Source organism: Piliocolobus tephrosceles, chromosome 4 (assembly GCF_002776525.5).
Source record: "Piliocolobus tephrosceles isolate RC106 chromosome 4, ASM277652v3, whole genome shotgun sequence".
In the NCBI taxonomy this organism is placed as follows: Eukaryota; Metazoa; Chordata; class Mammalia; order Primates; family Cercopithecidae; genus Piliocolobus; species Piliocolobus tephrosceles.
Window position 1 is genome coordinate 126940471 of NC_045437.1, and position 72089 is coordinate 127012559.

Here is a 72089-nt window from a genome sequence, read left to right on the forward strand (position 1 = left end):
GTGACAAGATCATTTGGATCCCAAACCCTAGCATCACGCAATATACCCAGGTAACAAACTTGTACATGTACCCTCTGAATCAACAATAAAAGAAAATTATAATAAATGAGTAACAGGAAAAAATACACACATACATGTATACACATATGTGCATATATATGTATACTTACATGTGCATAAATATCTAAGAGAAAATGACAAACTTTTACAAGATAATACTTCCATGTGTTTATACAGCCAAATCATAGAGGCTATCCACTTGAAGTGCTATCAGTAGAAAACAATCTGACCCTCAGCTTAATTATCCATATCATGATCGTCTAGGCAGATGAAGAGATTGTCATGAGAGGACAGCCTGCAAAACTTGACTTGCTTTGGAAGGCAGTTAAGGTTCATTAACAAAATTTAGAAAATCAATGACATGTGCAAGGTAACAAATTCATTTAAATTCCAAAACGCTAAAGCAAAAACGCTTTTGAAATACAAATGGATTAAATATACATGACAAATGAAGCATTATTTCACATGAGATACAATAAAGTCATACCTACTTCCCAGTCTCAGCCCGCAGCAAAAAAGACACAAATGTCTTAAACAAAAATAGGTCAATAAGTCTCTAAGGAAAATTGGTATATGCCTATTATTTTAGGTTGTTATCAGTCAAGATAGCTAAGTAGGTCCAGCAATATTCTCTGTGCTTTACAGGCAATAGCATTCTAGCCTGGGAGGATTACGATCTCCTACATTCCGGCAATATCTATCTATACCTTTGTGCCATCCCATCTATCAGTAGGTGTTTTCCTAATAAATATTAACTCATTAAATCTAAGTCACATAGATATAATAGTAAATATACAAGAAGAGATCATAATTTAGTCCACGACAAAATTGAAAAGAGTTTTGTTTCATCTATTTAATATTAGGAATTATGTTTTGTTAACCACACTAGGATGGTTTTGGAGTCCTTCAGAATTGGATCCAAATCCTGCCTCCTTTTCTTTCCTCCCATATCCATTCTTCCTGCAAACAATCATAAGCACCTGCCTCTGCTGAACATCCTGGATACTGGGGATAGAACCAGCAGCTGGTCTGATAAAGAAACTGACAGTTTAGTTGTGTGACCAATCTGGGAGCTCTTAGCCTCGGTTTCATGACTGATGAAATGGGAATAACATCATATATCATGGAGCAGTTGTGAGTCTGATGTGAGAATGCCGAACATAATGCCTGGCATGTGCTCAACAAACCCTAGTTCCCTTTTACTTCCCTACCTGAATGTAGAACTAGAAAGGTGATAGTTGCTTATCCTCTTTCACACGTATGAGAACGCTTCTCTCCAGTCGTTTGGTAGGCTAGTGAATTCATATAGGAAGAAACTGAGATTCAAAAAAGTTAAGAAATTTATCTGAGGTCACCCTATAAGTAATGATGTCATTTGGACAAAAAGCCTAGTTCTTCCAACCTCCACCCTCCAACGTAGTTATCTTTCATTAGATTATATTTCAGACAGTCTATAGTGTATGTACTGTGAATGTGTTCAGAATAATTGGAAGAGTATTTCTCCATAAAGGGCTGATCCACGGAATGTGAGTGTCGAGATGAAAAAGGGATAGTGCAGTCATCTGAATCTAAAAGCAGTGGAGCAGTTACCATCACTAGGTCAAAGAATGAAGAGAGGAAGCAACTGCCAGAATCTAGAAGAAGAGAGGTTCATGTAAAGGAATCTGCCTTGAGAGGAAGAGTGATTTTGTTGGAGAGATACTTAGCTATAGGTGACCTTGCAACAAGAAAATTGGAAGAACCACTCTTCACGCTTCACTTTTCATCAGCTCCCCAGTCTCTTAGAGGGACACAACATTAGGCTAATCCAGCTAAAAGCCAGAAGGCAAGGGGTCACCACCGACATCACTTCTACAGGCCAGCTTCCTGGGCACCGAGAGGAGATAAAGGTAGAAAGTGGATTGGAAGGAAGAAAAAAAACAATTTAAAAAAAAGGAATAGATTGGGAGGGGCAGGTGTAAGATGTCCAGCAAAAGCTCCAGTGCTACTAACTTAAATTTTTACACTGTTGTTTAGGACTCTGGACACAAATATTTAGTCATGACTAGTTTACCAAACTAAGCTATAAAAGTCTGTTAAAGTCATAATACACATCAAGAATAGAAATGCAGTAGAACCCCACTTCTCCAAAGCAGATAGGATAAATGATTTATCACAGAAAAATCAATCAAAGTGAGAGAGTTTTTTTGTTGTTGCCTTTTGTTTTTTAGAAACAATATCTCTCTATGTTGCCCATACTAGAGTGCAGTGGCAATTCATAGACATGATCCTCGCACACTAGAGACTGGAATTCCTGGGCTCAAGTGATCCTCCTTCCTCAGCTTCAGGCAGGTGCCACTGTGCCCAGTTCAAAGTGGCAAGTTTTTTAATGTTAATTTTTTGTTTGTTTGTTTGTTTTTGAGACAGTCTCGCTCTGTCACCCAGGCTGGAGTGCAGTGGCATGATCTCGGCTCACTGCAACCTCCACCTCCCGGGTTCAAGTGATTGTCCTGCTTCAGCCTCCCAAGCTGGGAATACAGGCATCCACCACCACATTCAGCTAATTTTTTTGTATTTTTAATAGAAGCAGGATTTCACCATGTTGACCAGGCTGGTCTCAAGCTCCTAACCTCAAATGATCCACCCACCTTGACCTCCCAAAGTGCTGGGATTACAGGTGTGAGCCACCAGGCCTGGTTGTTAATTTTTTTTTTTTTTTTTTTTTTTAAGACAGAGTCTCACTCTGTAGCCCAGGCTGGAGTGCAGTGGCACAATCTCGGCTTACTGCAACCTCAGCCTCCTGAGTTCGAGCAATTCTCCTGCCTCGGCCTCCTGAGGAGCTCGGATTACAGGCTCTCACCACCATGCCCAGCTATTTTTATATTTGTAGTAGAGACAGGGTTTTGCCATGTTGGCCAAGCTGGTCTCAAACCCCTGACCTCAGGTGATCCTCCCACCTCGGCCTCCCAAAGTGCTAGGATTACAGGCGTGAGCCACCATGCCTGGCCTGACTGTTAATTTTTTAATTGTTTTTAAATGTACATTTAAAAACTTAAACATTTCAAAAAATTTTTAATTTTTTAAATGTACATTTAAAAACATTTAAATGTACATGAATTGTGAGTCTTCAGTAAAAGTCCAAGGCGTTTTCTTTGATCTGAGTCTACCACCAATAAAAGTTGCACATTCTCTCTCCTTCATAAATGGCTTCCTTACCACATTACCATAATTTTCCTTCACTTGTTTTTTTAAAGTTCTATGAGAACTTAAATACACTTGAGAAGCATTATTGGCAAACAACCTTTCTGGGTTAAAAAAAAATTCTAATTTTTTACAACTATCTTTCCCACCCCAAATCAACAGCCATCTTTACTCTGTTTTGAAAGTTTCCAAAATATTCAACAGAGTTCTGAATTTTTACTGGTTAACTTCATTAGTTTGTGTAATATTTAATTAAATCATAGAACTAAAATAAAATGAAAAAAAGTCAAACAGGCTTAGAAATAAATACAACTATCTCTCATTTTGTGCAAATCTCATGTGGTGGGAACAGATGAACATGAACGTGATAGAGTAGCTGGCTCACCAAAAGGCTTCAATCTGCCGAAAGTAACCAACAGTGGATTTCACAAGGGGAATAGAAAAAACGGGTTAACGCAGCATATTGGTCAATAGAATTTAGTTAAGAGGGCCTGCTATAATAAATAGTACTAGTTCATCCACCAAAATCTACCATTGATAACCCTGTTCTAAAAGTCAATGAGCTCACTTAGCTCTAAAAATGTATATTCACTGGATAAATGGAAAAGGGGATGGATAGATATATGGACAGACAGACAGAAAGAAAGAAGGAAGGAAAGAAGGGAGACAGGCATTTGGAGATTCAACTCAGACCACTGTCAAATGCAAGCCTTCTAGATCAGAAAACAGGAGGGAAAGAACAGCAGGGATGACTCTGAAACCACTCTGTATGTATATTGGAATTGAACAATTAAGTAAATGGACAGCAGATGGTGGGAGCCAGGTTTCTCACTGTTGGAGTGAGAGGTTTCAAACATGGAAGAGAGACTAGAATGATCATGGGGTAATGGAATTGAGTTGGAGGCATCAGTATTAACCATGTTTAGCTTGATGTTGATGCAGATGGACACATGTAGGAACATTTACAGATGTGCGTATATAGCTACCACACACACATGTATTTCCTTAATCCATCAGCTGAGAAGGCCTAGAAGCAATGACAGCCCCACAGCAATGAGCAAATCTAAAGTCCTGATCTTTGTTTCTAACATCATTTTTCATTAAGAGAAACCAGAGCTCCTCTTAGAAATTACAGATTCTAGGGCTGGGGTAGGGAAGATACAAGATGAGCCTGAAGTATTCTACAATGCGAGGAGGTAAAGAAGTGCTAAAAACAAACAAAAAATATTAAAATAAATGCACACACAATAGTAACATCAAGGGGAAACAGAAGCCACCTGAAAGAGCTCCCAATGGCCAAAGCAATCTGAGCAAGAAAATAAAGTTGAAAAAAAAAAATAAAAGGAGAGAAGAGGCAAATTTTTTATGCAAAGAATTACAAATAATTTAGTTAGACACTTTACCCTCAAAATGGATCATAACTCTCACTTCTTAAATGTAGGCTGTTCATAAGGACTTCATTCCAAAGGGTACAGTTTGGAAAGGGACCAAAAAAAGAGGAGCTTCACAGTAATCTAACAAACACAATTTCAGCCAGATGTTCAGTTAATATCAACACAGATGAGTCCTACTGATAGGATGTGCCCTTGATTTAGTGTGATAAGAATGGCAGTTTACCTCTGTACTAGTCTTCCTCCCCAAAACTCATAACCCTAGTCCAATCACGAGACAAACATCACACAAATCCCAACTGAGGGGCAATCCGTAACATACCTGATCAGTACTCCTCAAAACTCTCAAAGTCATCAAAAACAAGGAGACTGCCAGAACGGACAGAAGCATAAAGAGACACGGCAACCAAATACAATGTGCCATCCTGACGGGATCCTGGAACAGAAAAAAAAAAAAAAAAAAGACATTCAGGTAAAAACTAAGAAAATCTAAACAAAGTATGAATTTAATTAACAATAATGTATTAACATTGGTTCATTAATTGTGAAAAATGAACCATTCTAATGTAGTATGTTAATAGTAGGGGAACCTGGGTGTGGGGCAAAACTCTCTATCTTGCAACTTTCCTGTAAATCTAAAAGTATTTTAAAATGTGCAAGTTGACCGGGTGCAGTAGCTCATGCCTGTAATCCCAGCACTTTGGGAAGCCGAGGTGGGTGGATCACCTGAGGTCAGCAGTCGGAGACCAGCCTGACCAATATGGTGGAACCCCATCTCTACTATAAATACCAAAATTAACCAGGTATGGTGGGCGTATGCCTGTAGTCCCAGCTACTCGGGAGTTGAGACAGGAAAACTGCTTGAACTCGGGCAGTGGAGGTTGCAGTTAGCTGAGATGATACCACTGCACTCCAGCCTGGGCAACACAGCAAGACTCCATCTCAAAAAAAAAAAAAAAGCCGGGCGCGGTGGCTCAAGCCTGTAATCCCAGCACTTTGGGAGGCCGAGACGGGCGGATCACGAGGTCAGGAGATCAAGACCATCCTGGCTAACCTGGTGAAACCCCGTCTCTACTAAAAATACAAAAACTAACCTGGCGAGGTGGCAGCACCTGTGGTCCCAGCTACTCCGCAGGCTGAGGCAGGAGAATGGCGGGAACCCGGGAGGTGGAGCTTGCAGTGAGCTGAGATCCGGCCACTGCACTCCAGCCTGGGCGACAGAGCGAGACTCCGTCTCAAAAATAAAAAAAAATAAAAAAATAAAAAAAAAGGCAAGTTTACTTTTAAAAATCCAACAGGGATGATATTTTTTTGACAACCACAAATTCATAATCTCTACGCAGTCTAACGAAAAAATAAAGCTTATCCTTCTTATTTCCCCAGGCTCATCTGAAACAACTCTTTCTCCTTGCTAACCATTTTGGACATCTCTCCAATCTTTAAGGATGATATTTCCTAAGAATTTTAAACATGTTGTTCTGCCAGTAAAATGCTCCCCTCTTTTCACCTGCCTGACACTTTCTTTTCTGTCTGAGGTAATCTGCAAGACCTATTTCAAATGCTTAGCCATACACACACAAAAGCCATCCTGAAGGACCACAGAGGTATAGCTTATTTTTCTTTGACCTTGGTAGGAATCAGCAGAAAAACATCTGGTTCATAATGCAGAGACATAGTAGGTAATTTTCTCAACAAAATACAAGGGGTCTTTAGTGTTAGGAAATGTTAACTTTCTGTTCTCTCCTCTGCCTTTCTTACAAGTACACCCAGGCTTTCCCTGCCATCTGGTGCCTAAAAGCTGCCCTAATCAACTCCTTTGCTCCAGCTTGCAAACAGAGAAGGAATGGAAATAACCAGTAAATGCGAAACCAGGGTCTATTTGAGGTGGGAGCTTCCTGGTCTGCAGGAACTATAAACCTGATCCCAATAACAAATAGGGAGAATTGCAGACAGCAGGTGTTACAAATCTGCATACCCTTTTCTTGTCTAAGTGCCAGGAGATAGCAATACTTTCGTTTTCCACAAGCCCATAGAGGAAATATAATCTAAGCTTCTCTAAAGGGATAAAAACATACAAACAAAAAATTACTAAGATTGTATCCAATCACTTAGCAAATGGACTGATTAGAAAAAGCAAGGCAGGTGTTGGGGAGGTGGGCATCATTTTACATGGCTCTTTCTCCTGTGAGGACCTAGAATGGATAGCAAGGCCGTGTTAAAGATTTTGTCAGTTCCCTTTTCTTCTTTGCAGCACTTATTACACTTGTAATTATGTGTGTAATATACACATCCCCTAATATAATGCCATAGAGATTTTTCCATTTTGTTAACCAAACTCTCACTCTCTATTGTAGCATTGTTACATAGTAGATGCTCAGTAAACAAACTTCCTGAATGATACACTATTTGTGTCTCTTATTTAGTTTTTGGCATGTTTTAATGCAACTGCATGTGTGTGTGTGTCTGTGTGTGTGCATGCGTTATGTATATATTCTACTCTGCTTTTATTCTACTTTCTAGTCCTAATAAATTGCTTAAAATAAATAGATTCTCCTTTAGGGGCGTATTTGTCTTATCAATGAAATAAAAGAAAATGGTTTTAATTATAATTTCCCAGTCTACATTATGCCCAATGACAGAAGATTTTAAGTAGAAGTTTATTTATAATTAATTTGTCTTTTTTTAAAGCATAGAACATGTCTGTTCACCATCTTTGAAAGACCTGGCTAAATAGCTCCTTAAATATTCCAGTTAATCCAGCCATAGGGAGTATTAAATATTTAGGAATATAGTGCAAACTACTTTGTCAGAATAGTTCCATTTAAATTACACTCCCCTGTTACCAATTGTAGCTGATGATTTAATTAGGTAGATGGAGTTAGTTACAATGATCATTAATAAGCTCTGTTAATGTCATCAAAATTCCTGGTCTCCAGAGTGGTGGGAACTACACACACACACACACACACACACACACACACACACACAAACACACACACCTGCCTATTGAGGAAGATGGCCTATTTCTTACAAAATTCATTCTGTGTCTTCTCCTCCAGTGATTAGCCTTGTTTTGTTTGGTGTCTTCACAGTAATTACAGCAACAGCTCTATTTTGCTTTGTATGAAAAATTGCTTCGCTTGATCACATTTGCAGAGAGAGTAGGCACTTTGTGGCAATAACAAAGTACCCAAAAGGACAATTTCATGTTCTTTCTTCAAGGTATTCATAAGAGATGTTCTTGCAGTTAAAACAGAGTCAAATAAAAAAAGAGTATCAGAAAATTAATATGTGAATAAAACTAAGATTTTATAGATTATCTATTACAATGACCTTTTTAAAACACCATTTTGGAGACCAGACGTGGAATCCAAAAAACTGTTTCTCATCTTCTCCATGAAACTAGAGATGGAAGAATGAGGAAAACATCATGTAGAACTCTGAATTTTCTCAAAAGTGGACAGCTCCAAGAGGAGTTTCCTAAATCTTGCTCAGAAGGAAGACAGACAGGGATACAGAGTGGAAAGAGAGAATTCTGTATATAGTTGTGGCAGGACCCATCGTGACCTACTGATTGCAGCCGCTTTACATGGTACTCACATACGCAAGAGGTTTTCACTTCTCATCTGTTAAGTTGAAAGTAATCTCAGTAATGATGAATTATATTCTCAACTCTCCAGCTATCCAAACTACAAACTCTATACCATTTGCTCATGAGAACAAGAATGAAAATGAAAATAGTGTAAGTTATATGCATGAGGAAAATAACTCTCTTAAAGGGTCCTTTACAAAAGCCAATACAATGTGTCCAAATTAAATTCCTTTAAACCTGACAGAGAACTCCCACAAATGATACATTATAGGAGTCTCTACATCGAAATGGATTAAGACTTACTTGCCCTCAGAGAAAGAATCATTAGACAACTAATTTAAGAGAAAGGATTAGTTTATCTCTTGAACTAATTAGAGCCACTGTCACCTAAAAAAAGTGGTAGCCTTTAAAATGTGCCACAAGGTTGGTAGCTTTTATTTGAGCAGAGGAGCAAACAGGACAATCCCATGCAAAAACTGCAGTAGCAGAACACACTCATGGAGTTTGTCAACGAGAGACTCAATGGAGATTCATTCACTCTTACAATTTGTTTACTCCCTACCCAATATAAACAAGGGCCTGTACTTGAACTAAGAGGGACTGGTACAAAAGGTAGCACTGAGTACACACCACTTACCTGCCATCAGATTTACCTGCATTACCTTGTTGCTCTCTCATTACAGCCCTGTGAGGTAGCTCAGCCTCTTCATTTCATAGGCGAGGAAATGAGACAGCCAAATGAGAGGAAGTCCCTGGAGAAACTCCAACCAACCTGCTCACTGAGGTGGAGCCTCAGGAAGTTCGGGCCCTTTGCAGCACCTCTTCCTGTATGGAGCCGGGGAAGTTCATGCCCTGGCCCCGCTTCTTCCTGTGTGGAACCTGAGATTCAAACTGCTTGGTGGGAAGCCTCTCATGAAGGGACTCTGGCCTTGCTAGAGTCCTTGTTTCCCCCTTTTTTCCCTTTTCTCCCAATAAAACCCTGCTTTACTCACCCTTTAAGCCATCTGCGAGCCTAAATTTTCGTGGCTGTGGGACAGACAAGAACCTGAGCTTTACCTGAACTAAGAAAGAGTCCTGCAACAAAAAGAAACTTGGAGAGCGTTCAGAGCAGCTTTCTCAAAATGAGCCACCTACAAAGTGGCAAAAGCAGCGTCCAGACTTCTTTCTGCTGATTCAAATCCCCAGTGATATGATTTGGCTCTGTGTCCCCACACAAATCTCTTCTGGAATTGTAATCCAGAAGAGGGATTTTCTGGATTCCATGTGGAGGGAGTGCCTGCTGGGAGGTGATTGGATCATAGGGGCGGTTTCCCCTACGCTGCTTTCGTGATAGTGAGAGAGTTCTCATGAGATCTGATCATTTAAAAGTGGCAGTTTTTCCTGCACCCTCTATCTCTCTTGCTGCCTTTTGAAGACGTTGCTGCTTCCCTTTGCCAAATGCTATGATTGTAAGTTTCCTGAGGCCTCCCCAGCCATGCAGAACTGTGAGTCAGCTAAACTCCTTTCTTTATTAATTACCCAGTCTCGGGTAGTATCTTTATAGCGGTGCGAAAATGGAGTAATACATCATGCTAGCTGCTGAAAGACAACTAAAATCATCATCTACCTTCTAAACACTGATCCCTAAACTACAACCAGGGAGGAAAGGCACATGCAAAGATAACTGAAATAAATGTTTCTGTGACAAGGAGAGGCACGTGTAGTATTTTAAGAGTTGAAAAATGAGGGGAGATTTGCAAGAAATAAAATTTAAACCGGGTGTGTGTTAGGTTTTGTCATGTGACTCATGACGCATGGCAAAAATAAAATATAAGCAAAAAAAGTACAATGTAAGTTTGGGACACAATGAATGATCCCTTTTGGTTTTAGAATAGGGCAATAGGATGTAAATAACAATGTTCAGTGGGTGATTTATAGCATCAGCTCTGGAGTGAGACTGTCTGAATTCAAATCTCATCTTGAGCACTTATTAGCTGTGTAAACTTGTGCACATTTTCTAAGCTCTCTAAGCCTTAGGGTCCTCATGTGTGAAACAAGGATAATTGTACATATCTCTAGATTTGTTGCAAATATTAAATGACATGATACATACCAAGCTCCTAAGATGGTGCCACACACAGGGAAAGTGCATAATAAGTGTTAGCTGTTGTCATTATGTAGGGAGTAGGGAGAATTAAGCTTGAAATAGAAAATCGGAACTATACTAAAGACTGGTATGAATGTCAAAGGCAATAATTTAGACATTGTAATATAAGCAATAGAGAGATAATACTGAACGTTTTTGAGTCAAGGAGGTTTACAATAAAAGCTACAGTTTAGAGAGAATAATGCAGCAATAGTGAGAGGTGACAACCTGCTAGCAGCCCTCGATCTCGGCGCCTCCTCGGCCTCAGCGTCCACTCTGGTGGCGCTTGAGGAGCCCTTCAGCCCACCACAGCACTGTAGGAGCCCCTCTCTGGGCTGGCTGAGGCCAGAGCCACCTCCCTGTGATTGTTGGGGGGTGTGGAGGAAGAGCAACCGGGGAAACCGGGGTTGCGCGCAGCTCTCACATGCCAGCATGAGTTACAGAGGGCAAGGGCGAGAGCTTGGCAGGACCCTCACAGGGAGCGGCTGGCTGGCACTACCGGCCCAGGGCAGTGAGGGGCTTAGCACCCAGGCCAGCAGCTGCAGAGGGTGCACCAGGTCCCCCAGCAGTACTGAATGCACTTGAGTTCTGTGGGGCCTCAGCTGCCTCCCTGCAGGGCAGGGCTGGGTACCTGCAGTCCGCCATGCCTGAACAGCCCCCGTCTCCCTGCGCCATGCCTGAACAGCACCCCCCTCCCCGTAGTGGGCTCCCTCCTGGCCAGAACCTCCCCTATGGGCCCCGACCCCTGCTCTGCAGTGCCGGGTCCCATCAACTGCCCAGGGGCTGAGGAGTGTGGGTGCATGCATGGGACTGGCCGGTAACTCCACCCACAGCCCCCATGCAGGATCCACCAGGTGAAGCCAGCTAGGCCCCTGAGTCTAGTGGGGACTTAGAGAAATTTTCTGTCTGGCACTCTGTGTCTAGCTCAAGGATTGTAAATGCACCAATCAGCACTCTGTCAAAACGGACCAATCAGCTCTTTGTAAAATGGACCAATCAGCAGGATGTGGGTGAGGTCAGATAAGGGGATAAAAGCAGGCCTCAGTGGGCAATGGTGGCAACCCGGTGGGGTCTCCTCAACCTGTGGAAGCTTTGTTCTTTCACTCTTTACAATAAATCTTGCCGCTGCTCACTCGTTGGGTCCACACTGCCTTAATGAGCTGTAACACTCACTGCGAAGGTTTGGAGCTTCACTCCTGAAGCCAGCGACTGCTGAAAGAACAACTCCAGACACGCTGCCTTTAAGAGCTGTAACACGGCGAAGGTCTGTAGCTTCACTCCTGTCAGCAAGACCACAAACCCACCAGAAGGAAGAAATTCCAGACACATCTAAACGTCTGAAGGAACAAATTCCAGACACACCATCTTTAAGAACTGTAACACTCACCACGAGGGTCCCCGGCTTCATTCTTGAAGTCAGCGAGACCAAGAACCCACCAATTCCGAACACAGTAGCGTCCAGGATGGACTGGTTAAAAAAGAGAGATTAACATTAGTGAATGAACTACCACAGAAGCTCAAATAAGGAAAGGTACAGAAAGACCCAACAACCACCACAACCTAAAAGCAGTAAGATGAAACTAAATATAAATGAAGACACCAAGGATATTCCATAACTGTCCATAAGATTATCCCTCACATCCTACTACAGAGGCAGTCTGGGGTTAATGAGCCAAATATTAACTGATCCTAAAAATGTACAAAATCTGCTGTAATAGAAGATCGTAACAAGATCCTATGACAATGATTGGCCATGTAACCTTGTAAATATTAAGTGTCTCCAGTTTTCTATGCTTTTTAACAAATGCATGGGATATAGTATTAAATATAGCCTTATTCCCACACTCAACACACTCAGAATCTAGTATGAGATCTACTGGTACATGTATTAGCTGCTCAGTTGATAGTGACTGGAAGACTCAAGTATGATCACACCAACAGCATTTCTGAGGTCAAGCAAATCAGAGTTAAAATACTAGCCCAGACATTTATTAAATTTTTGACATGGGTAAATTATTTAGCATTCCTAGCTTTAGTTTTCCTGATCTAGAAATAGAAGTAATACACTACATACTGACATAATTATATGAAGTTTAAATGAAAGTCTATATTTTGGCCGGGCGCCGTGGCTCACGCCTGTAATCCCAGCACTTTGGGAGGCCAAGACAGGCGGATCACGAAGTCAGGAGATCGAGACCATCCTGGCCAACATGGTGAAATCCCGTCTCTACTAAAAATACAAAAAAAAGTAGCTGGGCACAGCGGCGGGCACCTGTAGTCCCAGCTACTCGGGAGGCTGAGGCAGGAGAATGGCGTGAACCCAGGAGGCAGAGCTTGCAGTGAGCCGAGATCGTGCCACTGCACTCCAGCCTGGGCGACTAAGCGAGACTCTGTCTCAAAAAAAAAAGTCTGTATCTGAAGGATGTAAGCACTAGAATTAAAAGATTTAGAATACAAATTAAGAAAAAATACTTAACATGTTTAAGGAATTGAAAAAAAGTTGAAAACATGAAAGGGTGGGGGAAGCGACTATTAGAAATTGTCAGCAACATTTGGAAAAGACAGAGAAGTTTTAGAATTAGAAAACACAACAGATAAAATTAAATGTATATTGGATGGGTTAAGCAGAAAATTAGGCACCTCTGAAGAGATGATTAATGAACTAAAAGATAGATCTAAAGAAATAACTCAGAATTCAGTACAGGAGTCGAAAAGAAACACAATAAGAAAAAAAGAAGAAGGGAGTTAAGGTATAAAAAGATTTAACACAATTTAATTGGAGTTCCAGAAATATTGGGGAAAAAATAGAGGAAAAATATACTTAGGTGAGAACATTTAAACATTTAACATTATTTTAGGACACTAACACTTTGGCTTGGGAAACAATAAATCTGCAGTATGAATAAAAATAAACGTCAAAAAGACACATAGTATTCACAACTTAAGTGTAACAAAGACAAAGAGAAAATCTTAAAAGCAGCCAAAGGGAAAAGATAAAGCTGTAGCCAACTTTACTCCAGTAACAAGGAAAGCTAGAAATCAAAGTAATAAAATCTTCACAAAGTTTTTAGAAAAAAAAAAAAGTTAATCCATAATTGTAAATTTAACAAAACTAACTTTCAAGAAGAAAATGCAAATAAACTTTTGTTTGTTTATTTGTTTGTGACAGAGTCTCGCTCTGTCACCAGGCTGGAGTGCAGTGGTGCAATCTCAGCTGACTGCAACCTCTGCCTCCTGGGTTCAAGCGATTCTCCTGCCCCAGTCTCCCGAGTAGCTGGGACTACATGTGCCCACCACCTCACCCAGCTAATTTTTGTATTTTTAGTAGAGCGGGGTTTCACCATGTCGGCCAGGATGGTCTCTATCTCTTGACCTCGTGATCCGCCCATCTCAGCCTCCCAAAGTGCTGGGATTACAGGTGTGAGCCACCACATCCAGCCCAAATAAACATATTTTAGACAAAAACTTTACAACCAACATATACTTATTAAAGTTATTTGAAAAAATGTACATCAGGAAGTTGGGAAACAACTGCTGAAAATATGTCTAAAATGCAATAAGTAATATTGAACAAAAACAAATGATAAATGTGGACAAAAATTTACTCTAGGATATAGTGATGATGATTATGAAGTCATCTAATTTGCATGGTTAGAAAAACAAAACAGAAGTAAAATACTAATAAGAATATATTAGTTGAGAGTGAGCAGTATATGCTGAAGTGTCTTAATGTTTGAACAGATGACAGATTTCATTGTCAAATGAAGGTGTAGAAATAAATCCAAACTTACTGAAAGTCATAACAAATGTAAATGAATTCTTATAAAAAGAAAATAAAGTATAAGGGAGAAAAGAAGATTTCTTTGTTCACCTATCACTAGGAGCATGACTGAAACCCTTATAACAAAAGACACAAGGGAAAAGCACACAAGCAAAAGCATACAAATTTATTTAATGTAAGTTTTACATGACACAGAAGCTTTCGGGAATAAATACCCAAAGGAATGGGGAAAACTGTATTTTTATGGACATGATGCAGAAATATGATTGAAGAACAAAAGAGTATGTTCTACTATTAGTAAACTGGATGATCTGGCAAGTCCTGTTTGTTCAGATTCTTCTTGGCATCTCTGTGTCTTTAAAGATAGATGTTCTTTGGACATAGGGAGGGTATGTCTGGAATGAAGGTTTCCTTCAGAGAAACGTCAGATTCTTCTTTATGGTCTACTTCAAGAGAAAAAGGTTGGAGGAAAATAAGAGTAATCTTCCTGCTTCTGTTGTTTTCACACAGGCAAAGGTGCCGTATTTTGGGGTAGTGGTCATGAAGCCTGTCAAAAGGAATAAATCAGATATGCCAAGTAACTATAATGCTAAATAAAGTCAGAGAAACAAATTGATAACAGATAACACAAACTTTAGGGAGAAAAACATCATAAAGAACAAAAACGGGTATTATAAACAGGTTAAAGGAGAAAAAATTAAAACAAGAAAAAAATGTAATGGAAATGAAAGAAAAGAAGGAAAACAAAGATAAGGACAGAAATCGGTAAAATAGAGATGATTAAACCAAAAGTATTTTAATACAACTGCAAACTTTTGGCAAGATACATCAAGAAAAAGAATTAAAAATGTATATATTGTAATTAAAGTGGGTAAACAATTATAGTAAGTATTAAAAATATAAAAATGCTGTGGAAAACTATATGCTAGCCAATTTGAAACCTAGATAAAAAGGATACATGTTTGGAAACATATAAAATGTCCAAATAGTAAAGCTGATGAGGGCAATAACCAGCAAATAAATTAAAAATACTAATAATGGCAGTTTGTTCTCCATGAAGCCAAAAATAACTTGTTAAACCAGAAATAAGATTGCTAGAACCCTCTTCTGAGTTAGAGCTGGCCAAAAAAGGAATGTGCTAAAGACAAGGAAGGTGAAAGTGAAGAAGCTGCCATTCCACTCTAGAGGTTGTCATGTCTCTATGTTGACAGAGCCAGTCTGTGCCAGGTCACAGGAGCTGACTATGTATATCCCTGCAACTTCACATTCAGTGACTTCACATTGATAGCTTGAAATAGGGCGTAGTAGTAGCAATATTTACACTACAAAACTGGAGAACACTTAAATCAGGAATTTTCCTCTACTCCCCACCCCCAACACACACCCTGGAAAGGTGGTTGTTAAGTATTTACTACTGTGTGTGTCTATCACATTGTGATAGACATAAAGCTATCAATAACTTCCCTGTGAATCAACCCTAGGCTCATTATCAGATACTATGAAGGCAGTGATGATCTCTATCTTATTCAAAAAATTCTAGAAAGTAGAAAAAGAATGTAAGCTTCCTGATTATATCACAAAGCTAATTATTAACCTCAAACCAAGTCTGGATATAAGAAAATGACATTATAGGATCATTTCAATATGTGAACATAGATCCCAAAATCCTAAATAAGATATACACTTACTGTTCTAATGCTATATTAAAATGTCTGTATCACAGTCAAACAAATTTTATCCCAGGAATGTAGCAACTGTAACATCAGAAAATCTAGTCATCATAATGCCCCATATTAATGGTCCAAAGCAGAAAAAATATATGATCATTCCAATGAATGCAGGGAGGCATCTGAAAAATCTCAGTACCTTATAGGATTATTTAAAGAAAAACAAATAAAAACACAAAGCACCACAAAAACTGAGAAAACCTGAAACAATAGAAGGCTTCCCTAACTTGATAAATATCCACCCAAAATTCTACAGCAAATACATAATTGATAACTCAATATCAGAAATACTGCCACTATTTAATGTAGTACTAGAAGACTTGATTAATGCTACAAAACAAAGAAAATAGGTTAGAAGTATGAAGATTTTGAAGAAGGTGAAATTGTAATTTTTAGAATATATTATTTCTTACATAGAACACTGAAGAAAGTTGATACTTTTACTAATAAGTTTATGAAAGCTTGTAAGTAAGCTATTAACAAAAATATCCACAGATATATCTTTACCAATATAACTAATTAAATTATATGATAGAAAACAAAACACTAATCACTGCCACAGCAAAGTATCAAATTAATATCTAGGAATCACCCTCAATAAAATGTTTTCTTCAGTGTAGTGATTCCTCAAAAACTTAAAAACAGAGCTACCATTTGACCTAGCAATCCCATTACTGGGTATATACCCAACAGAATATAAATTGTTCTGTTATAAAGACACAGGCATGCATATGTTCATTGCAGCACTATTCACAATAGCAAAGATATGGAATCAACCTAAATGCCCATCAGTGGTAGACAGTAAAGAAATGTGGTACACATACACCATGGAATATTATGCAGCCATAAAAAACTAATGAGATCATATCCTTGCATGGACATGGATGGAACCATTATCCTCAGCAAACTAATGCAGGAACAGAAAACCAAATGCCACATGTTCTCACTTATAAATGGGAACTTAATGATGAGAAAACATGGACATATAGAGGGGAACAACACACACCAGGGCCTATAGGAGGGTGGAGAGAGGGAAGAGGGAGAGCATCAGGAAAAATAATTGATGGGTACTAGGCTTACCACCTGGGTGATGAAATAATTTACACAACGAAGCCCCATAATACAAGTATACCTATGTAACAAACCTGCACATATACCCCTGAACTGAAAAGTTAACAAACAAATAAATAAAATGTCTTCCTAACAAGTGCAGGAAAAAATAATAACTCTATTAAAGATTTTTAAAACTGAGTAGAAAGTTATACTATGTTCCAGGATGAAACCATTAAACGGTTAAAACACATCAATTGTCACTCCACTACTCTATTTATATCATGTCATTCCAAAAAAAAATTGAGTAAAATTTGCAATTTGATAGGCACTTCCCACAATTACATGTAAGAACATAGAATCAGTCAGCAGGACAGTTTAGAAAAAGAAAATGAATAACTTGCTTTAGCAGATGTTATGAAGCCAAACAGTTAAAGACAGTTGATGGAATGGACAGACAGATAGATAGATAGAGATGGATCAATAAATAGGTAGTAACTGGTGCAAGAATAGACTGTTAAGCCAGTGGGAAAAAATACAGTAGCTTTGTAATAAAGAGGCATCATAAATCAGTAGGAATAGGATGCATTATGGAGTAAATTCTCTATATAAAGGGAAAAACACAGTATGTACAAAACTATAGAGCTAAAGAAAGAACATAAAAGAATATATTTGAGACCTTGGGGGTAGATTAGGAAATCAGTTTTTTAAATAATCAAAATAGATACTATAAAGGGAAAAATTAATTTTAATGCAATCAAATTTCATGAAAGATTCATGTTCAGTGAAGCATGTCATAAACAAAATATGAATGACAGACTGATGGAAGACATTCACAATATTTAAGACAGTCAAGGGAATAAGTACAAAAATACAAAAGTAATTCTCATAAATCATCAAGAAAAAAATGGAAATCTATAAGTAAAATGAGCAAGGCTATGAATAGGCAATTTACAAAAATGAAAACCTTAAATGGTTTATAAGAATATGATGTTTAGCCTTATTAGTAATCAGAGAAATCCAAATTTAAAGGAGATGCCACTTTACATACATTAGAATGGCAAAATTTAAAAGGTCAGATAGCATCAACTGCTGAAAGCCTCGTGAACTACTGGTGGAAGAACACTGAGGGTGAGAACATCCCAGCACCCAACAATTGTCCTTAAAGAGTGAGCCACATACGAAGATGATAATTAAAGCATTTTTTCTCATATCAGGATGCTGGAGGCCTACAAGATTTTGATCACTAAATGAATGGGTAAGTAAAATGTAATAAATACATATAATGGAAACATAAAATAACAAATAATAGTTAATAATAAATAAAATATTTTTAATGTTGAGAGAAAATATTAGGAGTGTATTTTGTAGCATAATGTCATCGACATAAACTGAAGACACTCTAGAATAAAGCAGCATGTTTGTTACAGACATATACCTAAATGAACATATGAACAACATATAACATGGTATGTTATATGTTAAATTCAATGAAGACGATGCTTATATATAGGGAAGAATCAGGGTAGAAGATAAAAGAAAAAAAAACACCATAGAAGATGAAAGGTAAAGCAATGATAAGTGTCTTGATTCAGTTTGTGTTGCTATGAAGAAATACCTGAGACTGGGTAATTTATAAAGAAAAACGGTCTATGTTGGCTCACAATTCTGCTGGTTGGAAGACTGGGCATCTAGTGAAAGCTTCAGGCTTTTCCACTCAGGGAAAATGAAAGGGAGCAGGTCTGTGCAGAAATCACACGGCCAGAGAGGAAGAGAGAGGAGGGAGGTGCCAGGCTCTTTTAACAACCAGCTCTCTGGGAACTAATAGAGCAAGAACTCACTACAGGGAAGATGGCACCAAGGCTTTCATGAGGGATCTGCACCGATGGCCCAATCACCACCAATTAGGCCCCACGTCTGACACTGGCGATTAAATTTCAACATCAGATTCGGAGGGTCAAACACCAAAATATAACAATGAGATTTCTATGAATTGAGTAAGAACAACTCAACTCTTGTACCTGAAGTTCACACTAGGAAAAACAAAAGGGTCTTTGGATTTCATTCACAGGCACACATTGACATGTGAGGAGAGAAATGACCACCTGTGTCACATAACTAAATGTCAGTTCACAGATTCTATTTCACCCAACTGATTATTCTAGATAGATGACACATTCTTAAGTGCAAATGATAAACTTGCACACCCAAGTGGAAGGACAGAATGCTATTTTCACCCTTCCCCGACCCCACCCACACACATACAGAAACAATAAAACACTGAATTGGTATAGGAAGAACCTGCCATCCCTGAACAGTATGCAACTTATCAAATCGTGGTTTTATTATCTCCACACTTCTGCAAACTCCCAAATCTCCAAATAAGAGTAACTCATAGATCTAAGATTGAGTCAGGGGATTAGCTTAAAATAGAAGTCAAATGAGGCATAGTTTGCCAGAGATTTTTCCTTGGAAAACACAAACTACTCTATGCAATTATGTTGAGAATTGAAAACTGCTACAGATGGCTTACTAAGACTATTAATACCATAAGACCATTATATGCAATGTTGTCATTAATTGCAAAAATCTCATTGATTTTAATCTACAAAGTAATAAATCCAACACACACAATAATTGCTTGTATTTTTAAACCCTAAGAGATTAGACATTTTAAATCTTCCTGTCTCCACTCTTAACTAGGGAATTTAAATATTAGAAAATAAATTTGAAACGTCTACTTTGAAGATGAAAGTATAAATTTTGTCATGGAAACATAAAAACAAATTAATTCAATTTACACTATTTACTGCACAATAGGGTTTCTACAAAAAATGTGATATAAAACTAAACATTAGCACAATTTAACAACCTTGACTCAGAAATAGACCAAACATAGTTCTTAACTCAAATAATATTGCAAACTTGATGTATTTTACAACACATTTTCTCAATTGTGACTACAGCTACATCTACTTATTATTGGCCTTATGTCTTAAAATACTTTTATTTATATTAAAATTTCCAAATATACAGTCACAATTCTGTAAATACTTTTTATTAGGTTTTAATTTCACAATTTAACAGTAGTCAAACACAAAAGTCTTAATAATGCTTCTAGAACAAACCACATACTTAAAGAATGTTAAAGTACACACTAAAGAATAGTGTGTACTTTAATAGAGGCCGAGGTGGGAGGATCACGAGGTCAGGAGATCAAGACCATCCTGACTAACATGGTGAAACCCCATCTCTACCAAAAAAATACAAAAAATTAGCCGGGTGTGGTGGCGGGTGCCTGTAATCCCAGCTACTCGGGAGGATGAGGCAGGAGAATGGCGTAAAGCCGGGAGGCGGAGCTTACAGTGAGCCGAGATCACGCCACTGCACTCCAGCCTGGGCGACAGAGTCAGACTCTGTCTCAAAACAAAAAAAGAAGAAGAAGAATAGAATTGAGAAGGAGAAAGATAAAGTGCTAAAGACTAACTTTCAACACTAAGTGATTCCAAATTACTTTTTCTTTAACATTTGTATGTATAATTTTGATAAACAAATGGAAACAAAAAATGCAGATTATGATTATGTCTGGAAGGAAAGATTATAGGTGATTTTTAATTTTCACCTTCACACTTTCATATTTTTCATATTCTCTCTCTGGGATACCTACTTCTCTTTTACTCAGAGGAAGAGTAAATCTTAAAACGAAGAGGACTTTCACGGCCAGCAATACTGTTAACCGCATATCTGGAGTACAGATCAAGTATAGACCACTGAAAATTATAGAAAAAACATAGGATTTTTAAAAAACACATCTAAAGCTTCAAGGCTAAGAATGTTTTAAAAGAGAAAAAATAGATAAGACAGTGAGCAAGAAGAGAATAAGTTAGGGTTGAATAAGTGGTGACTTTACTAACAAGCATTCTAATTTCTAAAGGAAGCTTATTAAAATATTGATTAACTTAAAGCATGAAATTAAATATGCCTGTTAAACTTTTACATTTTACTCCAAGCTCTAAAAAAAGGAGAGTGCCCATTTTCATAGCGGTTTTTACATAGTTTTAGTATCGTCTCAGGATATGATAGAACTATCATTGCATATTGATGAGGAAACGATGTATTATACACTAAATGGTACTGAGACAATTGGTTAATTGGTTGATCAGATGAAAAAAAAAGAATGAAATTGAATATCTCCCATACATCACAAAAACCAATTTCATGCAAACAGAAGCCACAACAAGATATTACTAAACACACATTCAAATGCCTAAAATTAATGACTATCAATACCAAGTGTGGGATAGAATGTGAAGAAACTAGAATTCTCATACATGGCTGGTGGGAATACAAAATAGGACTACTTTGGAAACATTTTGGTAGTTTTTTATGAAGTTAAATATTAACTTATTATACCTAGCTATTTTCCAAGATATATAAACATATGTCCATACAACAACTTGAATACAAATATTCATGACAACTTTTTCCAAAATAATTTTTACAAAACTGGAAACAATTTATTAACAGGTAAATAAATGCACAAATTGTGGACTATCCCACAATAGAATGGAATGAGACTTGGCAAATAGAAAGTAAGAAGAAAACAACTACTGCTACATACAACAACACAGATAAATCTCAATTACGTTATGCTGAGTGAAAGAAGCCAGATGCAAAATAATATGTACTGTAAGGTTCCGTTCATACAAAATTCTTAGAAAAGACAAAACAAATCTCTGATTATTCAACAGAGAAGTTGTTGGTCGAGGCCAGGTGACTTGGGAGCAACAGACTGTAAAGGGAGCTTTTTGAGGTGATGCAAATATTCGACCTCTTGCTTGTGGTAGTGGTTACGAGTGTATGCATTTGTCAAAACCCAAAGTATACACTTTAAATGGGTATATATTTTATTATATGTGAATCAAACCTCAGTAAAATGTGTGTATACATATATAATTTTATATATAGGTATATGTATGATACTTATGTATAATAAAAACTTAAATGTTAAAGCCTTAAACATCTTCTAGAAAAAAATATCAGAGAATAGTTCTCTGTTTTCTGCATAAAGAGTAAGTTTTTAAACAAATCATAGGAGTGAAAATTATAAATTAAGACAAATAGATCTTACTACAGTAAAATTGTGAACTTCTTCAGGGATACATCAGGAAAAGTGATAGTAAAAATCATAACCAGGGAAAAGATATGAAACAAAATGACAAAGGATTAGTATCCAGAATATTTTTAAAACTCCTATGAATCAAAAAAGAAAACCCAATTGAGAAATGATAAGGTAAAAGTAAACAATTTACTTAAGTGTAAATAAATGCAACTGACCAACAAACGTATAAATACATGAAAAGATGCTAAAGGTCATTAAGTATAGTCAAATTCAAACCATAACTTGATACCATTTCACACCCACCAGATCTATAAAAATTAACATGTCTGACAAAGTTAGGGATAACACAGTAAGACTTTTATTTACTACTGGTAGAACTCTAAATTAGAACAGGTACTTATAAAACTACTTAGCATTACCTGCTATAGTTGAATGTATTCATATCCTGTGACTTAGCAATTCTACCCAAGACTAAAATATTGCAAATAATTAATAGCAACATAGTTAATTTGGTTGTATTAAGTTCTGTTAGAAAAGTAGTTCTCGAAGTTTTGCATGCATCATCATCCCCTGGAAGGATTTATTGAAACACAGATCCCTGGGCCCATCCCAGTTTCTGATCCGACAGCTCTGGGATGGTCCCCTAGGACTGGCATTTCTAACAAGATCCTTGGTGATGCTAATGCTACTGAAAGCTGAAAGAAGAGCCACACTTTAAGATCTACAGCTCTAGAGTGATGTGCTGTCCCAAACATAAAAGTGTAGTTAAAAAAAAAAAAAAAAATCTTCTTTTGCTGAAGAGATCTGCTGTGAAATTTCAAGGAGAAATATTGTTTCTGAGAAACAAACACAAAACAGAAAAAAACAATAAAATAAGTTCACGCCAAAAAGGAGTGTGCCTCAAAGTAATTGACAGCCACTTTGATTTTAAGTCACAATAGATGATACAGGTTGAGTTATTTGCTTTCTAGTCCTAGAATCTGCAAATAGACAATAATAGTTTATCAACTGTAACAAATTAATCAATCATTTTCTAATTGGGAGACTTTTCTGCCATTATTTCTAGTTTCTCAATAATCTGTACACTGCTTTTTATAGAATAGTGAGTAAATTATGCAAGAGATCTAATTATGCCTATTTTTCAGGAGGCAAGATGGGTAAACCATGGACTTAAATAGCAAGAAATGAACATCTAATTTTAATTTACTTTCTCTCAATCTCAAGAAAAAGAAGAAAATTCCAGTTACAATTTGTATTTGAAAATCCAGTATAGACTAACAAACTCTAAACAATTCATTTCAAACACAATTGTTTTTGCAATTCCCAAAGATATTTCTCCTGGGACTTTCCATGACAGCTTTAAAATCATAAAATTATATAAAAATTGTTCCAGGCATATAATGTTTGACCAGATTTTTCATTTTATGTTATGGCATCATCAAGTGATTTCATTAGAACCTAATACCATCTATGACTAATAAAAGCAAGAATAATTTTATCAAAAATAGGAAACTTAATAGATATGAGCTTTTCATATGTCTCAATGCAAACAAATTTATATGAAATGCTAGTAACTAGTCAATTTAAAATTACTGTAATAATTATCAGCTATAGCTAATTTCCACTAAAAAGATAAAATTATATGAGGTTCTATGAACAAATAGTAATTGCAATAATAGTTAATAGTGTCATAACTGAGAAAATGATTTCATGCTATTAAATCAATGAGGAAAGAGATAAGCCTGAATAAATACATGAGAGTTGGTAAATACTGAATAAGAAGGAGGCAAAATCTTACAAAGAAATTCAAGGAATTGTTTAGCCAAGGACATTTCTGCATGGACTTAACAATGATACCGGTGAGTAAAATCCCATCATCGAAAGTCAAGATATGCCCCATACTGCATAACCTAGAATGGGCTGATTCACTCCTCTAAAGATGAAGTTTTGGTACTGTAAAATAGGAACAGTTCAGTAAGCTTTCTCATCCAAAATTTTATGTACTCCACAAAGATGTCTAGGAGGAAAGAGAAAGCCAGACTCCATCCCTGGTCTACTTAGACGGCCTTGTCTAAGCAGAGGGGCTACCTTTTGCCATTTCACACAAAGGCACCATATATACTAGTGACCGCCCTGTTAATGAAACTATCCCACCCTGTTGTTTTAAAAATTTTAAAAAGAGTGGATTGATGGTTACTAAAGTCTGGGAAGGAAAGGAAGAGTGGGGAATGAAGAGAAGTTGGTTAATGGATACAAAAATACTATTAGATAGAAGGAATAAGTTCTAATATTTGACATTAGGGAGATTATAATTAATAATAATGTATTGTATATTTCAAAATAGCTAGAAGAAAAGAATGAATGTTCCCAGCACAAATAAAAGATACAGGTTTCAGGTGATGAATCTCTCAATTACCCTGATATGATCACTATACATTATAAACATGTATCGAAATATCACATGTACCTTGAATATATGTGCAACTATTATATATTGATAAATATCAAGTCCGAACATGATCAAACTTCAAAAATACTAAAGGAGGTAAAGTACGGCAAACATTTAGTGTAGCGACTAGCACACAGAAAGCACTTAATAAAGGTTAGCTGTTATTGACATGTCAGCTTTCATTAAGATCCAAGGATCAGCTCTATAAAAATATCATTATGGACAGAAGAATTTTTAAGATAGTCGGTTGAAGAAATGTCAATCTATCTGGGAACATCTTGACTTTCTGAACTATTGTGGTATGGGTTGCATGACTGTATACATTGGTGAAAGCTTAACTTGCATCCTTAACCTTGGTGAATGTCACTATAAATTATACCTCAATGAAACTGATTTTTTTAAATAAAACAAATCTGCTGGAGTTTTCCTGGGATTTTTTGTGCCTTACAAAAAGATAAAAGAACCTAAAATCTATCCCTTTTGTAACTCTGACAGATCTTCTGTTTCCTACCTTGATCATGTTCACTCACACTAGGATTTAGCTTATGGATATTTGGCAGCCATTTTGTGACCAGGAGGTAAGAAACCTAGAGAGGGAACGGGGGATTATAGAGAGAATGGAGAAGGGAAAAAGATATAAAGTACCTGGGTTGTACTGCAATAGTGAGCTATCAAAGCAACCTTCTTGTACTTTCGTTAATCCAACAGGCAATGCTGTTAGATTTGAGCATTCTGTGACTCAATTCTGAAAGCAAAACATTTTTACAAGTACCAAACTCAGGGAAATTTTCCACTTACAGTATTACATAGAGAATATCAGATACTACAATGGACATAGATTTCAACTATATAAGGGTGGATGTTTGCTGGTCTATGTTCCTAGTGTCCCTCCCTCTTCTGGAAACAATACACTTTGGGGAAATTTGTTTCTCTCCCACTGGATTCATGCCCTGGCCCTTAATATTTATGCCTCGTGTTCCATTATTGGAACACTAAGAATGTGGGAGTTATTTACATCCTACTGTTTAAGGTCATCACCAAGGTCTGATTGCAAAAAATTCAAAAACTTGCCACCTCAGGCATAAATGGGTTAATACTATTTGTAAATTTAACATTCTAATAAAGCTTTTTTATTATTCAGGAGCTTTGTCCAATCAATTGATCATTTGTTTGTTTTTACTGAAAATAAATAAATAGTTCATTGTAGCCCCTCAGTGATAAATAAGAGTTTTTCACTATTTGAAGAAATAAAAGGAACTTTCCTGCATCATTTCCCCAAAACTATGGCAGAAGTTGTCTCCCCTGAACTTTCCAGCACTTACCAGCTATGAACTTGTCTGTGTGCAGAGTCCTGTGTTTGAGTGCTGATGCTGCTGTGACCCCTAATGATTAAAATTTAAGATGTTTGAGATTTTTATACTCATGTCTAAGTATACAGACAGAAATTGCTATACACAATTTATGATTATAAGCTAAAATGAAATATTATAGGCTGGTGCTAGTTGAAACTGCCTATTCACCTTTCCACTTACATAATCAGAATCTATCTCGAGCCTCCTTTGGAATGGAGTTGTCTCAAACAACGACAATGCATAATGATTTTCCCTGTTCTTCAACCATACAGTATAGATATAAGCTGTAAACATTTTATACATAACTTTTTAACATTTATTGTAGGTTCAGTGGTACACGTGCAGGTTTGTTATATGGGTAAATTGTATGTCATTGTGTTTTGGTGTACAGATTATTGTATCACCCAGGTAATAATTATAGTACCCAGTACCCAATAGGTAGGTTTTTGATCCTCACTCTCCTTCCATCCTCCACCTCCAAGTAGACTATGGTGTCTGTTGTTCCTTTCTTTGGGTCCATGTGGATTCAAGGTTTAGCTGCCACTTACAACTGAGAATATGCAGTATTTGGTTTTCTGTTCCTATGTTTGTTCACTTAGGATAATGGCCACCAGCTCCATCCATGTTGCTGGGAAAAAAAAAAAAAAAAAAGATCTTTTTTCTTTTTTATGGCTACATAGTATTCCACGGTGTATATGTACCACACTTTCTTTATCCAGTCTACTACTGATGGACATTTAGGTTGATTCCGTATCTTTGCTATTGTAAATAGTGTTGTGATGAACATACATAGGCATGTGTCTTTATGGTAGAATGATTAATATTCCTTTGGGTATACACCCAATAGTGGGATTGCTGGGTCAAGTGGTAATTCTGTTTTGAGTTCTTTGAAAAATCATTAAACTGCTCGCCACAGTGACTGAACTAAATTACATTCCCAGAAGCAGTGTATAAGCATTACTTTCTCTCTACAACATCAACAGTATCTGTTACTTTTCGACTTTGTAATAAGAACCATTCTGACTGTTATGAGATATTATAGTATATCGTGGTTTCCATTTGCATTTTTCTAATAATTAGTGATGTTGATCATTCTTCCATATGCTTGTTGGGTGCATGTATATCTTCCTTCTAAAATTGTCTGTTCATGTCCTTTGACCACTTTTTAAGGGAGTTGTTGGTTTTTTTGCTTGTTAAGTTCCTTATAGATTCCAGATATTGCATAGTATGCAAATATTTTCTTCTATTCTGTAGCTCGTCTGTTTACTCTGTTGATAGTGTCTTTCACTATGAAGAATCACTTTCATTTAATTAGGTCCCATTTGTCAAGTTTTCTTTTTCTTGCAATGGTTTTTGGCAGCTTCTTCATGAAATCTTTGCCAGGTCCTATGTCCAGAATGTTATTTCCTAGGTAACCTTGAAGGGTTTTTATAATTTTAGGTTTTGAATTCAAGTCTTTAATCCATCTTGAGTTTATTTTTGCATATGGTATAGGGAAGGGTGTGTGTCAGTGGGGGGTTACTCTACTGGAGCTCTTTGGTGGTCAAGCACAGTCTACCAGCAAAGGAGCTATGATGTGGCCCAACTGGGCATCCGGGGCTGCACCACAAACAAGCTCAGCCAGGCTGGGGCCCTGAGAGAGGCCAGCAGAGTTGGGAATAGCCTGATCTCACAGGCAAGATCACCCTGCTCTGTTCTGGTCTAACAGCTCCCTTAAAGCTAATGTCTCCTAGGGAAGCATGATGAGTCTGAGGAATGAGCGTTCCTGGCCATGCTCCATTGCAGAAATTCCTGTACCAAACCCTCAGGGCTCCACAGAGGCTGGAGTCCTGCCCTTACTACCTCTAAGAAGCTCTCCCTTCCAGCTCAGGTGTCCATGGGAGTGTTGGGGTCTCCGGCTGCCAGGATTCCAGAGATTCATGGTGAGAGCATGTCACTGCTTGCCTGTTCAACTTACCCTTTCCCCAGGAGTCACCGGGCCTGGAATGAGTCCCTGTGCATGGCATAGTAGCCCTGTGCAGGGTTCCCAGCTTCCTCCCTCTTCAGCCAAGTATCTGTGTCCTCCCTTTATCCACTCTCAATGCCTTCCCTCCGATCTTCTTGGAGTATGCCAGTCTTCCTGATGCCCTGCTCCCTCAGTGACAGATGCTTCTCCTGGCTACATCTAGTTGGCCATCTTTATTCAGTCTTAAAAAGGACGATTTTATATTTAATTTTATTCTCAAATAAGATTCCACACCACCAAACACTGCATAAAATGCTAGGCATATAGTAGGTATTTGTAAACACTTGTCTTTGAATCTAACACTTTTTATCATCTATCTTGGAAGTGAGTAACATGGTAAACACAGAATGTTAAACTTATGTTGAGTGCTTAAATAAAAACATTCGATACTAAATTAATAAAACTAAAATCTTTTTTGTTGTTTGTTTTTTTTGTTTGTTTGTTTGGTTTTTGGTTTTGTTTTTCTTTTTTTCTTTTTTTTTTTTTTTTGAGATGGAGTCTCACTCTGTCACCCAGGCTGGAGTACAGTGGCATGATCTCAGCTCACTGCAACCTCTGCCCCCTGGGTTCAAGCCATTCTCCTACCTCAGCCTTCCCAGTAGCTGGAATTAGAGGCACATGCCACCATGCCAGGCTAATTTTTGTATTTTTTAGTAAAGACAGGATTTCGCCATGTTGGCCAGGCTGGTCTCAAACTCCTGACCTCAAGTGATCTGCCCTTCTCAGCCTCCCAAAGTGCTGGGACTACAAGCATGAGCCACCATGCCCAGCCTAAAATTTTTATTTTTAAATTAATATATCACATCTTATAATTAACAGAATTCAAAACTTGTAAAATAGTGATCATCGAAGTAAGCCAATGGGTTTCTCCAAGGTCTGTAACTAACATTAAATATGAATCTTTGTACATTTTAACTATTCAAATGATTTAAAAAGTGTAATTTCTCATATTTGCTTCAAGAACTGCATGAGACAGATATTAGCGTACCCTGTGACATGAGAATATACTGAAGCCACATGAATAATAACTGGGCTGTCCAAAATCTCAGCTCCCTACCTGTCTCTCTAGAGACAGAGCTGTGGAAATAGGATTATTCCATCACTCTAAGGAAGGTCATGTCTTCAGTAAAACACAAGCGACACAAAACTATTGGCTGCTAATAAGTTGAAATTAATCTATGGCTTAGACTGTATGATCCCTTAGATAATTTCAATTCTTAAAACCTACACCATTCTTTATCATAAAATATGATTAAAATGAATGTGTGAATAGAAATAGAAAATAGAAAAGCAATTCTATACACTCAAGGTGATAATAATGAAAAATTCAAAAGTAAAATCACAAATTTCTATATTGATAGTCCTGTTATTAATTAAACTGGTAAAAGTTTAATGTTAAAGCACATATATGCCTACAAGTATTATTGATGAAAACTGTGAAACGGGTGATGTGTTACAATATAAATATCTACTATCCTTCTCATCTGGAATGATTATTATTCAAAAATAAAACTAACTGAGACAACTATAAAGATAACAAAATGCCTATATTAAGTTTTAACTCTCTCCTTAAATTCTATCATTACTTCATCCTCCTCAATAGATTATCCTATATCTAATCTATTTTCTTTCCACTAGTCCTAAAACAAAGAACTACCACTCTTCTTTTTTTTTTTTTTTTTTTGACAGAGTCTCACTCTTTCGCCCAATGTGGAGTGCAGTGGCACGACCTCAGCTCACTGCAACCTCCACCTCCTGGGTTCAAGAGATTCTCCTGTCTCAGTCTCCCAGGTAGCTGGGACTACAGGTGCATGCCACCACGCCTGACTAATTTTTGTATTTTCAGTAGAGATGGTGTTTCACCATGTTGGTGAGGCTGGTCTCGGATTCCTGACCTCAGGTGATCCACCTGCCGCGGCCTCCCAAAGTACTGGGATTACAGGTGTGAGCCACGATGCCCGGCCCCCCACTCTTCTTCTCTAAGAAGAGACTTAAGATTATATTTACTCTCTGTCTCTCTACTTGAACCTTTTCCTATGCCTAAACTTGTCTCCTAATCTACCTACCCTGAGGTCCCATCACTCTCAAGTCTTCTTTGACTTTCTGTCTCTCTGCCTCCCTCCCTCTCTCCGACATTCAAGATCTTGAAAGAGTAGCTCATACTTAGCTCCTTCCCTTAGATTACTCACTCACTCTTAATCCACAGTAATCTGTTCAAACTACCATGCCCATGTCTTTCTTTGAAGATTCCTAATGGCCACTTCACCAAAAAATTCTAGAGCTATTTTTCAGTTCTCATTCTTCTAATTCCCTATGTAACCATTCACAATCTTGTCAGTTTATCTTCCAGAACTCCCTTTTCCCATAGGACCATTATTTTCCTAGGTGTCTGATCTAACTCAGGTCCTCTTGCTGCTCCTTCACTAAATGTGAGTTTCCCCGCAGCAGTACCGTGACCCTCCTCTCTACTCTTTATATTTCTCCACCTACCCCCTTGGTGTTCTTGGTATGTTAATCCAGTCTCATTAAATTAAATATCATCATTATGTAGAAGGCTTCCTGATGCATACCTCATCTCTCTCCTCAGCCCAGACCTTCCCTCCAAATTCTAGTCTCTTTCATGGCCTATCACCCTTTCCCTCACACATTGGAGGTGTTCACGGTTCTGGTTAACGGTGCTGCTGTGAAACAGCTTCCTCTCCTTTGCTTCCCACTTACACTTAGGTTTAGAATCCACTCCTCTACTTTATTCCCAAGACAGCCTAATTCAGATCATCTCTATTTCAGGGAGGCAGTGCAGCACAGACATTAACAATGTAGGAACTGCACTCAGAATGTCCAGGCTCCATATCTTCAGACGAACAGAGCAGGGGAAGCAGTGATGAGGAACCCACAGGAACAGAAAGAACAATATTCATGGCCAATTTCTTGAAGCTTAGAACAGACCAAGGGCAATATGAGCAGTAAATTCTTACTAAAATAGGAGATGATAAAAGACACTAAGAAAAGTGTTTTAGTGATTACTGTTCTCATCAATGCAAAGAAAAAAAAAATGGAGAAGAGATGGAAGAGGGGACCTCTATTGTTTGAGGCTCAGAATGAAGACCATTTTTATTGCCTTTTTCATTAGCACTCATGGTATTTGCATTGCACCATAATTTCTCTCCCTAGAACCTAGCCCATACATAACAAGAATTCAAACATATGTTGAATGAACATTAACAAACAACAACTATTTATTAAGCGCCTATCAAGTAACTTGGCACAGAAAAGCTCGATTCACATACATTAGAAATTATTGAATCCTAGTTAGATTAGGAAAATGAGACTCCAATGGTTTTAATTTTCTTTCCAGTGCCCCACAATTTGTAAAGCATTGGGTCAGAAGTAAAACTCAATTCTATCCAACCTGAAAGTTCCTACTCTTTTTCCCTGTGTCATTCTTCACCTATACTAAAAAGGCATTTTGAGAAGTCCTCCCAAGACTTGCCCAGGCTCTAATGCTTGCATGAAATTTCTTCATGAAAAGTAAATCTATAAAATCTGTAAAAGTAAAGTTATTGACTGAGGAGACAGTTAAATTTAAGCTATTTTTATTCATTTCATTTGTACAAAGGAACTGAAAAGGTGTTGTAAAGTCAGTGAGTAAAAAGAGGGTGGGAAAATGGTGAGAAACTGGGAGCATCTAAGATTCCTAACTCAACATACTTTACCACTTTGCTCAAGGCCAGCCCTGAGTTATCATTTCCAAAAATCCTATACATAAGACTTATCTGAAAGAGCCAGCAGTCTTCATTAAATATAGATGAACAGGAAAGAGAAGATGTGAGTATGGAATACCCAAGTTCTACTTGCTCTAGGCAAAAACTTGGAGAAAAACAATGTAAGACCAATTTTTTCGTTTGACCTGTGACATAATTCTCCACGCATGCATTTTGGCTCCTAAGAATTTATGATCAATATGTTGAAATTTATCATTTTAAGTAGCTAAGGTGAATTCTTCAAACCAATCATCTCCTTCAACTACAATACTTCATGCAGAAAATTAAACTAAACTAAAGCATAGTGGTTATCTTTGGACTAAAGCCCCATAATGTATTAACTATGCATTTGAGCAAGTAATTTATTCTCTCTATATCTCAGTTTTCTTCTCTGTAAAATATTGGTAATGATAGGACTCTTGTTGTAATCAAATGATTTGTTAAATGTAATGATAGAAAGTGTCTGGCATATGCTAAGTACTGAAATGTTAATTATCATTATTCCCCCTCTAGAAATTTCCATGAGGGCAGAGATGTTAGTCTTTTTTATATATTGCTGTCTGCCTTTGAGCCTATAAAGTGTCTATCATATAGGAGGTATCAACAAACCAGTCAATGAGTGAATTTTAATAAATAAAACATTTTTTGCCTGAGATCTCTAACACTGTAAGCAAAAATGAAGTTGTCTTTGTAATTAGCTAGTCAGCCAAATGCTTCTACTCTCACTCTACCAGTACTAAGTACTGCTTTAAAGTCCTCTGGGGTAACAATTCTCTGTTTTCATAATGAGAAGTGTTGAAGGCACTTTGGGCTCACCTCCTCATTCACCCTCTTGGTGCTTAATGTCTCCCATCTGTTCAAGTCGATCGCATCAGTTAGTCTCTAGGGAAAGAAAACACCATTTTCATTTGGAGTTCTGACTTTTATGAGGGAATGCTGGAAGTACTAAAATAATATTAATTAATGAAGATGAAGCCATCATCATTACTTGCTTATTGATCCCTCTATCCCTAACTGGCCAGGTGTTTGATGAGCATTCGCTTCACGGCTCAAACCCCCACTGTCGGGAAACTCTTACAATGAATGCAAATGGGACTTTACCTGCCTTGTGGGGTAATGCGGCAAGCAATTAACAAATGTTCATAAAGTACTTGGAAAGAGATAATGGCACTATATAAATGTTATAGATTATTGCATCACGAAGCTTAAAATTATAATCAACTCTAAGATGGATTAATTGGAAAGGTAACAAAAACTTTCTCAAAGAGAGCCTCCTTTCAGAGGAGTATCAAAAGGGGCTGAATTTGCTGTGGCTTATAAATCAATAGCAGACCATTTACCCACGCCCCTCAAGAAATAGGAATAATAAGTAGCTGCATGGTTGTGACTGAACAGAGGGGAAAATGAATATTGACAAAAATATAAATAAAATCACCCCCAATCCAGAATTAAACCAGAGATACCATTTGAGATACCTGGCTTGGAACTGGGTTACAATTTGACTGTGCCACAGACTGTTTTTATGCAAGTCACAGACAGAACAACATAGAAGCCAGTGTGTGCATCAGTGCAGAGCATGCACACTAGTGCTGACTGCTCCCAAATGTATACCTCCAATCTCAACCACTCATTCCCAGCATCCTGCTTATCGTCTCCATTTTGGTAATAATGAGCACCTCAAATTCAGTATGTCCAAAATCAAGCTCCTGATCTTTCCCCCAAAAAGACCCCCCAATCCTCTTGTTCTCTGTAAATAGCAACTGTATCCTTCCATTTGCTCCAGCCTACAACCTTGGACTCATTGTTAACCCTTCTGTACATCTTACATCCTTCATCCAAACTGGCAGCAAAACGTGTTGGCTTTATTTTCAAAATGTATCCAAAATCAGACTTCTCACCACCTTTACTGCTACTACTCTGATCCAACCCACCATCTCCTCTTGCCTGGATTATTGAAATAGTGTCCAATTGGTCTCTCTACTTCTTCCTTTCCTCTCTTTTAGTGTATTTGTAGAAAATCAAATCGTGACATTCTAAGGTTCACAATCCTGAAATGGTTTTCCACTTCACTCTGACCAAAACCCAAAGAGTCTTTCTAAGGGCCGATAAGAACCTACATGATCTCACCCTTCATCTCTGAGCCCATCACCTACAATTCCTCCTTCCTCTTCCCACCCTCTGCCCACACTGGCCTCCCTACTGGCCCTAGACGGAATCAGGCATGCATTTGCCTCAGGGCCTTTGCACTTGCTGTTCCTAACTTCCCTAGACATTCACATTGGCTTGCTGCCTGGCCCCCTTCCCATCTATCCTTGCAAGTGGCCAACTCAGGAAGAACTTCCCAAGCTTATCTTTTTCCTCTGTAAAATTGCAGGCCTCACTTCCACCCTGATTGTCCCCTTACCCCTTCTCTGCAATCTTTTTTCTGAGTACTTATCACCATGAGGCATTACTTGTTTATATATTTACTTTATTCCCCCCTTATTTGAATATACTCTACAAGCGGGCAATCATTTTTGCCAGTTTCTTGTTGTTGTTGTTCACCGCTATTTCTCCATACCTTAGACCAGTGTGTGACATATAACAAACATTGAATAAATATTTGTTAATTTTTTTTTCTTTTTCTTTTTTGCCATTGTACTGGTCCTTGAAATCCCAAGTGCCAGAATTATTGCATTAATCATCTGTGTGAAAGAACCTCACAGCACCATCAAGTAAAGATACTGGAGGCCAGGAGTGGTGGCTCACGCCTGTAATCCCAGCATTTTGGGAGGCCGAGGCGGGCAGATCATGAGGTCAGGAGATCGAGACCATCCTGGCTAACACGGCGAAACTCCATCTCTATGAAAAATACAAAGAATTAGCCAGGTGTGGTGGTTGGGGGCTGCAGTCCCAGCTACTCGGGAGGCTGAGGCAGGAGAATGGCATGAACTCAGGAGGGGGAACTTGCAGTGAGCCGAGATGGTGCCACTACACTCCAGCCTGGGCGACAGAGCAAGACCCCGTCTTGGAAAAAAAAAAAAAAGATACCAGAAATGTGGTCGACCCACTCTCAGACACCTGAATATAAAACTTCCGGGCATGAAGATATGAAAGAGTAAAATTGGAATTTGGTTTTTTCCATAGTTATTAATATTGAATACTGTCCCTCCAGTCATAAAATGCAAGGCTGGCTTTTACTCGTGAATCAGGCTAGAGGGGAAGAAATCAAACCAAGCTGCACATTTCATACTCTGGCACCATCCCTTGGATATAAGAGACAGTTTTGTTGAACAGCTAAAACAATGTTTTTAACGTGTAAATTCCAAAAGAAAATTAAAACTGGCAGCTACTTGATGTTTAGGAAAGAAAAAAAACCTCCTGTTCAGCAATCATTAAGATCTAGAGCTGTGGTAATTCCCTCTAATAAAATAATTTATGATTTTCTTGGAGTTGAAAAAAGGATGGTGCAACTGAGCCTCCGATTTATAAAAAATGCATTTCAGGCTCTCTTTTTTTTTAACTGCATCTTTATTTCAGTTTTACAGTTCCTCTGTCAAAGTAAATAATAACAGCAAGTCCTTTGCAAGAAGACAAAGGCCACAGGAGGAGGAAAGACAGATACGCTAAATTGAAAAGAGAAAGGGGTGAACTTCTGGAATCATCTTGGAGAGCTCTCCAGCGCGACACAGTGGCCTTCCCTGACCACCCAACCTGAAGTGTTCCCCCAGCATCTCCCAATCATTCCGTTTTAATTGTTGACAGATAACTTGCTTGTTTCTTCCTATGCATTATCTGTCCTCAACTCTAGGGGTCCCAAAGACAAGGACCTGTCTCTTTGGTTTGCCGGTGTCCTCGCAGTGGTGGGGATGACATCCAGCAAAGAGCAGCTGCTGAGTACAAATTTGCTGAATGAATAAATGCATTTAATATTTGAAGTTTTTTTCTCTTGTACTACACCCAAGTAGGAGGTATGATTTCAACTCCTGCCAATTAATGAATTAATCTGAACAGCTAAGAAGATTTGAGAGAAACACATGTTTTTGTAAGGTCTAAGTTCTCCATCTAAAAATTAGTGCCATATAAAAGAGAGTCCTGTTAAGTATAAGCTCATCCCTGCTGCCCTCCCCAGCTCCCAGTACAATAAATGAAATGTACATTTCTGTTGGCTCCTATTTGCTGGTGACATTTAGTTTTAATTCAAACCAGTCTTCATAAATTCTGGTACTCTGTACAACATCTTAAATGGCTCTATTCTTTATTCAAAATCATCCCTCTCGCTCCCAGAATTGTAGTAAATAGATCTTCTAAAGGGGAAATAAAACTATTTCAACAACAGGCCTATTTCAGCAGTTTTTCAAAAGGTATTTTTTTCATTCCCTTGGTGAGAGTTTTTGTTTTATGCTTGGAAAGTTGTGTTATATATACATGTATTTTAGTCCAAATGGATGTGGCATTTTTGTGGTTGTTATTGTTGATTTCAGCTTTTCTATTTTCCACTTCAGTATGTTTGCAAAAGCAAAACTTCATATTTCTCTTATTCCTCCATTTGTGAGTCTCCGTTATTGAACCCATGTTGTCTTTTAAAGAAAGAATACTCAAGATACTCTGATTTATATTTTCCCCAAAGGAAAAAAATCGAACTTATAGATCAGAATATTTATAGCACATAATAATCTCAAATAAGCTTTCATTTTTCTACACAACTTTTTAGGAGTGACTTTCATGCATAAAACCCTTTTCTAACTTTTTCTTCTTATACACTGTAAAAATCAACCCGGAGTCCTCAGAATTATAATCTAGCCAGAGACAATTCCATGCTATCTCTACAACACCAGGAGTGATTACTATAAGTTGGGGTGAAGGGAATACTTCACGAGCAGGGTTCTTTTTCTCCTGTAATCAACAGCTTCAGTACCACCAATCCCTCTCTCCAGCCCAAAGCCCCACAGTAACTCTAAGCCTTCACAGTATTAAAACGTAGGGTTTAAACTGATCCTAAGGAAACAGTCAGAACTGTACACAAAATGTGTATACAAAAAGGTTTATCACATTATTCTATTATGCTAGCAAAAATATATACAAACATGTACCCATATTAAAGGAAAAATAAGAGAGACTGGAATGAATGAAATAAAACCATTTAACACGATGATGAATCTGAATGGAGGAATTAGCAATTTTCCTTGTTTTCCTCTTTTTACTTTGTATTTCTAACTTTGTGCAATCACCTTGTATCACATTAAAAATCAATTTAAAAATATTTAAGAAAAAATTTTAACAACGCAAAACAGTCATCTAATCAAAACTATTTTCTTTTTAAAATGTGTGTCTGATCAGATTAGAAAGAATAAGGTGTCAGCCTGAGAGATATTGAGAGTTCCCGTATCATGTGGTGAAAAACACATCCCCAAAAGGCCAACTACCAACAAGTCTGTGGATTAAAAAAAAAAAAAAAAAAGGAGGAGGAGGAAAAAGAGGAAGAATGCTTCTCCAAGGCTGGAGAACTTACTTATCTTTTTATAACCTTCACCCATTGTTTTGTTTTGTTTGTTTTTCCTTTCTTCTTAGAAGTCTATGGAGTGTGTGTGATTTCTGACAGATTACGTTAATGGTCAGCATGATCAATGACTATTTTTAAAGACAAATCTTTCTACAGATGAGCATCAACTCAAAGTTTTTTTACAAGCATTAAAACAATCTCGGTCTCAGGCCGGGCGCAGTGGCTCACTCACGCCTGTAACTTCAGCATTTTCGAAGGCAGAGGCAGGCGGATCACAAAGTCGGGAGATCGAGACCATCCTGTGGCCAACATGGTGAAACCCCGTCTCTACTAAAAATCCAAAAATTAGCCAGGCGTGGTGGCGGGCACCTGTAGTCCCAGCTACTCTGGAGTCTGAGGCAGGAGAATCGCTTGAACCCAGGAGGACGGAGGTTGCAGTGAGCCGAGATCACGCCACTGCACTCCAGCCTGGGTGACAGAGCGAGACTCCGTCTCAAAAAAATAAATAAATAAAAAATAAAAAAATAAAATAAATCTCGGTCCAGATGGGCCCTCCTCGCCTGCCACTCGTGCGCAGAGTCCGCGCAGCCAGCCCGATCCACCCAGTCCTCACCGCCTGCCCCGCCAGCCAGGGACGCCAACAGGAAGATGCAGATGCTACAAAGCTGGATAAGAAGAACGCCATCGACTGCCCGGAGAAGGCCGAAGCCAACAAGCAGCAAGCTGAGGACCACTGCAAGCAGCTGGAGGGGTAGTGGAAAAAGCTGAAGAGGACAGAGGCGAAAAGTATTCTCAATCCATGAAGGAGGCCCAGGAGAAACTGGAGCAGCCGAGAAGGCCACCGATGCTGACGCAGATATGGCCTCCCTTAACCGCCACATTCAACAGGAAGAGGAGGAGCCAGACCGGGCCCAGGAGCGCTGTCTACAGCCCTGCAAAAGCTAGAGGAGACCGAGAAGGCAGCTGATGAGAGTGAGAGAGGAATGAAGGTCATAAAAACCCGGCCATGAAGGGCGAGGAGAAGATGGAGTCAGAGGAGGTGCAGCTGAAGGAGGCCAAGCTCATTGCTGAGGATTCAGACGGCAAATACAAGGAGGTGGCCAGGAAACCGCTGATCCTGGAGGGAGACCTGGAGCACTCAGAAGAGAGAGCTGAGGTGGCCGAGAGCCGAGCCAGACAGTTGGAGGAGAAACTTCAAACCATGGACCAGACCGTCAAGTCCCTGATGGCCTCAGAGGAGGAGTATTCCACCAAAGAAGATAAATATGAAGAGGAGATGAAACTGCTGGAGGAGAAGCTGAAGGAGGCTGAGACCAGAGCAGAGTTTGGGGCAAAGTTGGAGAAAACCACCCATGACCTAGAAGAGACGTTGGCCAGTGCCAAGGAGAACGTGGAGATTCATCAGATCTTGGACCAGACCCTGTTGGAACTCAGCAACCTGTGAGGGCCGGTGTCCTGCCCGCAGCCAAGCTATAGTTGCGGCCCCAACCGAATAAAACTGTCAAAACTGACGTTACCAGCCAAATAACAACTCACCTCATGCTCTTTTTTCCTTATGTTTACTTATTCTTTACTAAAAACATGGATCAATTCTACTACCTAACACATTAACTGCGTTCAGTTTTGTTTCTTTTCAATCCTTATCCACAGACATGTCTATCTGATGTAGTTGTAAAGATGTTAAAAGATTTTGCATTTTACTCTCTATTTAATTTTATAGATGAGACTCTTATTTTAAACAATTGTGTTTTAATTCAAAGAAAAAAGTAATTCTATGAGGTTTTGACTAGAGATAGCTTTCCACCAAAATATAAACCCTAAAAGCAAATACAGCTATAAAAATTAATTACACCAAATTGCTTGAGCAAGGTAAACAGCAAACCCAGGGCCAAGTGTTAAAACTTGAGAGAGTCAATTATCAAGCTATCTAGTAAAAGCCTCCAAAAAATCGATAATCCTCCAGCCTGACTTTTATGATGACATTAGAAATAGCATTTAACTTTTTTATATAAAGAACAATCTCATGGAAAGCTGGTCTATGCTAATCTTTTAAACCTATTACCAACATTTTATGCATCATAATCCTAGCTAAACCAGAATACATACATATATATGTGTGTATATATATATATTTAGGTTCGCGCAACAACAGCACTTTCTAAAAGGGTCCCTGCCAGGCAATAACACTATTGGTTTACTAAATATTGCCTGGGGACCCAGCCATGCATGACTCATTAACACAGATGGAAGTTTCACATTATATCCCAGGTTCGTGGAACAAATGGAGTGACCCCGTTATTACTTCTTCTCCTTTCATATCTATTTAATGTGGATTGTAAAGAGAATTTGATCTGCTCTGCTTTACTCCACTGCCAGATGCCATTAGATTCATGTTTTTAGTTTGTTTCTCCTTTGAACCCAAGTATCATTTATCCTCATGAGTATACAGGTAGAGAAAAAATCACACCTTAAGCCATTATCTTAAAAATAGTTCGTGAACAACCTCCTGTTATTTCTTAATAATTTTTTGGTGAAATTACAAGTAAAGAAAATTGGATACTCAGAAAAGTTGTTACATAGCCTATAAATTTGTACCCTGATAATACCAAACATTGCATATTCTCACAAAACAGAGGACAGTTATTTTATAACAGAGTAGTCTATCAATTTTCTTTTTCTAGTATTACTATTTTCTAGTATTACTATTACTCATTCAAATAATAAAGTCAACTTAAGGCTATATAAACAATTGAGTAAGAGACACTTGTTTCTAAACCTCCAACAACATGATGAAATAAATTACAGCCTATCCAACCAAGAGATTGTATCAAAGCCATTGACTATGATGACATAGGTCTCTATTTATTGTCCAGGATGGATATTTACAACATATGACCAATTAAAAAATAAACAACAGGTCAATATGATATGTAATCCAATTTTGTGCCTCTATGTGTGTGTTAGAATGTAGCAGCAAGGAACAAAGAATACACACCAAAGCTTATCAGTGGTTAGCTATAGGTGGGAAGACTGCAAGTGACACATTACCTTCTTTTCACCTGTTCATGTTTTCTGTAACCACCAAGACAAGTCCTACTAAAAAGCTTGGGGAAAATGTTATAAAGAGAGAGGGAGAATGATTGAAAACTTCAGAGACAGGTAAGCCAGCTTGTCCTTCGCTTTGATATTAGACATGTAAGTGCTACTTTACATAAATGATAAATTCATTGATTTGGGTTCAAAGTCAAGAATCTAACAATCATTTTGCAACTACCAGGACACAGACAGTTAAACCTTAGAAAACCAGAGTGTCTTTGCCATTCTTTGTCCTGTGGTGCAGACTAGTTCAATTTCCTTACCCATATGTCCTCCATTAATTGCCTTTTCAATGGATTACTAATAAGTTTTTGAAGTTAAACAAACATCAATGCTCCTATTAAAGTGAGACCAAACACTGTGACTATTTGTTTAATAACACAGTCTGAATGAAGGACGAAGTTCAATTAGCACTGGAGCTGATACAGGCTTCATTAGGAAGGAGAGGCAATTAACAAGTGGAAGGCTGCAGGAGGCACCGATGTGCACATAATGCAGCAAACAGAAAAGGACAAGCAGCACAGAGTTTCTTTGAAAAAACTGTAACCTGAAGACTTCAGACAGAAAGAAGGATCATTAGCACAAAATTAAGCACCCTAATAGGGTGATCCTTATCCAGCTAGCTCCAGAAGAAATATGAGGCCAAATCACATAATCTAACTAAACTGCAGGGTGTCAGGACAATTGGAAGGAACAGGAATTATCTAGCAGGTAGAACTTCACTTAGCACAAGGTTTGGTTCACAGACAATGTTCCATGGATGCTACTGAGCACTATTTTTGGAGTCAGAGGACCTACCTGTGCCATTAACTAGCTGTGTGAGCTTGAATGAGTCAACCAACCTCTACAGTAGTCTGTTTCCTTTTTTGTAGAAAATTAGGGGAATAAACAAATAAGCTCTCCTAGTTCCAAAGATCCATAATTTTTTAATTCTAATTACTCATTCTTATCCTAGTTATCCAGGAAATCATGGAAATCATAAATCGTTTTGTCATTAACAGTAATCATATGATTTTCTCAAATGGAATGTGGTAAGGGTGAACAAAAATGCCATAATATTTTAAAGACACATATGGACAAAAGTTTTATTTCATGACTAAAACTCCAGGATTTCTCTGATTTGTTCTAATTTCAACATACATCCTCTATATTTTAAACCAATATGATAAGACAGATTTAAAAAAAAAAAAAAAAAAAAAAAAAAAAAACCTTTTCTTTACAATGCTGAGTGTTTACAACACGGTGCCAGATATTTGGAAAGAAATAAGTGTGGCTTAAGTATGAAGAGGGGATTCTTTCATCTATTAAATTGTTTAATGACAACTCAGTCACACCCCAAGGTCACTCTTGAAATCACAGCCTTGCAAAGTGGCCCACGAGAATCAGACCAGCTGCCTAGTGTCTCCTTTTCTTCCAGAGCTCCCAGGAGAGAGAGAAAGCCAGCCAGCCTTCCACAGTAGAAACAGCAGAGACGAACACAGAAGCATTTTGAAGAGGAGCATGATAATACTAAAATAAAATAGGCAAGGATATAAGCTGGAAGGCTGGAATAACAAAGGGTTTGAAATAAGTAAGCAGTTTCACTTCTAGAAATTTATTCTCCAGAAATATTTATTCAGTTGGGTAAAGATATATTCATTCACTAAACACTCATTCAACAAATAAGATGTGATAGCATTTGAACAGAGACCTAAAAGAGAAATGAAGAAGTCAGTCAAGCAAATATGGGGGAAGAACGGTTCAAAGGATTGTAGGCAGTGGGAACAAATGCAAATATCTTAAGGAGAAATTGTGCTTATTATATTTAAGAAATAGCAGATATTTTAATGTGACTGGTGTAATGTGAATACACGCAAATGCAGTAGAAGTCAAGGTTGGAAAAGTAGTAGGATGCTGGCTCAGGGAGGGTCTTAAAGACCATGGCATATACTTTGACTGTTAGTGACTTAGATGGAGAGTCTTTGAGTAGAGCAATTTTTATCCGATTGAGTTTTTAAAAGATCACTCTTGGCTGCTATTGGCAAGTAGAAAAACAAGTTACAAGGTAATGACAATAATTCAGATAAGAAGTAATGGATTGGATGATAGTGAGAAGAGGTGATTAGAAATGACCAAAATGACCAATGTCTCTGTGTATATTTAAAAATAGAATCAGTGGGACATGCTGATGGATTTTATGTGGGTATTAGAGAAAAAGAGGCATCAAGAGCAATATCAAGATTAAGCCTGAACTGGAGAAAAATAGAATTGACATTCACAGAGATGATAAAGTCTGGGATATTCATTTCCATATAGTTTCCTATATTCCCATTAATATAATCTAAATGGCCATGAATAGTGGAATGACTACAGAAATGATGCTACATCCATACTATGGAACCAATAAAATTAAGGCAGAATCACACATCTTTTCATGGAAAGACATGCATGACATATAAATGAATCAGTCATGACTTACAGAAGAATATGTTTACTGTGATGTCATTAATATATATTTTATATCTATGTCTACATAATTAGAAATAATATTCAACAAACTTTTTTAAAAATTAAGACAGAATCTCTCTATATTGCCCAGGCTGGTTTCAAACTCCTGAGCTCAAGTGATCTTTCTGAGCCTCCTGAGTAGCTGGGACTGTAGGTGCATACCATCACCCCTGGCTAAACACAAACTTTTAATAATAGTCATCTCTATGGAAGTTGGTAGGTGGAGGAGGGACCTTCATTCTCAGCTTGTATTTTACCATTGTTTGAGGTTTTAAAAATTTAGGAATTTTACTATTGCTTTTTAACATTTAGCTTGTGCTATTTTTGTAATTTAAAAGTTGTTTTATTACTAAATAAACATGAACAAGGCTCCCTAGCCAGTGGAGGGGTATAGCATTGTGGTTAAGGCCTGAGATTTTGAAGTCAGACTCTAAATTCAAATACTGGCTCTCCTGCTTATTGGCTATGTGACCTAGAGAAAATTGCTTTACTTCTTTGTGCCTCAATTATTCTTGTTTCAAATGGGATAACAGTAGTGTCTATCTGAGAAAGCAGTTGTGAGGATTAAACAGGATGATCATAAGGTTCTTAAAACAGTGACTGGCCCATAGAATACACTAAATAAGAATTTATGAATAATACTCTATCATGAAATAAACCAACATAAATGTTATAGAGTGATTTATTTTTATACCATGAAAAAATATGTGTGTGTGTTTAGGGAGTGTGTGCAAAGTTGGTGGGCTGAGATAGGAGAAAAACGGTAATTGAGGAAGCAAAATTTGATAGCTTCAAAGATCAATAGAATGAGATAATGTTGAATTTTTAAAAAAAGGAATCCCCATGACAAAAGATATGCATATTCCAGTTCAAAATATCAGACTGATTACTTTTTAAAGAGACTTGATCTTTTTTGAAATGTTACTGCTATGATTGCGGCTAATCTTTTAATACTCTTTACCATATATGCTAGAACAGACAGTGGCCCAGAATATGAGTCCTCCATTTTCTCAACAAGAAGATTCCCAAAATGTTTTTTAGCCAACTTCAGTATATTAACTTCGACTTAGAGACAAAAAGGTAAATATTTGCCTCTAAGGTTTATTTTTTGTACATTTCTATATGCGAGTGTACTTAAAATCACATATAGTATGAAGCACATGAATTTAGACATAGTTCAGATATATTATTCTTCACTACCCTCACGATACTTGGAATAACTTACTTGGAGTTCTTCACATGCATCTTCATCATCATGTGATTATCATCTCTGTTTGCATATTTTGAGATGTCAAACAGTCTTCTAGCACTCATTATATTCTCTTCCATCTAAGTTGTTTGAAATTGTGCGTGATGCCACTGGTAGCAACATTACCTCCTGCCCCAAGTATTCATCAACATTACATTGGGGCATGTGCTCTTCTCTTCATCCTATAGAAGTAGATACCTAACCTCCACAACCCAAACACACAGAATTTTCCTCTTTAAAGACTCTTCATAGATTGTGTTCACAGTGACATGCAATACTTGATGTCATAACGTGAAATTTCCAGGAACATTTACTAATTATTTCTTAACTTGGGGGGCTTCTTTTCTGAACCTATCATGGCAGATGATCACTTTAGGTATGGAAAACTTGCATTCACTGAGGTCATTAGGGTTTATGTGCTTTTATGTGCTATTTTACAGCACATCTCTTACGAGAGATTCCATAATAACTTTTTAGTAAAAGCCACCCCATATTCTGGATGATGACATTTTGGGGAAAAGACAGCTCTTCTTATGTTGAGGCACCAATCAGGCAGTATGCTAAGCCTCTTATCATATAATGTCTTTTATAGCCATCAGAATATTCATGTGAGGTAGTTAATGTTATTGTTGCAATTGTCTATATGTGAAAACTGGGGCAGTTAAGTAACTCACCCAGGATCACAGTGCTAAAGAGTGAAGTAGGACTTGAAAGTCCAAAATCTTAGACTCTCCATCATTACTTTTTATAGTACTACCAGTAAAGCTATTGGCAAAACATCCCACTTTGAAGAAAGGGTGAGGAAAAAAAAGAAAGAAGGATCCAAGAAAAACCATGCATCTCTTCATCATAAAATATTAAGAATTCAACAGGAGAGGGAAATGTGGTCCAAGCTGGAGGGTTTTTTTTAATCAACATAATTATAAACCTTCATGGACCAAGGAAAGAGCAATCTTTCAGACACAAAGAGGCACAGCTGTTTCAAGAATTTTTCTATAGATGACATTACAGAACCATGGGGAGTTAAGTTGAGTAAGATTTTTCTAAAAATGCAACTTGTTAGGGCCTGGAAGTTTTACTTAAGAAAACATTAGAACATAGCCTTTCTGGTTTCTTAAAACAAAAAGTAAAGTGTTGGCTAAGGGAAGTGTGATTTTTCCTATGACTAGAATTTCTACATAACAACAGTCTCTGACATCATTGGGTAGAAGTCATATTGGACAGTCAGCTCTGTGAAAAGAAAAAAAGGAGCGAAAGTTGACAATCAAGTCAAGAAAATATGATTCAGCTCCCTCGTAAGCTTAATCAATTATGTTTAATCAACTATGTTTTGTGGAATATGCTGGATTATTCAATATATGTATCTTGAGAACAAAATAATGTCTTTTCATCAACTTAGATGGAGCTGGAGGCCATTATACTAAGTAACTCAAGAATGGAAAACCAAAAACCATGTATTCTCACCTATAAGTTAGAACTAAGCTATCAGTATGCAAAGACATAGAGTGGTAAAATGGACTTTAGAGATGCAGAAGAGTGAAGGAAGGAGAAGGGTAGAGATTTAAAAAAAAACAAAACTACACATTAGGTACAATGTATACTACTTGGGTGATGGGTGCCCTAAAATCTCAGAATTACTACTATATGATTCATCCATGTAACAAAAAAAACCACTGTACCCTAAAACTATTGAAATAAAATTTTTTAATGTACCCTGAGTATTCCTTATGTGACTAGAACCTTGTTAAACATTTCAGGTTTGTAAAAAACGGTCTCTGTCCTCAACCTATTTAAAATTTAAGAGTAGTTATCTTTGGATGCTGTTTATGTTGATTTTTATTTTTCCTTTTGGACTACATTTTCCTGCTATATCAAAACAAATTCATATGAGGAATAGATTAAATGACACACTAGTTTTTTAATGAAAATTAGTTGTTATTTCATTAATATGATTATTTTAAGTGTTGTCTGTTTTTATGGAATCTTTACAATACAATTGTGTTTGGAAAACAATACACTACTTACTCAATATTAAATGGTTCTTATTCAGCTAACTTATTGGTACCAAAAGGCAATATGTAATTGAGTGCCAAAAGAATATCAAACAGAGTCACAAATGCAGAGGAGAGATCACTTCTGCCTAGACTGGTCAGGCATACATTGACAGAAGCTTCAAGTTTCCAGGAATGAATGGGAAGCAAGAGAGAGCACAGACAACCAGTGTCAAAGGCCCGCAAAAAAGTAAGTTCAAATCATAGAACTTGGAATATGTACAACCAAGGGTGGTGAGTGAACAGTCAAGAGGATGGAAAACATTCCTTGACCCAAATCCAAGGTCGCCAAAGCCTTTCCCTTTTAAGTTTCCTCCATTCTGATGTTTGAACATCCACTTCTTAGACAAAAAGAAAGGCCATCCTCTCTCTTCCTATGGCTCATGATCTGGCTATTTTCACTCCATTCCTTTTCACCTTCAAGTCTTCTAAGAGTTGGAAAGCCCATCTGCCCTTCCTAAATATGGGAGTAATAGGTAACCACATCTAGCCAAAAAGCAATGAAGATGTTTCTCTGTTCCAGGTGCTATAGTGAAAAGAGCATGAGATGAGATGCTCTCATGGAGTGGATAGGAAATCAGACCTAAGTTCCAGTCCTGTTTTGCTTACATTACTTATATTTCAGAGTCACAGTCTTTCCATCTGTAAAATAGAGTGGTTATAATATGGTTGGTAAAAAATTCATTTAGAAAAAAGTAAAGCCTATAGGGTGTTTAACATCACTGGCATATACTTGGAACCCAAATAAGAAAAAAAAAAAAAGGTTAGGAAAATGAAGACAAAGAAGTAAAGGAGGAAGGGAATGAATTCAAGTAAAGGCAGAAATTCATTAGAAACTTTTTTTCTTGCCTTTATTTGTTGAGAGTCAAAAACAAATGATTCATAAGGAAACCAAAGGAGAAAAAATGTGTTTGCAAAGCTGATCTACCCTAAATTTCAGTCTATCTAAATATTTTCAGCAATCTCTGTAGTATTTCATAACTTGAAATTTTGAAAATTTTCATGTAATCACTTATACAGAATCAGTAATACCCATGCTAATTTAATTTCACCATTATCTTTTAGTGCAAGTATATTCCCTTATACTTAATGATATGGGATGTCCCTTGAATTTTTTAATATGGGTTAAAACTGCCTCAAAAAGTAAACTTTTCATCATACATATACTGTATCAGCCAATATATCCAAAGAAAACTGGCGTAGTCATTCATTCATTTACTTTTTTTATTCATTCATTCATTTGTTCATACAACCAGTATTTATTGAACAATGTCTGGGTCAGGAACTGTCTTTGCTCCCACGGCTGTAACAATGAGCAAAAGAGATGCAGGCCTCGCCCCTCCTTGGGCTTGTAGTCCAGTGGAATCACACATCACTCAGTGAGTGAACACAAGGAACCATTCACCCAACACCTGGCACACTAGACTGCATGAGGCACTTTATTGAATCCTCATTTAACCCCACAGCAGCCAAGTGAAGTAGGACTCCTATTATTGCCTCAAATTTACAAGCAAGAACCACAAAACTCAGAGCTTAAATAACTTATCTAATATAAGCATATGGTCAGCCCTAGCCAAAACAATTAAGGTAACTGTGATGTAGCTGATATAAGATACTGTCTTACTTTCCTCTTACCACACACAGCCCCTTAATGGCCTTTATCTGTTCTCCTTAAATTCTGCTATATGAAGGATTATCCATTCAGCCAAATTGGTGTTCATTAAAATTTTATTCCAGTGAGGAACATTCCCCTAAAGTTCAGTCATTCTCAAATGAGAGCAGCATTAGAACAGTCTGGATAAGGCCGGGCGCGGTGGCTCAAGCCTGTAATCCCAGCACTTTGGGAGGCCGAGACGGGCGGATCACGAGGTCAGGAGATCGAGACCATCCTGGCTAACACGGTGAAACCCCGTCTCTACTAAAAATACAAAAAACTAGCCGGGCGAGGTGGCGGCGCCTGTAGTCCCAGCTACTCGGGAGGCTGAGGCAGGAGAATGGCATAAACCCGGGAGGCGGAGCTTGCAGTGAGCTGAGATCCGGCCACTGCACTCCAGCCTGGGTGACAGAGCAAGACTCCATCTCAAAAAAAAAAAAAAAAAAAAAAGAACAGTCTGGATGGTTTTATTACAACACAGCTTGCTGGGCTCCACACCAACATTTTATCAGTAGGTCTGGAGTGGGGTCTCAGAATGTACATTTCTAACAAGTTCCCTAGGGATTCTGACATTACTAGCTCAGGAACCACATTTTGAGAATCACTGCTCTAAACTGTTAAAAATAAAAGATGAAATTGGGCTTCTAATCCATCTAATATTAAGAATTCAAAGTCAATCATAACAAAAATCTACAAAACTCTTCTTGTAACCCACTTAAAATATGGGCACAGCGATAGCCTGAGCACATGAGAGAAGTTTGCTTGCTTAAACCATTTACAGGTGAAACAAATGAGATTGAAAAAGTTATGTGGTTCTATATCCAAGTTATCTTGGTTATAGAACCAGGCTGGGCACAGTGGCTCACTCCTGTAATCCCAGCATTTTGGAAGGCCAAGGTGGGTGGATCACCAGAGGTCAGGAATTTGAGACCACCCTGGCCAACATGGTGAAACCCCATCTCGACTAAAAATCCAAAAAAGAAAAAGAAAAACAAACAAAAAGAAAAACCCTGATATGGTGGTGGGCACCTGTATTCCCAGCTGCTTGGGAGGCTGAGGCAGGAGAATGGCTTAAACCCAGGAAGTGGAGGTTCAAGTGAGCCAAGATTGCACCACTGCACTCCAGACAGGACAACAGAGTGAGACTCCATCTCAAAAAAAAAAAAAAAAAAAAACAGTGACAAGGCTGAAGCCTGGAGTCAAATGTACATAGACCAAGTATACTCCTAACTCCTATGCCAGAACTTCCCATGTAGAGAGCAGTGAATAAATTACACAGGTCAGATATTGCTCCCTTGAGTGCCCCTGAGGGGAAAAGAGTGGGAGACTTGGGATGATCTGGACCCCATGAAAAGCATCTTCCAGACTAAGTCCAATTACTCTTGGGCTTCTCTTCTGCTTTCCTCCAGGCCTATGGTTTGAAATACATGGGTTTGATCTAGAATAGGGCCTCCAGGAATCTACACTTCCCCTATGTACATTGAATTCTGAGAAGAATTAGATAATTGTTACTGCCTCAGGGAAATACTAACCATGTTCAAAACAATCCTCACTATTGTTACTCCTTAAAATCTTCTCACTAGGCACTAAGTGTCTGGGTCAACATCAAAGCCCGGCAGGGAGTAAATTGCTCCATTGCTCAATTTTCCAAATGGTCAATACGCCCTGCAAATCAGACTGGTATTAGGTTAGTGGATCTTTAGTCTCCTAGATAATCTGAACTAGAAAGATGGCCCAGGCACAAGCCAATACTGAATTAATTTCCCTCAAAATTTGCCTTCCATAAATCCAGCCATCCCTGATTTTCAATACATGCAACCTAGCTTCATCCAGAGCATCAACCTCCCCTGAAACAGTTCTATTACTCACTGAATCTGAATCTGCTCAGGCCTTAAGTATATACACAGAGGTGAACAGAACGAGGAAAAGGGCAGATAGATTAGTACGTGTTAGAGGTTAAGAAAATTTGTCTACCTACCTCAGGTATTCATTGACCAGACACCTACCACACATGCTTGTGCTGTGCTAGAACCTAAAATCCCAAAGGAGCACAAAATCATAGTCTCCAGCCTTGTGGAGCTTACAGTCCAGCAAAAGAGTCTACCGATCAGCAAAGGTGGGAGGAATGATCTCTGCCTTGTTTATGTATGTATGAATACAGAAAACAACTTTTAAAAAGCTGGAAAAAATGACACTGAAGTAATAAAATCCATGTATTTAGCACCTCCACTTTGGAAAGGAGGTACTGTGTATTTGGTCTAAACAATATACTGAATCAAATGCCCAACTTTTCCTCTCTAGATGGGATTCAGGACAGCAAATTGATCAAATCACACCCTGTTTTGCCCAAAAATCTCTCCCCTACAAAAAAATTAAAATAAAATAAAAATAATTTTAAAAACTGTGATATCTAACTACCCCCACTCCATGACTCATCCCCTCCTTTCAGTGATGCTATTTTTCCTGATCCTTTTATAAAGACAGCTACCCCTTGGAAGATTTATTTCTTAAGCCAGGAGTTCTCAGACTTAGGTAAGAGTTAAGAATTTCTTAGAGCACTTTTAAAAGTGTAGATTCCTGAGTCTTTCCCTTAAAATTCTGAGTCAGTTGGCTACAATAAGATTTAGAAAATTTCATTTTTAACAAGCACTTTGTGTGCTCCACTCTTCTGATGCCAGACACCAAGCTTCACATACCGTGTTTCCCTGATTATTCAAAATGGGAAAATTAAATCATTTCCCTAAACTTACACAGCAAGAAAATGGCAGAGTCAGGGTCCTACCAGAGCTTGCCTGACCCCCAAACCCAAGGACAGCCCACGGTTCGTAAGTGGAATGCCAGAGGCAATTGAACTCAAAACTAAGGTTTAAGGGGAAATTAAAAAGAAGGTTTACATTCAGAGAAGGGAAAGGTGAGCAACAAAATCAGAAGGGGCTCAGAAACAGATTTTGCCAGCATCTCAATTTTGCCTGGGGCCAGTTCCACTCATGCTAAGGACAGCAGAAGCATATCAGCATAAATAAGGTAAAGCAATTTCTATAAATGTGTCAGAAAAAAACTTGATTTTACATGCAATTAATTGCAAAGACATTTCTTAATGGCAGCCTCCTCTTGCCTTTCCAAATTAACAAGTCAGAAAAGCACAGCTCTCACTAGCATCCTTAAAACTGGGCAAACCCCTTCCTGAGCTCCCATTAATACAGAACACAAGGACCTTCAGCTAAATACTGAAATGTCCTCCATTTTAGAAAGTCATCTTGATGCTGGAAAAAAAGAAAAAAAAAGTACAAATTTCTTCCTCGAATCCCTTTTGGTCCCAGAAGAAAAAGGGAGGTAGAAAACAAGATGAAGATGAAAATGTCTCATTTTGGGTGACGTGTTTTGCAACCTGGGGGTAGTTTACTCATTTGATAGATGGTTCTTTCTGTGAAGAAAAACGTCATTTTTGCTAATGAATAAAAGGCTATGCAAGTAAAGAAGATGAGGATAGGAAAAAACCTGAACTATCACATGCAGGGAAGCATATTTAGCAACAACATTTTCAAGTTCTTGCTGACTGTTTTTACTCTGGGGTAAGTGTGTGTGAAGCATATATTGGAGAGGAAATAATATTGAAATAATTTTCTTTTTATAACATCCAGTCTATGAATAGATGAGGTCTGGTGTGCTCCAGCTACCCCTAAATTAAACTCCAAATTAAAGGCCAGGGTGGCTACCTGGAGGTCTGCATTCTGCAGAGCCTTGCCTTTTAAATGAACCAACAAGGGCCCACCTGTGTTTGTTACATGTCCCTTGGATAATTAATGCTGGTAATAACACCTAAGTGTTAGCACACAAAGCACCTGGAATGCGACTTGCTGTACACATTCTAATCACATCAGCCACCGAACTCTCCAAATGACCTTCTTCAAAACAATGACTGTCTTTGAAACCACAGAAGCCAACCTAGAAGGAAGCTGTATCCCAGGGTTTCGTTGTAGCTGAGCAGTTTCTAAAGCTAGAGTGGCACCAAGTGGTCAGGAATGGAAATAAGCTGCCGGTTTGTATTCACATCCTCTGGCCAGCCCCAACTCTGCCCCTAGGCAGCCAGAGAATACAGTCCATCTCCTGCGAGCAGGGCACCAAAACTGCTGGGGAGAAAACAGTGTCCCAGACGCCCCTTGCACCTTAAATGTGATTCTGAAATGCACATAAGTCCTAAATCTTTTTACATATTAAAAAAGGCCTGTATGTTAACAAATATGAAAGGGAGAGAGAGAGAGAGAGGTTGCAATGAAGACCAACCTATTCTACATCATTGTTTATAATATTGACATCGACTTTTCTATTTTTAGCAGTCTGTCTGTGTCACTGTGTCCCACAAAAGATGGTGAGAAATATTGTCACCATATTACAGGTTACAAAGGAGGGTGGAATGATAAGGATGACAGGGAGATGCCAGTCAGCTAACAGGATGAGGGCTCTGGCTTTGCATAGTCTCTTGTTTAACTGCTAAACCCATATCTCTTTCTGTCTGTTACCTTTTCATGTCCCCAACCGTTTTGTTTCTGTCTCACACAGTCTCTCCCTAGACCAGTGTCACTACTACATATTCTGATTTTTTTATAGTTTTCTTGCTTTTTTCTTCCTGTTTTTGCCCCTAATGGCTTAGACTCAAATAACTTGGGTGGCTTCAAAGACCAGGTTCAGAAAGGGTTTCTTCCTCCTGTGGCTTCGTATAATTATAGACATACCATTTTCCCACAATGCTGCACCATCGTTAATCACTTCAAATACAGAGAAAGCCAGGCAAGCTTTTCTGTGAACAGAGAGCTCAGGGTCCCATTTCAATTTGTGATTATATCAATAATCTCCAGACTGTCTTCTGTGAACTAACCCATTATTTCTAGAGAAATTAGAAGGAAACAGCTAAAATCATATAGGCGTACCCTTGCTGACACAAGGAATATGTGTTTGTATGATATAAAATTCCAGATGACATTTGTCAGCTGCTTTGTCCTGCATTTCTAAGTGGCAAAAAGGCAATTTTGTCTTCCCTGTCAGGACATTCATGTAGAGAATTGTGAGAACCTCTATCATTAAAGGCACAAATTATCTATGGATCTCTCCCACACACAGCAGAGGCCAGTATGATTTTAAACTGCTTATAGATCAGAAGATAAACAACAACAAATTAATTCTGATGTACTTTTTCAAAGTACTGTAGTGTAATTTTCATGCTGCAGCCCCTATACCCTGACACCACTGGCAAATCTTGTAGCAATTTCACAGATAATCTTCGGGCAGATTGGAAAGATTAGAGGCAGCAAAATTTCTAAAGAATAATTTCATAGAAAAAAAAAAGAGCTTAACATAAATATTATTATTTGTACTGATTATTTCTCATGAATACATCCTTAACCAAGGGATCTTCAAGCATAAAATAAACATGACACTCAATCTCCAAAGAGGAAGACTTTTATTTTTCAAACGGGGATAATAAATAAGGAGGGATAACCTATACTCCCATGGTGAAATAGTAGAGCCACAGGACTGCAGGAGGCAATACTGAGATACAATTTGCTTTTAAAGAAAATGTTTTCATTTGCTAAAAAACGTTTGAGTACTTGCTATATGCCAGGTATTAATACAATTCTCCAGGCAGGAAACAAGACTTCTCTGCCCTCATGGAGGTTATATTCCAGCAGGAGAACTGTAGAAATTTTACTGTGTAAAAACAATATATTAATATAATATTATGTGAGGTAAGGATAAATATTATGAAACAAAATAAATCAATGAAAGAAATACATTCTGATGAGAGGTACAGCTGTGGATAGGGTGGACTGGGGGAGACCTCTCCAAATAGATCACGAATAAAAACTAAAAACATAAATCTCCAGTGTCTGGAACATCATCATCCAAAAACTGGGAACATTTTTTTTTTTACTTTTATTTTAAGCTCAGGGATACATGTAGAGGTTTGTCACACAGACAAACTTGTGTCATGGGGTTTGTGGTACAGATTATTTCATCACTCAAGCATTAAGCTCAGTATCCATTTGTTATTTTTCCTGATCCTCTCCCTCCTCTCACTCTACCCTTTGATAGGCCCAGTGTTTGCATTGTTCCCCTCTATGTGTCCATGTGTTCTCATCATTTTGCTCCCACTTATATATGAGTATATGCGGTATTTGGTTTTCTGTTCCTGTATTAGTTTGCTAAGGATAACAGCCTCCAGCTCCATCCATGTCCCAGCAAAGGACATTATCTCGTTCTTTGTTATGGCTGCATAGCATTCTATGGTGTGTGTGTGTGGGGGGGGGAGGGTATATATGTGTGTGTGTATATAAATATATATGCTTATATATAGACATACACACACACACACACACACACACACACATATCACATTTTCTTTTTTTCTTTTTTTGAGATGGAGTCTTGCTCTGTTTCCCAGGCTGGAGTGCAGTGGCGCGATCTCAGCTCACTGCAAGCTCTACCTCCTGGGTCCATGCCATTCTCCTGCGTCAGCCTCCCAAGTAGCTGGGAATACAGGCACCTGCCAACATGCCCAGCTAATTTTTTGTACTTTTAGTAGTGACGGGGTTTCACCATTTTAACCAGGATGGTCTCAATCTCCTGACCTCGTGATCCACCCGCTTTGGCCTCCCAAAGTGCTGGGATTACAGGTGTGAGCCACCGTGCCCAGCCCCCACATTTTCTTTATCCAGTCTATCACTGATGGGCATTTAGACTGATTCCATGTCTTTGCAATTGTTAATAGTGCTGCAATAAACATATGCGTGCATGTTTCTTTATAACAGAATGATTTATATTCCTTTGGGTATATCCCCAGTAATGGGATTGCTGGGTCGAATGGCATTTCTGTCTTGAGGTCTTTGAGGAATTGCCACACTGCCTTTCACAATGGTTGAACTAATTTACACTCCCACCAACAGTGTGAAAAGCATTTCTTTCCCTCTACAACCTCGCCAGCATCTGTTGTTTTTTGACTTTTTAATAATAACCATTCTGACTGATGGGAGATGGTATCTCATTGTGGTTTTGATTTGCATTTCTCTAATGATCAGTGATGTTGAGCTTTTCTTCATATAACTGTTGGCTGTATGTAGTCTTCTTTAGAAAAGTGTTCGCTCATGTGGGAACATTTTAAGTTATAGGACATTTTGTTTTGTCTTGTTTTCAGCTATTTATTTATCGCTGTGGATATATTACTAATTTAGTTACTCAATTTATGACAATATTTCCTTAAATACTCAGGATTATACCTTTCAAAGATTAACTGCCTTTTAGAAGCATCTTGGGCTTTGGAGAAAACAGCTCTATTCATTTATTCAGCCAACCATCTATTTTTGGAACAAATAGTTATAAAGTCTCTTGTTTCTGCAAGGTGCTAAGTGCCCTCTGTACTGGGAATATTGAGGTGAACGAGACAATGTTATTCCTTAAAGCTTACCACAAGAAAAAAACTTTGAAAGCCCATTGGATTCATTCAACTATTCCACAAATATTTATTGAGCACCTATTAGGTGTGGAAACACTGTACTAGACACTGGGGGATATCATGGTGAACAAAATAAACAAAATCCCTGCTCAGTTAATCCCTCACACTCTAGTGTCCCAAGTGAGCATCAATTTAAAGAATAATGCATATACAGCAACTAACCTGAGGTTGTCCTTACAACATAGAAAAGTCAAGTGTCATAAAAATATGAAGGAAAGAATAATTCCAACTTGGATAATGAGATTAGAGGTGAATGTTAAAGAATGGGTAGAATTTCAAGGTACCATCTAGGAAAGATACTTGAAAGGTTTCAGAGCAGTGGAAGTCCGTTATTAGATGTCCATTTTAAGATTTAACTCTAGTAGCACCCAATAGAAAGTGTCAAAGGGAATAAAGAGTGGGGCCACCCAACAGCTGTGGATGTCTTTGATTCAATTTGGGGGAGAAGGAGATTAATCAATCATCAAGGGTATCAGGTGCCTGCTCCTCAACTTCCTAGGATCTAGGTGCTTATCCAGTGGCTTCTGCTTTGGCAAGGGAAAAGAATGAGAGTCACTATACACAGGTCACCCCTGACATTTCACAGTGGTTGAAATTAACTGCCATGGGATAATAGCGTCGAGACTTAAGCTTATAACAAATGTTACTTTCAAATCAGTTATGCAAATACAGCTTTAAGAAGGCTAATATATGTAGATTTATGACTACTTCCTTAAAGGTAATGATTTTTTTAAATCTGCACTAAATTCTGGGAGGAATTTATAATCTAAAATAAAAATAGGAGAAAAGCAAACAATGGACCTCTAAAGCTTTTTATAAACAAAGTAATGCAGTTTGTTCCACTAGAAATAATAATATAAACTCACTCACTTCTTTTCTCACATAACACATTTTACTGAGCTTTTGCATATATCAGAAGGCAAAGGCAGCCAGCAATCTGGAGCACTGGCACATAGTAGATTTCATCTCATTTTGCATATATAGGGCCTCATGCTGTGGAATTAACAACTTTTAGATTGTCCTAGTGCAACCACTGAGCTATTGCATTTGGATATGATGTATATTTTTTAATTTAAATAAAATGCATTTAATATTGATTTTTTTCATCCATATTTAGTATGCCATCCAAACTACAAAATACACTGATGATTTTTTTAAAAACCCTTCTGGAGTTTCTATGATTGTATGTGATGTTTCATTTATGCTTAGTACAAATTTACCCCTCTAGAATTTCACAGCTTTCTCAAGTCCAATCAATAATTATTGGTAGTTTATAATATAAAAAGTTATCCTGCAGATACCAAGCAAGCACTTTATATGGTGTGCTTTTTGAGATTCAATAAAGACACAGAATTAATTTATTAGATATATAGTTACTGAATTAGCAAAGCATTGGTATACAACCAAAATAACAAATTTTATAAGGAGACATAATGTACTTCTTGTTAATAAACATATTAAGCATAATCAAAGGTGAATGTGTTCAAGAGAGCCTTTCTCTGGTAGTAAAACTCTGAGTGGCAACTCCCTGGAAATGCTTTAAGGACCTACTGCGGTGGAAAGAAGTTTTCAAAACAAACTCCTCAAAGACATGGGGAAATCAACTTAAGAATTTATTAGGAATTTTTTTAAATGTTAGTAATTGATGTTTGAAATTTTACGTAATCTCATCCAGATTACAGATGAGAAAACCAGCAGACAGATATATGAACACAACCACCGTGTCTTGTAGGTCATTAGTAAGTTTGGTTTGCTTGAGGTGGTGATACAACAGCTGAGAGAGGAAAGATAAATGACTTAACAGTTCTGTTGGGACCATCTCTATTTTTTTTCACCAGAGATTTAAAAAAAGAATCAGGTTTTCAATTTAGTAAAGTATAAGAAATAGTGCACACACTCTTATGCATAACTATAGCTTCGTTCTGAGTTTTATGTGAGCTCGAGTGAAAACGTATATTAAAATGCAGAAAAGTAGCATCACGTAGTAAAGAGAAGCAACAACCACTTACTTTAAAATGAATCCCACAAAAAATTTATAATTATCTGAGAGATCTTCGCCTATTATCTTCAAAGACTGTCAGTGAAAGTTTATTTTCATCATTTTTAAGCAGAAAATCCTTAATCGTTATCAAAAGAATTTAAATTTGAGGTACCCATCTGTTGCATTTTTTAGAGACTCCACACACCCCTTGTAGAGAGAAACCTTGGTTTTGAACTTCAGTGATTAAACATTAGTCTCCTTTGTACAATATGCTTATACTGTTGTTAGACAGCAAGTATTTTAATGCCAACCTTCAGTCAAGAGCCTCTTGTCCTACAAGACAGTCATTATTCAAGAAAAAATATCATCTACATTTAAAAAATGAAAGGAGTGAATCTATGCTCACACAAGTGTTTTATGTTGTATTTTTTTAATATCCAATTCAGAGGCTTTGCAATCACCAGAATTGTGAACTTTTTTCCTCTCTGAAATAATAAAGAGACCACTTAATTATCATCTCATGGTCATTTTGCTTGCTACGTGCAGACTGCAAAATCCAATGACAACTCTAATGAAAAGAATTTCTTCATGGCCACAACCCTTTTATACCTGAACTATAGCTTTCAGAAGATGATTATATGGTTGCTGCAAGAAGGTCACCATACAAGGCCAAAGTCACAATCCAAATGCCTGAATTCCTCCCAAGCACCTAACACATTGCAGAATGAATGGCTTCGAAGGATGGAGTGGCTTATAAAAGAGAACATTTTTAAACATCTATTAATATTTTGAAAACACTATTTTAGATAAACAAAACTGAATGAGGTTAAAATAATACACTGACTTTATACAATGTTAACCAGCTTTGTAGTTTGAATTAAGAATAATAGTAAAAGGAGATGAAGCTAATATTTTACAGTAATTTTCACCAAAGTAAACGAAATAATGGTTAGATAGGAGAATCTAGGAAGAATGCAGAATTCTGCTCATCAATTTGCTATAAACGACAGCATATGTTGTGTTTTATTTTGAATTCTCTGATAAATGAATGTTTATCCTGGGATCAATGGCTCTGGGTGAATGGCAGATTGCAGCAGCAATTGCTTTCTTACCAAGAGAATTATCTTAAATCAGATCTCCTTTGTTTGATGAAACCTAAATTGCAGGGGGAATATTTTAAACATCTAAGGAGAAAATCCATGGATAAGCTAACACATGGCTCCAAGATGCATTTAGCAGAACTAATTGTCTCTATTATTCTTTTATTCTAGAAGCTACAGATAGAATGTACAAGTCAAATAGCAAAATACTCTATCGTTATATCTTCCCTGATACGGAAAAGCAGGCCACTCAAATTGTAAATTTACATCAAGTGATATGGGAGGGCTAGGGCAAATGAGACAATTATGTCTATGGTGAGTCCAGCTAAATAACTGGATTAAGAATAAAAACACGTTCCCTGAGTTATGTTATTTTTCTGTGAGACGAAGCAAACCATGGAAGCTACCTCTACTGTATATTACCTGTGTGACTTAGCATACCCTGGGACCAAGAAGGTTCTCGATTTTGTAAGTGACCGCATATTCACAGCCCTGATGAAATTGGTGGAAAAAATAATCACAGCTAAGAGCCCTGTCCCTAAGGGAAGATATTCATATGTTTGAATCCTACGTCTGCCCAGCTCACTAGATGTATAATTTCAGGTCAAGTATCAAACCTTCCTTTTATTTGTTTAGATACATTTGATTGTGTCTATTTGTGGTTTATAAGATGGTATTATGGGATACTTATAGATAGTAAAATGGTTACAGTGGTGAAGCAGATGAACATATCTGCCATCTCCCACACTTCCTTTTTGTGTGTATGACAAGAGCGGCTGAAATCTACTCATTTAACAAAAATCCCTAGGACAATACAAATTTATGAGCTTATATGATCTAATGTTGTATATTAGATCTCTACATTTATTCATCCTACATATCTGCTATTTTGTATCCTTTGACATCTATCTCCTTTCTAAAGCCCCTTTTCCTAATTGGTTACCTAGGGAATGATAGATAAATAAATACATATATGTATATACATATGAAACCAAAAAGTTGTCTCGCCACCATATTCTTTTGTCTTACACTTCTCAACTCACTCCTGCACAGGTTTGTTGCCTCCCCACCCCCACTGAAACATCCATCCTTGAGTTAATTCTCATCACTCAGCCCAAAGGCTGTTTCCACAGACCCCATTGTTCTAGCATGATGCTGCTGCAGCATCTAAGATGTTGGCCATTCCTCACTTCTTGAAACATCTCCTTCCTCTCTACACAGAGAGAAAAGCAGACACATTTACAGAAAAGAAGCTACCATGATCTGACACACAGTAGCTGCCTGGCTCTTAGAACCTGGTTTCCAGTCTTCCTGACTTTTGGGTTCTGGATCACTGTCATGAGTCCCTATTGTGAATTTCCCTTTGGTGCACCTTAAAACATTAGAAACTCTTGCACACGAAAGGCCGAACCACCTTAAAATCAATTGTACATCCCTCTCGTCAATATCCAGCATTGGTTACCTTTCCCAGTTTGATTTCTTTTTTTTTTTTTTTTTTGAGGCGGAGTCTCGCTGCTCTGTCCCCCGGGCTGGAGTGCAGTGGCCGGATCTCAGCTCACTGCAAGCTCCGCCTCCCGGGTTTACGCCATTCTCCTGCCTCAGCCTCCGGAGTAGCTGGGACTACAGGCGCCCGCCACCTCGCCCGGCTAGTTTTTGTATTTTTAGTAGAGACGGGGTTTCACCGTGCTAGCCAGGATGGTCTCGATCTCCTGACCTCGTGATCCGCCCGTCTCAGCCTCCCAAAGTGCTGGGATTACAGGCTTGAGCCACCGCGCCCGGCCTCCCACTTTGATTTCTTAAACATTGGTCGCAGACAAGCACACAACACATGCATTTACTGGGCAGGGAGAAGCAGTGAAAAGAAACGTGAAAGTTCATGGCTCAATATGATTCATTCGTAGCCCCTTCTCCAATTAAGTGACATCCCTGGAGGTTTCTCCCAGGTCAGGTGTTGGAAAGGTTTCCTTGAATTTAAAGGAAGCTAACTTAGGACTGCCCCCCGCCTGAGATATTCCTTCACCCCTTAAGGGACTTATTTAAAATAAATAGTCAAGGCTTTGTCTCTTTGCCACAGCCTTCCCTATTATTAGCTGAGATCAGGACAAATAGCTTATGTCCCCAACATACAGGTAAGGATGAAATGGCTCCTTCGAGGAATCACTAAATCACACAATCCTCTTGGCAAAGGACAAATGGAGTTTGCCATTCGCCATCAGCTCAAACAGGTATCAACAGGGCTTGGAATCAAGCCTCTTATGTTTCTGCTTTGCTTAAGGCCCTTCTTGCTGCTCCTTGAAGAGGTCACTCCATCTCTCCCGCAGCCTGGCAGTGCCAGGGGGGGTGAGTCAGTGCTGTATTACTGAGAATGCTCCCTGACTGTCAGTGCCTCGTTTGCTAAGACAAAGACTGACAAATTACACTTCTTACATTAATTTTCAAGTACATTTTGAAAGCACATGCCTCTGATGAAGTATTTTGAATAGTGCTGTGGATGTCAAGGAGACATTTAAAATATCTCACTCATAATTTTTGAAAATCTTCCTCATTCCAGGTTGTCACAGCTTGACAGCTTAGCTCTGTTTTGAGTATATTCTTTTACAATGTACTACAAACTGATTGAAGAGCTGACAAATCTGACTTAACCCAAACAAGAATCTTTAAATATATCTGATTAAAAAGAATGTTTAATGAAAATGCACATACAGACATTCCATCTAGCATCCTATTTTTTTAGAAGTCAAATTACACAATTAAAATCTCTACTGATAATACACCTCTATCCCCCCCACTAGAAAAAAGTCACTATCTATTGAGACAAAATGCTAAAGTTATTAGCTATCACTGTCATTGAATATTCAATTATCTTTTTTTGTCTAGGAAAAATCTAGAATTTTATCTCCTGCATGTATCTTCTCAAAGAGTTTAATATAATTATTGTCCAACTTATCCATTCTTTTGAATCTAATGATTGATCCTGGCTTCTAAAAACAACTTATAAGAAGGAAAGTAAAGCATTGAAATAAGGTTATTATAATTCTTCTCTAACCCAGGCTGGATAAATAACCTTATGATTATTAAATAGAGAAAAGGAAAAGGAGGAAAAGAGATCCATAACTGGACAAAGGGAGATAAATTAATTGTGTAATGCAAGAAGTAACCATGAGTTAAGGTTCTTAATGCAATGGGAATTCTACCCAAGCATCCCTATCTTGGGATAGGCAAGCCCATAAAATTTCATTGATCCTAGCAACACAAAAGAGAGAAGCTTTTCTGAAGAAACAGTCAAAAGTTTACTCCCAAAGTGTTTTTTGTTTTTGCTAAAAATACATTAGTCCCCTGTATCCTTTCTTGCATTAGGATTATGTCACTAAGAAGAAGTAGAAAAATAATTGGCCATAACATAAGGCAAAAATTTCTGCCAGAGAGAAGGATAAAGCAGAGAACCTTTCCAGCACTGGGAAGAAATGAACGAATAAAAGAAAAAAAAAAGAGCAGGATAGAAGCATCGTGGCAATCCACCACCTCCGGGGGAGAAAAAGGCACAGAAACACCCAGATAGTTTCATGGGAATCTGAGGCCATTGTGAGTGGGTACCCCATTTTCCTGAGTGTATCCAAGAGGCTGGGAGGATCTCGGAGAAGCTCAAGTGTTCAGCATGGCATCACATCCCACATGGCATGAAAGTGATAGAGCAACACCATGCTCTCTGGGCCTGGCAGATATTTTACCCGGGTACTTTGTGAGGATTTCAGAGCTTCCTTCCTCTCTGAGCTTGCCAGGGAACAGCTGCAATGACATGGACAAGTCTTCCTCAGCTTGGTTCTCCGGTGGCCCACTCTGCAGACTGTCACTACTGGAAGCTCTTCACTTTCTCTTCAGTAGAACCTAAAATAGTTCAGGGACAAGTCTCACCTTAATATGGCCCACATTTGGTCCATGGAAAATGTGCATTATCTGCTTGGCTATTGTGGACATGTAGTTATTTCCTAAATGCAGTTTTCTAGCAACGCTCTTCGTCTTTACTCAGGTTTCTTTAACTCTCTCTGACATAAGTGGAGCCCCACAATGCACAGTAGCACCAGCTGTAAGCTCTCCTAGAAGTTCCATGCAGGCCCCAACTCTGAACCAGGCCTAAAGCTAGGAGTAGAGAATTCCTCACCCGAAGTGCTTGGAGGACTAGGGAGAAATTGGACTGCCCGCTACAATGCAGGTAAGAAAGAATATATCCAGAATTCTTCTTTCTAGATATACACAAGATCTCTCAGAGTGTCTGTTAGTGTTACCACATCCTGGATTATAGCAATAGAAAAGCATAACAACTCAATCCAGGCAGGACTCCTAATGGCCCAGACCCTTCAGGAATTAAGATTTATAACACCCAACCAGGTAAAGAAGTATGACCAGCTAAGATACTTGCTGAGGGCAAAGAGAATACAAAACGAGCCGTGGAAGAAGGTAGTTATAAATACCTGCTACAGCCACATAACCAGTTACAAAGATAAGGACCTGTAATTATCATAATGTCATGAATACTTCTTCCTTAATTTGTTGTGAATATGTGTACATGCATGTGTGTATATTTCCTCTCTTATCCCCTTACCACACAACACAGACATGTTGACTTTATATCATAGAATGCAATTTTTATTAACTTTACATCATAGTGTTCAAGTTATGGAATATCAAGAAGAGTGCACATCATTAAATGACTCTGCATCATCTTATTTGGAAATGGTTAGTGCATTTTTGCTATACTCAGGATAGTTGTACAATGTTGGGGGGAAGTATGGCCTTGTAATGGTCTTTGGGGGCTAAGTATGATTTAAGAAGACGCATATGGGCGCCAAGTAAACAAGGGGAGAGGTTATGTTGGCACTTGCCATGGTACCCACTTATTTGGTCAAACATTCTTCTGGATGTTTCTGTAAAGGTGTTTCTTGAATGAGAATAACATTTAAATCAGTGGACCCTAAGTAAAGCAAATTGCCCTCCATAATGTGGCTGGGCCCCATCCAGTTAGATGAAGGCCTGAATAGAAAAAATAACTGACCTTCCACAAGAGAAAATTCTCCAGAAGACTGACCTGGGCCTCATCTGCAACATTGACTCTTCCTGATTTTCCAGGAATTGATTTTGGAATTGAACTACAACTCGTTCCTGAGTCTCCAGCTTGCTGTCCTCCCCCACCAGATTTTGGACTCACTCTACTACCCACAGTCACATGAGACAGCTTCTTAAAAGAAATATCTTTATACACACATAGATCCTATTGGTCCTGTTTGTCTGGAGAACCCTGGTTCACAGGTTTAGCACCACACTGTCTAAAGAAAGTCTCCCCCCAAATCCTCTCCTCTCAGTATTCTCACCCCTTTCCACCACATTGATTTGATTGAAGGGTTCTTGCTCCCCAAATCAGCTGCATTTTAATACTGGTTAAGGCGCATCAATTACATATTTTTACCTTTGAAAAATTTTACTGCAACATTCTGCAATAGATGCTAATAGGAGCAGGGGACTGGAGAAGTGCTTAGGACAAGGAGACTTCAGAGAGTAAGGACCTCACAAGAAGAGACAAGGACAAGGTGTGCAGTGATCTACAGCAGGTGCTGCCATACCCGGGATCCAAACCAGCAATTCACACACAGTCAGAATCAGCCAGGACAAAATATCCTCGAAAGTGAGTCTGAACTCTGAACTGACTGTGTTTGTATCTACAAGAGATAATTTTAAACTACAGTTTAAACATGACTAGAAAGTTTTACTTCTTTTTTCTTCCACTAGAAGAAATAGGTAAAACAAAAACATGGGAGCGATATGAAATTAGTTTTGTAAAACAAAGAACATATAGTAGCCCGTTTTCATGCTGCTGATAAAGACATACCCGAGACTGGGCAATTTACAAAAGAAAGAAGTTTATTGGACTTACAGTTTCACATGGTTGGGGAGGCCACGCAATCATGGCGGAAGGCAAGGAGGAGCAAGTCCCATTTCACACGGAAGGCAGCAGGCAAAAAAGAGAGCTTGTGCAGAGAAACTCCTGTTTATAAAACTATCAAATCTTCCCATTCACTATCATGAGAACAGCATGGGAAAGCCCCACCCCCATGATTCAGTCATCTCCCACTGGGTCCCTCCCGTAACTCATGGTCATTATGGGAGCTACAAGATGAGATTTGGGTGGGAACACAGAGCCAAACCATATCAGAAAGATACATGCTTATTCACATCTAAGTCATAATAAGAATTCTAGTTCTTTTGATATTATTTCATGGAGAGAATTTTGAGTACAGGCTAACTGATAATTCTTGGCTGTGAAAAATTATCCACAATGTAAGTTAATCATGAGTACATTGTGATTTCATATTGAACGTGGAAAAGCATGGAATACAAAGAGATAATCAGCCCCCAAAGGTGAAGGGGGGGGCCAAAGGAATAAGAGCTACAAATTGATCTGCACTCAGACATTTCCATTAGCCTCTTCTAGAATTATCCAGAAATGTCTAAATCCTTGGAGAGGACAAATCGTAAGGAAATGCCAGAACTATAATGTAGTCATAACTATTCTTATTGTCGTAGGTGCCTATATATAACATGCATAAATGTGTATACTTATAAAATATTCATTGTATTTTCCTGAGGTAAAAGAAAGAGGTCATAAAATTCATCTCTTTCCAGTTATTAATAGTCCCAAATAATGACGGGCACTGGAAGTTGACATTTTCAACACTTTCATCTATTAAGCAACCAAGACTGACAGCATAGCGCAGTAGTTAAAAACACATATTCTGGAGGTTTCAAATCACAGCTCTTTCATCTGTTAGTAGTAAAACACTGGAAAAATCATGTAGCCTCTCTCTGTCTCTTTTCCTAACGTGCAAACTGGGGATAATAGTACCTGCCCCAGAGGGGTGGTTATAATGATTAATGAAGAGACTTAATACCTATCAAGCTCTTAGAATAATGCCTGGAACATGGTGAGCTCTACATAAAGTTTTGTTAAATAAAACAAACACGTTTAAAATCATGATAATAAATTATGTAAGTTGTTATTTGTTTTATTTCAATAACATATATTTTGGATGAAATGTGTATGTATCCCAACAAATACATAAATTCAAGTTTGATAAACTACATATTTCATTCTTGTTCTCAAACAATCTTTTATTTTTTCTTTATCATGTTCAAAAAGAAGAGGAAAACCCAATTGCAATTATTATTTTAAAGCTGCTTAAATCAAGTGAGCCAATCTAAGAACAAATAAAATCGAGGTTTTAGTACATTATTAGAAGTTTAGAGATAGCAGTACAATAAAAGAAATATTAGACTGTGAGGGTATTAAACTGATATTTAAAAAGAAAAAAGGGAACTGAGAAATATCAATATTTTATAGAGAAAATACAAAAATGCAGTAGAGCTTTGAAATTCAAATTGACATCACTTTCATCTAACTAGGATTTTCCCATTTGGCTAAAATTTAGAGTATTTGTAAAGGAACATTTTTAAAATTCTAGGTTTATAATCAAGCAACATTTAGGCCAATTTTCAATCTACTATAATCAATGAAAATTGATAAATTAGAAAGATTTGCCTGATGCACTTTAAGATTTTTAGTTAAAAGTAGATCTTATTAGGTTTAATATATTGTTTTCAATGGCAGGAGAGTGAACTTAGACATTATTAAAGATTTTCAGAGTTGAATAAAAAAAGGAAGAAAATGCCTAACCCTCAGCTAATATACAAAAAAATTATTATGTATAATACTCTAGTCTTCCAGCATTTGAGTTTATCCAAGTTCTATCACTAAGTCCTGATTTCCTGTTTGATATATTGTTTACCACACCTACAGTTCTAATTTTTTATGCTGGCAAAATCATTTGAAATGCATATAATTTGGCAATGTGCTTGTTAAGAAAGAAACATTTCTGCAAGTAGTAATACAAAAAAAAATAACCACTCAAGGACATACTCACAATAAAAATTCCCAAAGAGTCAGCAGCTTAGATCTTTTTGTGGGGAAAGCGCCTAGTTTTCCGTACAAGCAAACCCAGAACTGAGAAATAGGGAAGTAAATTTAATATAATGGCCACCCACCAAATGCATTTAACATATGGTAGGCTGGGTTATGCATGAACACATTACACTGCCCACCTGGCTTTAAGGAGCTGGAGTTTATGGTCATTACCACTTGTAAGCTTTGAGATTTCTCACAGTTATTTACACAAAAGCACCTCACATCATTAAATCCTTATCACTACCGCCGCTCTCTGCCTCTGACTGCACAAAATGCTTAAAGAAAGAAAGGGGATTTTGGAGCTTCATCTTCAGGAGACTGGGAGGTTACAGTTTTCTTTCTTGGAAAGAGGCTGAGAATCTCTTAGACATTTGTCTTCAGTTTCTTTCATTCATCTTTTGTCCAAAAAAGGTCATTGTCTTCTCCTCAGGGGAGGTATCATGCCAGGTTGCTGCTTTGAGACATATACACAGATAAATTCTCTCTCATAATCAAAGTAGAGGCAACCTTGATCATAAGTGCTCAGAGAATATTTTCCTATCTGTTTCTACCTTCAATATCAAAAAGGTTTTCTTGTACCTGGACAATAGCCACACCATTGCTCTATCTTAGTATTATGTCCATGGGCTTAGCAAAGGACAGTTTTGATAACAAGGGTAAGTAGTATTTTCCATTTTTTCTCTTTAGTTTATATGATACAGAGAAAATCAAAATGGGACAGACTAGCCTTAGTAAAAAGATTAGACTCTGAAATCAATATGGGTTTGATTTTATATAAAATGTTTAATCTCATTTCCTCCTCTGTCAAATTGGATAGCAATAATACTTCTCAGGTGTGCTTTGAATATTAAATGAGATCCATTTGATCGATCACTCTTATACTTCTTGAGGGCCTACTCTGTGCAGACTTTTCTAGATGCTGAGGATGACACAGTGAGGAAGGCTGACAAAATCTCCACATCATAGAGCTTGCATTATTACTGTGGAGACAAACAGATAAACAAACACATGTGCGTTTTATAGTGCAGCGGTGCAGAGAATCCTGCAAGGAGAGAAAACTGGGTGAAAGGCCAGAGAGAAACAAGTGCGATTGAGGAGAAAGGCGGTCAAGGACAGTAATTTGAGTGGAGACTTATCAAAGTAACAAAGCAAACATGCACATATCTGGAAGAAGAAAATTCTAGACAGAGAATTCAAAGTGTGTGAGCTAGCAATACCCCTGGGGTCTTCAAGATACCATGAGGAGTTGTCATGGCTAATGTGGGAGGGCAGAGGGAAATGAGATCTGAGAAGTAAGAGGAAAGAAGTGGAGGCAAATCACGAAAAGCCTGGCACAGACTATTCAATGAGGAGGCTATTATTAACACATTTTATCCCTGTATCAAAACAGGTTGGGATTCGATGGTTTCCCTTAATACTGTCAACAAGTACTCTTTTGGAGAAACAGTTGTTGAAGAGGCCTCATCAATCTCCCACAACGCTGTCAGTGCAGTATCTGGGTTCCCATTGACTCTGAGCATTTGGTAATTAGCAAGTGCTTTTCCTCTACACAAGGTCCTGTTCATCCAAATGAAGATGCATCACTGGCACTTGCTTCCTGTAAGACTGGGAAAGAGCAGTGGAACTAAAAGCCCCCATCCAGATGGAGTAGCTCAACAGAACATCTGCCTTGCCTATATGTCACCTCCCTACCTCCTGCTGCTAGGCTAGCTGCCAGGACTTGCAGCAGCTCCTGACTCAAGGGTCCTCCTCTTCTGGTGTTTGCTTGGAGCTTTGAGTGATTATCTGCACCACCGTTCCCAAAAGCATCATGCCATCTTTCTTAAAAGTGCAGGAAGAGCCTGTTAGAAATCTCAGTCCTTTAAAGAACTGCACTATTATTTGATCTCTAAATTGGGATCCATTAGACCATAGCCTTGCTTGCAAACTTCATATCAGCTGGCATTAGGTAGCTAATACATTGCATTGATTACATAGATGACCTATTCTCGTCCGTAAGACATAGAAAGGAGACAGCTATGAACAACACATTCATTTTTCTCCGTCTCCTCTACCACTACTCTAGAACAAACCACCCTCATCTCTTGCCTGGATTATCAGGAGTATCACAATTGCCTCCTAACTCATCTAGTCTAAACCATCTTAGTCACAGCCATCACTTGCCTGATTATTACTAATATAAAGTAGCCTCCTAACTTGACTGTTTCTTTTCCAGCTCCTCTTCCCCCAATTGATTTTCTACATTTGGGCACATGGAGTGACACTTTTGAAACCAAATTCTGAGCATCTGAGTTTTGTCTAAAACCTTTCTCTTGCTTTTCAAAGCTGTTAGAGATTATTAGCGATAGATCAAGATTCCTTCTAGCACACTTAAGGCAACTCATGATCTAGCCTTTGCCTACCTCATACCTAGCAACACTCTTTCATTTGCTCTCTATACTAAGAGTCCCATTGGTCTCTTTTTTCTTTTGCCCCAACATACCACAGTCCAGCTTAGGTTTTTTAAAAAAATAAAATACTGTTGCCTCCAACTGGAAATTCTTCTCAATCTCACCTCACTTCACTAACTAAACTATCACCCTTCATATCCCAACTCAATACTTTTTTGGGGGTACCGTCCCAGTGCTCCCCAGACTATTCCACCACTTTCTAGTCTACTATATTTGCTCTTTCAACTTTAATTTTGAAGTCTCTATAATTACATGTCACCATGATATTTTAAATACTTACCCCCCTCCACTAGGCTGTATTTCCTAGGAAGCCAAAGATTGTGTTTGCTTTTCTCACCACTTGAATCCCAGTGCTTTGAGCTTCCAAAACTAATGATCATTCCACCGCTTTCTGAACATATTTGTCAAAGAATAAATGACCATTTAAATCTAAAAGGCTGTCAATATAAAGACTGCTTCTAAAGTCTATGCCACTCAATTCATTTTATATAGCAGAAATAACAACATCCATATTTTCAGACATGAGTTTCAGCCAAGAACTAAACTAAGATCTGAGGCATCCATAATACATGTTTTGAGTAACACTTTGCAAAACTGAAGACTGACTTTCTATTTTTTTCTTCTCATTGAAGGTATATCCAAAAATCTCAATTTTACCTTGCTCAAGCAGCAAGGTAAAAATGCAACTGGCCAACCTTCTGTTTATCTGATCCTACGCAATTTGTTCAGTGAAAGTGAACATTTACTTGCTTACTTCTGATAGGTCCTACTTGTATTCCTGTGTCCCAATTCCAGAAGCAGTCTTGCCCAGACTACAGTGAAGTAGTGAGATCATAGTTCACTGCAGCCTCAAACTCCTGGGTTTGAGGAATTCTCCCACCTCAGCCTCCCAAGTAACTTGGTACTACAGGCACATGCCACCATGCCCAACTAATTTTTTATTTGTTATTTTTTTAGAGATGGAGTCTTGCTTTGTTATCCAAGCTGGCCTCAAACTCTCGGCCTCAAGCAATCCTCCTGCCTAGGCCTCCTGAGTAGCTTACAGGCAAAAATCACCATGCACAATCCAATTCCATATTTTCAGTGGCATAAAAAGACAACCTTGTCTATTACAACATCATCTCTTCCTTCCAAGAACAAACAATTTTCATGAGACTTTAATAAGACTAGCTTAAACTCCTGAACTTTAAAAAAAAAAAAAAAAAGCATTTATTTATTCTTGAGGAAAAAGAAGAGTGTCACTAATCTAGCTCAATTATAAATTCCCATGAAATGTAACAAGAAGGAAGAGGAGAAAGACAGAAAGATACAAATATAAAACAACATTGAAAAAGAGGAGTAATTAAGTCTTTGAACTAGGGATTCTGTGCAAAAATTATGTTATTCTAATATAGATACAGGAAAATGTAACAGCATTTATATATATAAACTACCCCTATAACTAACTCCTAAATTAATAAGAACTTAAAGCACATAAAAATGATAAATATTTGATATTCAGACATCACAATATTAAAATTCTGTTAAATGGTGGGCAACAACATTCTTTCTTTCATACAGGCAGCAAATATTTATGGATCATCTACTATATGTCAGATACTGGGATCCACCATTTAAAAAGGCCTAAGACCTCTGCTTCCACAAAATTCAGATATTAATAGGTAAAGATACCAATAAGAAATAAATGTAATTAATACATTATATAATTTGTTAGAAACTGATAAATGCTATGAAAAAGAAAACGGAAAGAGGCATTCCAAGTACAGGAATGTAATCTAAACAGATGGAGCTAGTGGGCCTCGTTAGGAAGCTGACATTTAAATAAAGTTTGAAAGATGTGAGATAGCTGGCTATGTAAATATTTGGGGGAAGTACTTTTCAGGTAGAAGTCAAGATTGTATCCATTATATTCCAAAAACTGCAAAGATATATGTGTGGCTGATGTGAAGTGAAGAAAGAAATTCAGAAAAGTACTAAGGGTCCAGTTCATATTTATTTATTTATTTATTTATTTATTTATTCATTTATTTATTCTTTTTAGAGAGAGAGATAGGGCCTCTCTATGTTGCCCAGGCTGGTCTCAAACTCCTGGGCTCAAGCGATCCTCCTGCCTCCACCTCCCAGAGTGCTGGGATTATAGGCGTGAGCCACCATGCCTGGCCCCAGACTGTATATTTTCATTTCCTTCTTGGTTAATGTTGTTGAACATCTTTTCTTGTACCATTTGTATATACTCTGCAGAAATATCTGTCAAGTCTTTGCCACTTTTATAATTAGTTTGTTTTCTCTACTGTTGAGTTTTGAGTTCTATATGTATTTTGGATACAAGTCCTTTGTTGGACATCTGGTTTGCAAATATATACTACCAGTCTGTAGTTTATCTTTTCATTCTCTAAATAGTGTCTACTGTGAGGCAAAGGTTTTTAATTTTGATGAAGTCTAATTTATCAACTTCTTTTATGGACCATGTTTTCAGAGTTTCATCTAAGAACTCTTTGTTTAACCCCAGGTCATGAAGATTTTCTTCTAAAAGTTTTATAATTTTACAATTGGATCTATGATTAATTCTGAATTAATGATAGATGAACCTCAATATCATCCTCATATACATAAATCAGAGATTTAATTGTAAAATTGTGAAATTAGATCTATGATTCATTCATAGATCATTCATAGAGGTGCATTTTTTACAAATGGATATCTGATAGTTCCAACACTATTGAAATGACTATACTTTCTCCATTGAGTTATTTATGCATCTTTGTAAAAACCAAACGGCACCCATACAATGGAATATTATTTAGCAATGAAAAGAAATTATCTATCAAGAAATGAAACAACATGGATAAATCTTAAATGCATATTTCTAAGTAAAACAAGCCAATCTAAAAATGTTACATCAGTCTGATTCCAATTATATGGCATTCTGGAAAAAGCAAAGCTACAGTGATCAGTGGTTACCAGGGGTTCAGCAAGGAGGGGTTGACTTGTTCTGCACAGCACAGCTTTTAGGGTGGTAAAACTATTCTGTATGACATATAATTGCTGACACAGAACATTACGCATCTATCAAAACCCATGAACTTCACAGCACTTTACAGTGTAGTTACATAGGCAAGTTTTAAAAGTTTATTTGGTAGGTCATAGGATTCCTGAATGGAATGCAGAATGTAACAAAGGAGTCTAACTGTACTGCAGACATATGAAACAACTTCTCCGAACGGGTGTGGGAAAATGTGCTAACCTAAGTAACTCTGGAAATGAGTGTAGGCTGTAAAATTAAAGGTAAACAAAATTGTGGGTAAGACCTATGCTCTAGTCAATAAAGTTATTTTCCACATGAGTATGAGATAACAATTCAGCTACACATACTAAAATTAAACAAGGAAATTGATGGTGTGTGATCAAAGTCACATTGCTCACTGT

At 37.8% G+C, this 72089-nt stretch overlaps 1 pseudogene; it reads left to right on the forward strand.

Moving 5' to 3' along the window:
* Window positions 1-37622: 37622 nt before the first annotated feature.
* On the forward strand, window positions 37623-38521 carry LOC111547119 (annotated as a pseudogene).
* Window positions 38522-72089: the final 33568 nt, after the last annotated feature.